This window comes from Argentina anserina, chromosome 5, assembly GCF_933775445.1.
Source record: "Argentina anserina chromosome 5, drPotAnse1.1, whole genome shotgun sequence".
Classification (NCBI taxonomy): Eukaryota; Viridiplantae; Streptophyta; class Magnoliopsida; order Rosales; family Rosaceae; genus Argentina; species Argentina anserina.
In genome coordinates, this window is record NC_065876.1 from 14,148,477 (window position 1) to 14,219,456 (window position 70,980).

The 70,980-nt window shown below is 37.5% G+C and overlaps 8 protein-coding genes across 9 annotated transcripts in view; 6 read left to right on the top strand and 2 right to left on the bottom strand.

Annotated features, from left to right (window-relative positions):
- LOC126794634 (uncharacterized) overlaps nt 1–3,105 on the top strand; it is a 4,352-nt gene extending 1,247 nt beyond the window's left edge. The window contains exons 5-10 of the mRNA XM_050521394.1: nt 109–159; nt 751–842; nt 992–1,056; nt 1,510–1,598; nt 2,376–2,480; nt 2,572–3,105. Coding sequence (XP_050377351.1) covers nt 109–159; nt 751–842; nt 992–1,056; nt 1,510–1,598; nt 2,376–2,480; nt 2,572–2,709 — 540 coding nt within the window. The 3' untranslated portion in view covers nt 2,710–3,105. The remainder of the gene's footprint in view (nt 1–108; nt 160–750; nt 843–991; nt 1,057–1,509; nt 1,599–2,375; nt 2,481–2,571) is intronic.
- Nucleotides 3,106–3,620: 515 nt separating this feature from the next.
- Nucleotides 3,621–7,449, top strand: LOC126794045 (mediator of RNA polymerase II transcription subunit 17). The gene is made up of 7 exons (XM_050520690.1): nt 3,621–3,944; nt 4,829–4,942; nt 5,100–5,185; nt 5,502–5,874; nt 5,966–6,427; nt 6,509–6,826; nt 6,943–7,449. Exons 1-7 carry the CDS (start codon nt 3,657–3,659, stop codon nt 7,264–7,266), a joined length of 1,965 nt encoding a protein of 654 aa, XP_050376647.1. The 5' UTR covers nt 3,621–3,656; the 3' UTR covers nt 7,267–7,449.
- A 4,763-nt stretch (nt 7,450–12,212) lies between these two features.
- Nucleotides 12,213–14,405, top strand: LOC126795064 (myb family transcription factor PHL11). Its single transcript, XM_050521884.1, has 6 exons — nt 12,213–12,432; nt 12,942–13,018; nt 13,159–13,222; nt 13,478–13,556; nt 13,670–13,739; nt 13,966–14,405. The coding sequence occupies exons 1-6, from the start codon at nt 12,279–12,281 to the stop codon at nt 14,380–14,382; spliced, it is 861 nt and encodes a 286-aa protein (XP_050377841.1). The 5' UTR covers nt 12,213–12,278; the 3' UTR covers nt 14,383–14,405.
- A 12,408-nt stretch (nt 14,406–26,813) lies between these two features.
- On the top strand, nt 26,814–28,111 carry LOC126794659 (uncharacterized protein At5g64816-like). The gene is made up of 2 exons (XM_050521422.1): nt 26,814–27,085; nt 27,521–28,111. Exon 2 carries the CDS (start codon nt 27,570–27,572, stop codon nt 27,945–27,947), a length of 378 nt encoding a protein of 125 aa, XP_050377379.1. The 5' UTR covers nt 26,814–27,085; nt 27,521–27,569; the 3' UTR covers nt 27,948–28,111.
- A 3,881-nt stretch (nt 28,112–31,992) lies between these two features.
- Nucleotides 31,993–34,662, top strand: LOC126794829 (nudix hydrolase 26, chloroplastic-like). Of its 2 annotated transcripts, none has more exons than XM_050521613.1 (3): nt 31,993–32,720; nt 33,030–33,148; nt 33,267–34,662. In XM_050521613.1, exons 1-3 carry the CDS (start codon nt 32,416–32,418, stop codon nt 33,278–33,280), a joined length of 438 nt encoding a protein of 145 aa, XP_050377570.1. In that variant the 5' UTR covers nt 31,993–32,415; the 3' UTR covers nt 33,281–34,662. The 2 variants fall into 2 exon arrangements, with proteins under 2 accessions (XP_050377570.1, XP_050377569.1); XM_050521612.1 differs by having other exon boundaries at nt 32,016–32,720; nt 33,030–33,144.
- A 2-nt stretch (nt 34,663–34,664) lies between these two features.
- On the bottom strand, nt 34,665–37,527 carry LOC126794825 (proteasome subunit alpha type-3). Its single transcript, XM_050521608.1, has 2 exons — nt 37,398–37,527; nt 34,665–35,689 (listed from the first exon to the last, which is right to left on the bottom strand). The coding sequence occupies exon 2, from the start codon at nt 35,659–35,661 to the stop codon at nt 34,912–34,914; it is 750 nt and encodes a 249-aa protein (XP_050377565.1). The 5' UTR covers nt 35,662–35,689; nt 37,398–37,527; the 3' UTR covers nt 34,665–34,911.
- Nucleotides 37,528–41,550: 4,023 nt separating this feature from the next.
- LOC126794823 (isoflavone reductase homolog) lies at nt 41,551–43,315 on the bottom strand. The gene is made up of 4 exons (XM_050521603.1): nt 42,801–43,315; nt 42,335–42,575; nt 42,028–42,231; nt 41,551–41,854 (listed from the first exon to the last, which is right to left on the bottom strand). The coding sequence occupies exons 1-4, from the start codon at nt 43,140–43,142 to the stop codon at nt 41,691–41,693; spliced, it is 951 nt and encodes a 316-aa protein (XP_050377560.1). The 5' UTR covers nt 43,143–43,315; the 3' UTR covers nt 41,551–41,690.
- Nucleotides 43,316–60,161: 16,846 nt separating this feature from the next.
- On the top strand, nt 60,162–61,688 carry LOC126794822 (isoflavone reductase homolog). Its single transcript, XM_050521601.1, has 4 exons — nt 60,162–60,528; nt 60,762–61,002; nt 61,118–61,321; nt 61,515–61,688. The coding sequence occupies exons 1-4, from the start codon at nt 60,181–60,183 to the stop codon at nt 61,676–61,678; spliced, it is 957 nt and encodes a 318-aa protein (XP_050377558.1). The 5' UTR covers nt 60,162–60,180; the 3' UTR covers nt 61,679–61,688.
- The last annotated feature ends 9,292 nt before the right edge of the window (nt 61,689–70,980 follow it).

Sequence of the window (70,980 nt, forward strand, 5' to 3'; positions counted from 1 at the left end):
TTTTTGCTTCTGCTTTCTTCTATTGTCAATTTTAAGATAATCACTTCCCCATAAGTAAATCTCAACTATGTTAAAAAGCTTATTAATTTCTCTAAACTGTTTTGGCAGATAGATTTGGTGACCGAGACGGAGTTAGAGACAGTGACCAAAAAAATTAAGGTACTTTTTTTTTCAGTGGTGATGATTACACTTGATTTGTTAGCCTGAATGTAGAATACGAGTGTGTAATGGAGAGAGAAAAGGGTATGTAGATGGTAGGTCGACTGAAAATAGAATATATAGTCCTAGATTGACAAAAGTTTGCACTAAATGGAGCAGGGTAGGGCATTGGAGGGGAACGTGAGCTAAAGGTTCTTTGGTGAAAATAATGTCTGATGATGGCTTGCACACATTTCACGTTTTGCTGTCCTCATGTGCTTTAGAGTGAAAAGAGAACTAAAAGTTCTTGTTGAAACTCAGCCTGTGGCATCTGAGTGCAAATAGCAAATGATTAACATCCAAGAGTATTGTTCTTCAATATTTGAAACCGGGATTATTCTCAGAGTGCATAGAATTAGATGCACATAATTGGTTTAGTCACTTAGGATGGGAAAGTTGCTTCTGACCTTGGAACTTGATTAGTGAAACTTGGTTTAATTTCTGTTTGTATTGATTCTGAATTTTATTGTGTCTCTTGGACTTTCTGAACATTCCCCCTAAGATAGAACAAGAAACTGATTTTATAAATTTTACTTGGTGCCCCGGTGCTAGCATATTAATGGGATGGCGCAAATCAAGCTAGCTAAATTTGGATCTGTGGACATGGACTTTGTTCTGGGTGTGGGGGGATATGATCTCGCAAGGTGATGGTGTAATATGTTTCTACCTGTATTCTTGCCTTGAAATATGATCACACAGTTCTTTTGAACTCGTTATTGGTATTATATTTCATTTGAGTTCTTTTATATGTGTGTATACATCTTTGTAACAATTCAAACACCTTGTTGCACAGGATTGATAATGAAGTTCAAGTCGATAGTTCCTGTTCTTCCTCACATCACCATGAAGCTGGACATGGTGCCTATTTCTTTCTTTTATGATTTGCTCCTATATTTTGTTTTCTTTGAATGCCTCACATGTTGGAGTCCTTCCGACTTGTCTGGGTTTGCAGTACAGGTTCTGATTCTAAGAAAGGAACTATTCTATTAGATCTACTGAGTCGAACAAAACAAGTTGGTCTGCAACCTAAATTTATAACAAGCTGAATATTTTTCCAGTGTAACATTAGAATTAGAATAATTAGAAATCATTGAGGCTACCTGGAGTTTACATGGATTTGATGCCATGCAACTTTATTATGTTAACTATCATTTCTTGGTCGTTACTCCATTATTTTATTACTTCTTCTAGACCTTTTTCCTCATTAATTTCTTAATTAGATTATCCATTTGTAATTTCATCTGAAGTGACTTTAACTGTCTCTTCTTTTCCATTTAAATTCAAATTTCTAACGTTGCTCAGGTATTACAGAACATGGCAAGCATCATCACGACCATGTACATGATTCTACTGTCTCAAGTGTCAGTATTGTTGCTGAGGGAACCCTTGATCTTGATGAGGTAGATAAATCTAATCTTTGATTTTTGTGTTCTACACACACACACATTTAGCTTCTATCTACGTTCATGTGTGTACCATACTTCAGGAATTTAAGCTCATCCTGGAAGCTAATTAGGCTTTTAGTCTTACCCAGTAATCCAGTACATATTTCACTAGAGGCAAATACATTGAATTTCACTGCTCTCTCTCTCTCTCTCTCTCTCTCTCTCTCAAATATATAGTCACTAACTGTGGGCAAATCTACTTGTCCAATGAAGATTTTATAATAAGAATCCAGAGGGAAAGAGACCTTATCATTTTACGCAAGGCTTTTACATTCCCTATTTGGAAATATAAATGTTTCAATGTTTGTAATCTACTTGGAGAAGTGGACTCTATATACCTAGTTAGTGAATTATGTAAGTAGTATTTAAGTGATTTAAGATAAGCTCATGTTGATAAACTATCAACAATCCTTTACCAAATAATAATTTGGAGAACAAATCTGAATAAATCGCGATAGATGCCTTTGGTCAGTTCCTCTACTATTTTAGAACTAATCTCTATGAAACGTACGGATAAATTGGGAATACATTTGATCGTCCAGATATAGGGAATATTTAAGTAGTTGAAAGTTTTCAATTCCCAATTGCACAGAACATGTGTTTAAAAAAAGAAGAAGAAATATGCATATTCTAAGGAGAGGCATCTCCAGTTCTGTTTGAACTGTTCCACTAGCATCGCTATGATTCAACTTATTTGTTATTTCCGCCTTTTATTTGAAATGGATGAAACAGGTAGATGACTGGTTAGAAAGATTGATTGAAGAAAAGGGGGACGATTTGTACAGGATGAAGGGTGTTTTAAATGTTAATGGTTCTGATCAACGTTATGTTTTCCAGGTTCTCATTCTGCATTTGTCTCTATTCTTTAATCTGACAAATCATGTACCATTGATTGAACTTTTATTTCTGATTTTCGTCAATTCTTCAGGGTGTGCACTCTACATTAGATGGCTGCCCGGCGAGCACATGGGGACCCGATGAGAAGAGGATTAACAAGCTTGTGTTCATAGGAAGGAATCTGGATGAAACTAGTCTTAGAAAAGGTTTCAGAGGTTGTGTAGCATGATCAAAGGTTAATGTATGCTAACATGTTCTGAAAACTTCCCATGAGTCAGTTGTGAAAAATCAGAGTTTGGTCAAGAGATTTGCAATGTTGTTCAGAGTTGAGACTGGGGAAAGTGTGATTCACAAACTAGTGACCATCTCTTAAAGGTAGTTTGGAATAGGCTTTTTGACTAACAAGTACAAAAGGTTATTAGCTGAACTATCTCCGACAAAGGTAAAGAGTGTCTCTGAATATACTCCAAGGCAGTCATTATATTTGAGTATGGTATCCGCAGTTTGTTTCACATTTGACATGTTCGAATGCAACTATTGGGAATAAATGTACTCACATGGTGTTATTCAATTAAAACAGAATAGAAGAGTTAGCATAAGTGGTGCTTTGACACTAGTATGCAAATTTGGCGGACGTTCGATGAGTCTTGTGATATTTCTTGTTGTATCTTGGTCTTGAATGAATGATTTTTACAGTAGGATACGAGGTTCTTGCAATTTTATGAGCTCAGTATTATCTAGAATCAATGTTCTAAAAATTCCCGCCTAGGACCGCCTAGGCGCCCGGAGACCCTTGGTCGCCTCAATTTTGGGCCGATTAATCCCCAATTAATCCCTGATTAATCTCCGATTAATCATCTGGGCGCTAGTTTTTAGCTGTCCACCCGATTAACGCCTAGCGTTTTTTAGAACCTTGTCTAAAATACGTTTGCTAATAGCAAAAATGTCTTTTCTTTTTATTTTTAATTATCAAAATGGGATAACTTCTAACCTTTCAAAATGAATGCAAAAATTACACAGTGAAAAGTAAATAACGAGCGCGCTCAGTTGAAAATTACCAAGGGAGAGAAACGTCTTTTTAACAAAAATGCCGCTTAAAGTGAATCCCCAAAATATCAATTTCGATTTTCAAAGGGGGAACTCTGAGCCCTAATTTCGCCGGAGAGGATCGAAATTATGGACGGAAAAATGGAAATCTCAGTGGACAAGCTCCCGATCAAGCGGCTCGACGTCATCGAAGAGAACGGCCTGGAGCGATTCCCACCGGAAGTGGGGTACGTGGAGAAGCGGGAGTCGCTGATACGGAGAATCGATTTCGCGTGGGCGGTGGAGAAGGACGACAAGAGCAAGCAGAAGAAGCGTTCCCGGGAGACCTCCGCCGCCCAGTGGGAGTTCCAGAGCATGCTCGAAAATCTCCAGCTCGCTCATCAGGAGCTCTCCGTCATCGTCGACCTCATCAACACTGTAACTCTCTCTCTTTTCAGTTCTTTACTTTTCTCAGTTCATTGTTTTTACTGTTAGTTAGGCATTGAGCTGTCAATTCATAGACTGAGTAGTAGTAATGTACCTACGCCGGAAGGTGACTTGTTAAATCGGTGTCCTCCGAGGCTCCGACTAGTTTTAGCCGTTAATGGATAAATTTTGAGGCTTAGGACGAGATAAGAATAGATATGGATTGCTTTGCGTGAGTTGGAAATGTTGCGAATGCGGCATTAGGTTGGTGATAGAATGTAGGATAAGCAAAGAATATAGTAGAGATATTTTAGATAGAGAATGATTTAGCATGGTACGCGAACAAGTGCGAGGCTTGTGAATTGAGAAATGGTCCAGATTTTGTCTCCTAACAGTTTTGGTGCCAATTGAGAAATTGTGCGGGCATGATCTATGACTTGCTCATCCTGCAATATGACACATCCAGGAACTCTTGGGGTGCATTACTGTAAAACTACCTGCATCCTTCACAGTAGCCGGAGTCCTGAGCTTTTCCAAAGCTACTCTCACATTCATCACAATGTCTTTCTGTGCATGTGTTTAATTCTTGGAAGAAGAAAAAGAGCGGAAGCATTTATAGATCAAAGTTTTGCTTCATTTCATTATTAGTTATTTTCAACTTTCAAAAGTGCAGCTGATTGATGTTTACTCTCTTAAAATATGGCCCTTTTTATGATTTGTTAAAATATGACCCTTTTTTACTCTCTTAAAAGTGCAGCCTTTTGTGATGGATCTGGCCCTTTTTTATCTATAGATTTATTTGTGTATTTTAAGGGAAATACTAAATTTAAGGAGCCAAACTTCTGATGCTAATGAGAGGTGAATGCACTAATCTTCTTTTATCTTGTCACACATAGGTGGAAGCTAATGATGCAGTTACAGTAGCTAGCATGACCAAGCCGAAGCCATTTCCTAATGAAGTTCTGGCTGATCTTGCTGTGTCTGCTGCCACCAAGCTACAATGCTTTAGGGTACCATCTCCTGCCTTTTCTCAAAACTAATGCTTTCTATATACTTGCCATAGATGGGATTTCATTATGTACTTTTTATAAAAAAGTTTTTCTCATTCTTCAGTTCTATATTTTTATTTTTACAAATCCCTTTTATGTGTTGACATTTCTGTTGAAGCACCTTGGAAAATACTTTAAGCAGTCTGCCAATGCTTTGGAGCAACAGATGGCCAGGGAAGCAAGATTTTATGGTGCACTAATCAGGTGAGTCTACAATTTTGAAAGCACCATATTGTTGGAGAGTGAAAGCTAATGTGTCTTCAAGGCTATATATTTCTTTCATGCAATATACACCTTTCTACCTTACTCCTTCCAAGTAAATCTAATAAGAGGTTTAATTATTGTTGCATTCTTCATGTACTAAAGGATTTGTAAGTTTGCTAAACTAACTTAAATACTTAAATGAATTCGGCCAGACCGAATGAATCTCATTTATTCTTCATTACTGCGAAAATAATTGTAATTATCCTGCAATTATTTTCAACTTGATCTGTCAATTGTCTATCTTGACAAAAACTAGGTTGCAGCAGAATTGGAAAGTTAAGCGGCAGCGTGCGGTAGCTTTAGCTGCTGGAAATGAAGGCTTCACCATAGACCTGTTTGACAATTCATTATATGATCCAGCTGGTATCTTTCGGCCATCCCCTCTGTCTACAGTTTGTGTTGACCATGACTCAGCAGGCATGCTGGCGATAAATTTACCTCCGAAGTCATATAGCTCTCTTCAGTTTGGTTTTCTAAGTGCTGATACAGATGATATGCCAATTGAGTCCTGTAAAACCAAAACTCAATCCTCAAGTGATGCTGACAAAGAATCTGTGAGTGATGATGAGTGTGTTAAAGAAACGCATTCACTTCTTCGTGAAGTCCATCAAGCGATCTTCAGTGAGCAGGTATGTTCTTTTCTGATTTTTTTTATCCCTCTTTTACATTTATTTGTTTTTTTTTAACTATTGCTCGACTGCTGTTTGTCTTTTTTTGCAGGTATTCGAACTAGTAAATCGTGAAGCATGTAACCAATCATTAGGAGTCACTGTTACTGGAATACAGGAAAACTATTTACAATTGAATATAGGTCAGGACACCTCTGTGTTCATATCCCTTGTCCCATCTAGTCAGGGTGAGAAAACAGTTGACAGTCCAAGCACCCAGAATTTAGAGAATGCAATTCTACCTTTAGATACCCTGGATGGGCTGAATTTACCGGAAGATAAACCGGACACCCCCAAGAAAAAGTCAATAATTCCTAATCAAATTAGTTGTGAAATATATCTGCTACAGATATTTCACCAGCATGTATTTCTTAAAGCTAAGGAGAGACCCACTTCTGGAGGTGTGGTGTCTAGCCAACCAGCAAAAGAAGGGTCTGGACTTCTTGGTCATTTCTGCATGTCATTGGCTCATAGAATATTTTCAAACAAAGTTCTAGTGGAGCTGGAAAATGTGGTAAAGTCCTAAACTCTGTATACCAACTTTTGAATATCTATTGCGGTTGAAGTTTCCTTAGTAGCATTCATGATTCTGTAGATTAGAGGTGTGCCGTATATGCAGTTGACATCTCATCCCACTTGGCATTCAAGGACATCGTCATGGACACTCTTTGTGAAGATACCTCAATCTGTTCTACACGCATGCCAAATCCGAGCATCAGACTCACATCACACAAAGCATGTTACCAAGTCTCAGTTTCATACTAAGGTGGTTGTAACTGATGATTGCATCAGTATTGATGGGGAAGGTGCTCCGAATGTTGTTGGCCTGTTCAAAGGGACTTCCCTGGATGTCTGTTCAATGAATAGATACGACTGTGATTTGGCTGATCTGTCTGTGATAATCCTACAGCAGGTAATTGTTATTTCAACTTTGTTAAGCCGTGCTTACCAAATATGTACGACATGAAATAAATACGATCGTTAGCTAGACACTTGTGTAACCAAAATGGTTGTGGACTCTGAGAACAGGTTGCAAGCCAGGTTATACGTTGGCTCCATGAAGAAGCTCTAATGGTTGGGATAAAAGCAAACTGGGATTTCCTGTGTTTGTCTTTTGAGCTGGAGCAGGGTGAAACACTAAGCTTGGTGGCACATGTGGATCCAGAAGATACTGAAGGATGCATCTCATGGTGGCTGGTCATGGAGGATGGTTTTGTACAAGAACGAAAACTGAATATGGATATCTCTGATGGTGCATCCGAGTCTAGGAAGTTCTTAGGCCATCTATCCCTGGAAGTTTTATATTTGACAATGATGGACTTGGTCGGCTTGTGCAACGGAGGTGGTAACTGATGACCAACCATAATGTTCTTGTACTTTTTCAGTGAGATAGCTTTTGGTTTAGTAATATGTCAATATAATTGATACAGGTCACTTGTTAAAGGCAACTGCTGTTTATGGTAACTTGTAAAAGTCATGACTGCCTGGCAGGCGTGTTGCTGTTCAGGCTGTTTATGGTAGACTGCCTACAGATAATGCCTTAGCTTTCAGTGAGAAACAACTGACATAGATTAACTGCTGCTAACTCAACCATGGATGGACCGTCATACCAGTAGGGCAGCTATTATTGTCTTTCCGAGGGGGTTCTATACTAAGTTCCTTTGTTCTTCACAAATCTGGAGCGGAATGGTTGGAATTCTATTTTAAGGGAACATCATAAACCAGGTGCACTAAGAACTTTTGAAATTTTTTTGTACTGCTAACGCACATCCAAATATCTATCAAACTCACTTGCCTAGCCCCATTTTAACCTCCAGTTCTACATTACCAATCGGCCACAAAACACATAGACCCACACGGATACTACTGCTGCCTCTTCCAATTTCACGGTGCTCAAATGCCTAGCCCTATATCTAGTTAGGAAACTTCTGACTGCTCATAATCCTTTCCATTCAAGGCTGTGTTCTGGTAAGCTAGCAATGTCTCCAGCAAGTGAAATATTCAGGAGCATGGAGACACATCCTCAAAATGAACCTTTGAGTTTCGAGCAGGTGCCAGTGGTACCATCTCTACATAACGGTATTGCACTAGTCAATTTTGGCGGTACCATACATTCGGCTTTCAAACTGTTCGATGAAAAACTTTGGGTCGGAGCTCTCTAGGCGCTGGCCGACGGGCATGTGGGGGTTGGTTGGGGGTGGAGGCCATCCTGGACCCTTCCCCAAGAGGTCAAGATCTCTAATTCTGTAGGGAAGGATATTTGTTGTAGCGTTTTGCGCTTTCCTAGTTAGAAAAACCTTGTATGGTGTGTTATTTTCATATCACAATTGCCTGCTCAACGGGGAATAGTCAAGTGTTTAACAGTTGTGGACTTGTGGTTATGCTTAGAACCTAGTTGTGTTGGGCATGTACCGTTCTGATCCTTAGCTTGGCTTCACTAATTTTCATTATCTTTTAAAGGTGATAAAGGTATTAGCTGAAGAAGGAAAGTGATTTACAGAAATATCATTCGAAATTTTGAATGATAGAGATCAAGGGACAAAGATAAACGAAGGAGTTAAATCCACTCAACCAAAAAGTAGAAACAAAGCCAAGAAGGGTTGTAGCAAAACAAACGAAGAAGAATCAACGCCGAACCGACGTGTAATTAACATAATTATCCAAGATTATAGGACTCAGAGCTCCATCCCTTTATCTTAGATAATTCTTGCCAATTAGTTATCCTTTTCATTTCTGAATATCTATACATTGCATATGGGTTGAAAAATATATGGCTGGGTTTTTCAAGTTCAGCCTCTGTAGAAGTTTTTGGCTACAACGTGCTAGAGATCAAGGATACAAATAGTAACAAAGAAAGAATTGAAAACCCTCTGCAATTGATCACCATTTCACTGGTTTGCAGGTCGGTCGAGAAATCCGTTGATTTCTACCAGAATGTTCTTGGCTTCTTTTCATTCGAATTTAGGAGACCAGACTCCCTTGGCCTTAATGGTGCATGGTAGGACAACAATATTACCATGCACCATTAAGAATGCATGAAAAACTATTTGAATTAGCATGAAAAATCTTTTGAACGTACATTGTTTACCCTCTCATGCATGTTGATGCTAAATGTAAGTTCGTGGTTTGTTTAATCATATGTATGTAGGTTGTTTAGCTATGGTATTGGCTTAATTTCATCTCCTCCAAGCTGAAGCCCCTGATCGAGAGCTTCCCAAGATTAGCCAAATTAACCCCAAAGATAACCACATTCATTCCAGATCTCGATCTCTTTCTTTTTCCTCTAAGAAACTTGGTATAGTGGGTGATTAGGGTCTTTCATACCGTAATGTATCTCTATATTTTGCACGTATACGTAAATTAGATCTATTCAACTTAACTTAATACACAAATTCCATGTAGTTCTACGTACACCTTATATATCTACAAGCAGGGGCGGTCCATAGGCTGTGCCAATTGTGCAACAGCACTGGAGGGCCTCAAAAAAACTATTAATCTTACTTATACTTAGGAGAAAGCCACTAGTTACAAAATTAGTCAATGGTTCAAATGGCCAAGGCTTTTGTCTTTTAAATGTGGTGAGCTAGGTTCGAACTACCTTACTAACATTTTTTCACTTGTAATTTTTTTAACCATTTTTTCTCGCGAATTCAACTTATAAAACACTCAAAAGATATTTTCTACAAAAAATAAACACCTCTTATGCTATTCCACTCTTCTGTTATTTTATATCCACAAAAGAAAAAAAACCTAATCTAGCAAAATCAATTCAACCATTGTAATCAACCATTCAACATCAAGGATTCGAAAGGTAATTTAAAATCGTTACTTATTAGATCTCTTTCTTTTGTTAGTTTTTACTTTTTAGTTTCAGAGATGTTCTATTGGTCTTTTCATCTAGTTCAATTCTATGAATATGTGGTTCTGATTTCTCTATCATTCTTGAAATCTTACTTGCGATCAACCATGACGCAAGAAAGATTAAATACTTTGGTTTTGATTTCAATTGAACATGAACTTTTAGAAAATATTGATTATGAGAGTTTGATAGATGACTTTGCATCTAAAGAGTGTTAGAAGATTAGTGTTCCAAAAGTAGTAGTATTGCATTAATGAGATTATCATGTTTCTTGGTAAAAGTCTGGTTTTAGTTAGTGTTTTTTTTTGTAATGACTTTTATAACTTAAATATCAAGGCAATCAGATAAACACCATGGCTTATATTTTTGCATTTTTGTTTGTTGTAGCTAGATTTTAGGTCTAAAACTTGGATTTCTCTTAAAGTCATGTAAACATAGATAATACACTTATGTTTTTTGTAAACAGAGAATATGAGAATACCTATTTTGTTGGAAAATTTGTATAGTATTTTTTTTGTCTATTAAAAATAGGAAGGCCTCAATACATAAGTCGCACAGGGCCTCATAAAACGATGGACCGGTCCTATTTACAAGTGATCTTTCTCTGTAAGTTCGAATGGACTACTAGTCTATCTCTGTATCCACGCATATCTAGTTATCTAGTGCAATGTTATAATCACCTTATGCTTAACAACAAATCGACACCAATGACATAAATTTGCAGTGTCAGAGCATGTTCAGAGTGGAGAAACAAATAAAAGAGACGGGGATCGATCGATATCGAATATTTGAAGAGAAGGTTAGAGAAAGGATGATTCCACGTTGATCAACTACGCCCCTTCTTTCATGACCCGGATCTGCATTCTGCAACGTCCTGTGAAAATTCCTGTGATGTTCCTACTTCCTACTAAGAGATCTCTTAAATGTTGCTTAATTACGTCATTTACGTGTGAGCTGCAATGTGCGCACCAGCAACAAGAATTGGAATCAGCCGAGATGAAACCTCAAGAACAAACCGTGGCCTGCCCGTATACTCCTACATATGTATAAGACTATAAGTAGTCACGTAGAGATATGTATAAGATTATTATTAGTAAGGTGGCTCTCTAAAGAAAAGTGAAGGTGCGTATAGAGTAAGGGGTCATCCTATAGAGATCGAGGACTCGTGCCTAACCCTCTAGCTAGGTTGTTCTAACAAAATATGATGCATCCTCAAAATCCTGTTGTAGTATCTAAATGCTGAGAAGAAAATTTAAGTGATCGACTTCAGGTTGATGAGAGTCGGCTCTTAAGGAGATCGAAGGTTGTTGCTCGCTCTCTTGATTGAGCTAGATATGTGGACAACTCTTTTTGAAGATTATCAATCTTATGCTTACGTTTGCAGGTGTTTAACTCATTCTAATTTCGATGACAAGATGTAGGTTTCTTCATGGTACGTGATATTTTAAATCTTTTCACGTAACTACTTAATATAATCTGATTATATAAGTTTAAATGATATTGTGTGAAATGATTGATAAAGTTTCAATTCAGAATCTCTAACTATTCATATGGTTGTATTAGAAAGTAGTTAAAGTTGATATACTATATAGCCATATAGGTCTATAGGGTTGTAATGTTTATTCATATATTGTAATGTGGTGTATTTAATTAGAGTTGCGTCACTCATGACACTAACACTAACCATCAATCTGATTGTAAGACTATTTCATTGTTCATTATTTTGATTCCATTAAACTAATTAGCTAGTCGATGCATCAATTTCCTTGGTTAGTTGGAATAATACACCCCACCTGGCCTCTTCAATATCCACCGGCAAACCCCCTCCTCATAATTATTCACACAAACTACGATCAGCATCAGATTCTTAAACAAATACAATGTCAACCTAATCTAACGAGAATTTAATAAACCCTAGCTCTTCTGATGCACCGAACTAGAAGACAGTCACGGACAAAATGCCCCCGGCGGCCCCACCGCACCACCCTCCTCGGGCAGTGGGAATATTCTGCAGTCCCGTCGCATGCGGCGGTCGCGCAACGTGTCTCCTGCACATGTCCGATATGCCCTAAAAAGCCAAGAAATGACCCCCGCCATTTTTCTCCATTGCTATTATTACTCACACTACTGATCTCGTTTCTCTCTCTCTCTCTTCGTGGAAGTGAGAACAAAGCAACGGAGGAAGGAAGGAAGAGGGAGAAGACATTCGAATCTTCCACGCTGGCTGTCTCCTTCCCACGTGTTGCTTCTCCTTTCTCTTCATATTCGTCGCCGACCTTTCCTCTCCAATTATTCACAACATGCTCTCTCTCTCTCTCTGCTTTTAATATATAAACCCTACAGTGAGCTGAAAACAACGCATTCTTTCTTGTTTCTTGTTCACCCCTCTCTTTCTGTCTTTTTCTCTCTAGCTCTCTCTCCCCTAAATCCTTCTCCGGCGGTCTCTGGTTCCCTGTGAAGATATTTTGAAGCAGTACGGTGCAACTTGGGATCGAGTTCGTGATATATGGAGATGAGCTACAACTACGGCGGCGGCGAAGAGAGCTGTCCGTACGAGAATGGGGTGATGATGACGAGAGACCCCAAGCCGAGGCTGAGGTGGACGCCGGATCTACACGACAGATTTGTCGACGCCGTCACCAAGCTCGGTGGCCCTGACAGTATGCCCTCTTTCCTCATTACGATCACCTAGCTCTTTTTCTAGTTCCTCTTTACTCAATAGAACCGACATTTTTCAAGGATTCGAAGTAGTTTCATCGGAAATGAATCCTTTGATGCGGACTATATAAAACATAAGAAGGGTAAATTTCTTTGTTAATTTTAATTTGACGCGGTTTTAGCGTCGAGTAAATTGTATAGCTGATGGATGGAGCTCATTTGATCACATAACAAGGTCACTAGTTGTGGTCGTTAATTAGTGGTTAGAACTTGGAACAATTTACTTTATGCCTTTTCCTAAATTGTAAAGCTTTGAAAGTTTGTAGATTATGTGTGTTCTAGCTTATCTCAATTTTGAAAGAATTCTCCTGAAAGTAGTAATTTGCCTCAGTATAGCAATCTCAATTTTGAAAGAATTCTCCAGCAAATTATAAGCATAGGCAGCTATATCTTGATCCTTTCGATTTTCTGATCCGCTTAATATAATTTTGAAGTGCATTTCTGTTTTCAGAGGCCACTCCCAAGTCTGTGTTGAGGCTAATGGGCTTGAAGGGATTGACATTGTACCATTTGAAAAGCCATTTGCAGGTATATATGCCCTCCCTAGTTTCCCCTAGTTTCCTTTTCTCGATTCTAATTTCCCCTACCTAGTCGGTATTTGCTTCTTTCAATCACTATGGTGATTTGATGCATTAATGCAATGCATAGCTGAACTGGTCATTATGCAGAAGTATAGACTTGGACAGCAGGCTCGGAAGCAAAATTCTTCAGAACAAGGCAGAGAGAACAATGGTGCGCTCTTTATAAATCTTGAAATGGGTTGAATTCCGTAGAGTTTGGAATTCATTTCACAAAAATTAACCCTATTGAAGGATTCTATTGGCATTTATAAAGTGGCAAAATCAACATTTATAATGACAAGTCATGAAGTGCCCATATCTATCTTATTGTTCTTCTGTTGTATTTCATTTGTATAATTTCTGTGTTTTACTCTATGCTTTTGGCCTCAGAACTCTTACTTTAAGCCTTTTCCTTTTACACATATAGGGGATTCATTCGTACATTTCAGTAACCATCTTTCAACATTCTCTACCACCAAATCCTCGAGAGGTAACTCTGAACAAGGGTACGTATGTGAAATTGGTACTTGTCTCTACAATTACTTACTCGTTGGCTCTTATTTATATATATATATATAATATAGGTCTCCAACTGCATTCTCTATTTTGTTGAAAACAGAACAATTCCAATTTCGGAGGCAATCAAGTGTCAGATTGAAGTACAGAACAGATTGCAAGAGCAACTTGAGGTATGTTGTTTTTCCATTAGGATTCGTGGTCAAACAGTTCAATAACTAATAATCAAAATTCAACAGTCCTAGTTTATCACCGTGTCCTCTTTCATGAGTGCGTTTGATCATATTGAATGTTAATGCAGAGTGTTAAATTGGAACTGTTAATAATAGTTGTTGAATAAAAATAAAATGGTTGACTGCATTCCGTGTGCTCGTATATAATTTTGCAACATTTTTTCAGGTTCAAAAGAAGTTGCAAATGAGAATAGAAGCCCAAGGGAAGTACTTACAAGCTATATTAGAGAAAGCTCAAAAAGGTCTCTCCGTTGACATGAAGGGGCCAATTACTGCAGAAGCCACAAGAGCACAATTGACAGACTTCAATTTGGCTCTATCAAATTTCATGGAGAATATGAGTGAAGAAGAGAGAAGAGTCAGCATGATAGAGATGAATGAAGCTTATAAGAAGAGCAATGGCGCAAACTTCCAAATTTATGAAGAGGGGAATATTGGACAAGAAAATGAAGATTCAAAGCTAAAGGTTGAGAGGGGTTCCATACATTTTGACTTAAATACTAAGGGTAGCTATGAATATGTTGGTACGAATGGAACCGAATTTGAACCAAGATGCTTTCGGTTACAAGATAGTACACTTTGATGGCAAGCGTATAACACTTTGTTGCTGCTTATATTCTATCTGGGAGACAGGATGCTTATATTTTGTTAACACAAAAGAAAGGAGTAACTGATGAGGTTGTTGTCACTCAATTGTGGTTGTACTTATGGTTCTAACCTGGGATTACTAGCCGGTTTAAAGGTTTTATAGCGTACACTTAACCAACATCAGAGCACATATTCTGCTAATATAGACATTCTCCTTTTTGTTACAAAGAGATCAGACACATTTTGAGTGTACTACTAAAATGCTCACACTTCTTTCAAGCTGGACTAAAGCTTTTCTGTCGTGGCCAACATGTACAAATAATACAATAATTCAACGAGTTGTTCCAAAGCCATCCCTGAGGACTGTGGAGTACAAACACATTATGCCATAGGAAAGCCGAAGTCATCGGTTAGTTTGAATGATAGTTTACTTTGGTTTGATCTCATGCCTTGGCGTTCGAAACTTAGTTGACCTCTTCATATTTATTCTTTGATTTAGTTCTCACCACTCCAGATCTTTGGGATTTTGAAGTTCGTATAGTACCCATCTTCCCTTGCGTTACTGACCTCCTGCATGACCGGCTGAGTCACCATTCAAGGGCCTCAAGCGGCCATCGTACCTCCTGAAAGTTATCTAATACTCTTCTACTTGATGCAATGCATACAGAATTACCAATCAAAATTATGGTGTATTAGCCTTGTCATAACATTTCCCCACCACAGCAGAGATATGCAGAAACATTGGACTGTCATATTTTAGTTAAATATAATAGGATGAATTTCAGATATATTATTATTCTCACAATGAAAGCTATATATAGAAGACTATAAGAGTGCAATTGACTTACGTCTCTGCTCTATAATTGGTAAGTATTAAGTTATAATATTCACATTCATAATATTATATCATGACTCACGCTAACACTCACCATCAAGTTGACACATACACATCAACTATACTCAACTTGTTAAGTGAGTCATAAAAGTTATTCTTAGACACTCATTTTGTGAGTATATCTGTAAGTTGCTCTTCTGTTGGAACAAAAAGAAAACTTATGATCTTAGCATCTAACTTCTCCTTTATAAAGTGACGATCAACCTCCACATGTTTCGTACGATTATGCTGCACAAGATTATGTGAAATGTCAATAGCTGCCTTGTTGTCACAGTACAACTGCATAGCACACTTGAGCTTAACACTCAAATCTCGTAGTAAATTTTTAAGCCACAACAACTCGCACACTCCATGAGCCACACCTCTATAATCTGCCTCAGTACTAGATCGAGCTACCACCTTTTGTTCTTACTCTTCCACGTAACAAGATTACCCCATACAAAGGTGAAGTACCATGCTGTGGACCTCAGATCTATAATTTTTTTCAGCCCAATCTGCATATGTGAAGCCACAAACCTCAATGATATTGTTGTGATTAGAAAATATTACTCCTCTTCCCGGAGCTGACTTCAAGTACCTCAAAATCCTCACAACAGTATCCATGTGATCCACACTTGGATTATGCATGAACTGATTCACTACACTTACTGCATATGCAACATATGGTCTTGTATGTGACAAATAAATCAGGCGTCCAACTAGCTTCTGGTAACAAATTTTTTCAATAGGTACCTAATCTGAATACTCTACTAATCGATGGTTCTGCTCAATAGGTGTATCAATTGGAGTACAATCCAACATACAAGTCTTTGTTAGTAGATCAAAGATGTACTTCCTTTGACACAGATAATACCCTCACTCACATGGCTACCTCAATGCCCAAAAAGTACTTGAGTGTACCTATGTCCTTTATTTCAAACTTTGTGGCTAGCTACTTCTGTAATCTATCCATCTCAATGGTATCATTACCAGTAACTGTCATATCATCAACATATATAATTAGGACTGTTACCTTCCCTTGTTGATGTCTGAGAAACAACGTGTGGTCTGAATTACTCTGTTTGTATCCAATTTTCCTCATAAACTGTTAAAATCTTCCAAACCAAGCATGAGGTGATCGTTTGAGATCATACAAAGACTTTCTCAATCTGCATACAAAGTTATCTGGAGAAGCAGCTATATATCTAGACAGAAGATCCATATATACTTCCTCTGTAAATTATACATTAAGGAATGCATTCTTGACATCAAACTGTCTGAGTTGCCAGTTTAAGCTAACAGCAAAAGAAAGCAATATATGAATAGTGTTCATCTTTGCAACAGGTGTAAATGTCTCATCATAGTCTATGTCATATGTCTAGGTGAATCCCTTTGCTACTAAGCGTACTTTACACCGGCTCACTAACTAATTTGAATTATGCTTCACTATAAACACCTAACATCCCACAACCTTATTATCATGTGGGGGAGATACAAGCTCCCTAGTATTGTTCTTTTATAACGCTTGCATCTCTTCCTCAATTGCTCTCCTCCATTTTGGATCTCCCAATACATCCTACACTTTGTTAGGTACTGATACAGCATATATCTGATTCACAAATGATTCATATGACTTAGACAATCTTTTTGTGGACATAAAATTTGCTACAAGATACTTAGCTTTAGCCTAAAGGGTAGGTTCGTACTTTTTTTCTGGCTGATCCCGGGTAGACCTATTTGGCAATACATATTATCCACTATTAGCCCTACTAGTATTAATCCCAATAGAATGACTAACCACAGACGAGTGATCTTTCGTACTAGGGAGACATGGGTCAGGGGTATAAACAACAGTAGAGAAGGCATGAGGGGCGATTGTGAGGTCAACTTCTGGTACCTGAATCTCTCGAGCAACTACACCTGAACCACATGGTAGTGCTTGTGTAGCTTATGCATCAGTGATCTCAACTGAACATGTCACCATATCTCCTATTTGGCCTACACCAGTGATCTCAACTGAACCTGTCACCATGTCTCCTGACTGACCTGTCTCCCCCTCTCTATGATACAACTCTTCAAAATATGAATGCTCTACCTAAAGAGTAGTATCAGAAGAGGTAAAATAGCTTATGTCCTCAAAGAAAGTAACATCAATGGTGACATACTACTTCCTAGTAGGCGGATAATAGCACATGTACCCTTTTCTGATGTCCTCCATAACCAACAAACACACATTTAATTGCTCAGACATCCAACTTTGACCGATGATTTTTTGGAATATGGACAAAAGCAACACAATAAAAAACACGAACAGAACGATTATGAAATGAGGGTAAGAAGACATAAGATGCAAGTACCTAATATGAAACTTTTCCTTAGAGGACACTAGATGGAAGACAATTAATGAGGTGAGCAGAAACTAGACAGCATCACCCCAAAGATATTTATGCATACGGACACTAAAGAGAAGACAACGAGTCATATCAAGTAAATGACGATTTTTCCTTTCGGATACCCCATTTTGCTTAGGTGTGTTAGGACACGTTGTTTGATGAACAATTCCATGTGTTCTAGAACTCCTAAAAGACACGGTTTACATACTCCCCCCCCATTATCAGAATGAAAAACCTTAATTGTGACATTATATTGTGTTTGGACATTGGTATAGAAAGCTTGAAAAGCTGAAAAAACCTCATCTTTGGTTTTAAGAAAAAAAATCCATAAAAGACATGTGCAATCATCAATAAATGATACATAGAAATACCTCATCTTTGGTTTCGAAAGTCCCCAAACATCAGAATTAATTAATTCAAAAGGAACAAAATTGTTATTAGAAATACTAGGGGAATAAGTAGTATGATGACTCTTACCCAAAACACATGGCTCACAACGTAAAACTGATTCATCTACACCAATAAACAAAGTAGGCATAGATTTTTTCATAATACTAAAAGATGGATGCCCTAAGCGACGATTTCATAACCAAACTTTAATTAGCTTGTCAGAAGTGGAGATTAAAGCGGTCCGGGACTGTGCTCTTGGTTTTTCCCCTGCGTACGTCTGATCCAGATGAAACAACCTGCCCCTAAAATACCCTAACCAATTAACTTCTTGGTGAGAAAATCTTGAAATATCACATACATAGGAAAAAAGGTCACTGAGCACTTAGGGTCAGTACTCAATTGTGGGACATATATCAAATGATGAGATAAAGCAGAGACATATAACACATAGCACATTATGTAGTTCTATTATAGGAATATTACGAACTGGCCCTTTTACTAACACATGGAAAACCTCACAATTAGCATTAGTAACATAGGGTACAAGTGGAGAGGACAATATAGTAAAATAATATTTGTCATAAGTCATATGATTTGAAGCACAAGAATCAATAATCCATGTATCAGAACCAACAAAGCTAGAAATATTTAAAGACATACCAATCTTACCACGACCATCTATTGAAGTTGTGGATGTGGCTCCTTCACCCGTATGATGATCTTGTCCCACCACACCATAGATATCTGGCTCTGGGACCAACTAAAGAGCTGCCTTCGCCTTAAGACGATAAACAGGCTTCTTAGGCCTAAGATGTGGATAAAACTTCTAACAAGTCTCACGAATATGGTCAATATCATGACAATAAAAGCAAGGAGGATGGGGCTGATTCCCAAAGCCTGATGGTGGTCATTGTTTATGAAGTGGAACTAAATTTTTTTGTTGAAGGAGTGGTCCTGGAGATCTTGCCTGAACAGTAAGGCTAGAAACTTCAACTTGTGTCTAATGAAGACTTTCCTGCTGAGACTCATCCTTACGGATTTATGTGAAAGTTGTGTTTAGGCTAGGGGGTTCGGTCATTTTAAGCAACCCTCCCTTCACACTGTTATGTTTTTCATCAAGACCTCTCAGGAAATGGTGAACTCGCTCAAGCTCTTTTTCCTTTTGATACCAAACAATATCCTCTTGATTCGTGATATTGCAAGGACATTTCATATCAATCTTAGCCCATATATTCTTCAGCTTGGTGAAATATTGCATCACTGGTTGCCCATTATGTTGCATTGCTGAAGCTGTGCACATTAACTCATGAACCTGTGTGAAATCAGATTCATTAGTATATAGATTTTCCAAAGTCCTCCATATTGCCTGCGCAGTATCACATGCCTCCACTAGGTCAACTATATCCTCATTCATGGCTTTGTACAATACAGACATTACAAGGCTATCATCATCTTCACACCTAGTGTAGGCGTAAACATCATCTTCACTGGGTGCGTTAATTACCCCAGTTACATGTCCAATCTTGTGCATTCCTCGGAGATGAGCTGCCATAATTCTCTTCCATTTACGAAAATTAGTTCCATTGAGTTTGGCTCCCACAAATGAACTACTTTCAAAATTTTTGATATATACTTCAAACTTCTGAACATCATTGACCTGAGAACTTTCTTCATCTTTTCCAGAACCCATTGTAAATCAAATAACACATCATGAATTATGCAGTGGAAACAAAAAACTGATATAACCTGCCTCAGGTGTACTTTCACTGTCGGTAAACTTGCACTGATGGAAAAACAAAAAAACACTAGAGCCGGGTCTGACCAAGTCTGGAATAGGTCTGACAGACTTGCGGGTCGGACTGATCTAGAGAGCACAATAGAGACGAAGAGAAGAGATAGATCTGTGAACGAGACCAGTCGAAGAGAAGAACGTCATGGAAGCAGATTCGGTCGGAGGGAAGCATATCGGGTCGGAGGAAAGCAGCGCCGATGACAATCGGGAAGCAGAGCCAGTCGGAGAGAAGCAGCACTGACGATATAGATGATGCCGGAACAGACCGAAGAAGACGCGGGAGCGGGATCGCCGAAAGATGCTGATGTCGACAGTGGTGTACCCTAACAACCCAATATTAAACCGCCTGCAGCAGTTCCACGAGCCGGAAAACAATATGAAAAAGACAAAAAAGGCTGAAAGCAAAGTCCCTTGGATCTTTGCCTGCTTTGATGCCAAGTTAAATATAATAGGATGAATTTCAGATATATTATTCTTCTCACAATGGAGGCTATATATAGAAGACTACAAGAATACAATTGATCTACGTCTCTACTCTATAATTGGTAAGTATTAAGTTATAATATTCATATTCTTAATACTATACCATGACTCACGCTAACAATTTTCTTCCATAGACTGCAAAAACAGTCAGATTTACGTCTCAAGTAAACATTAAGGTGATACTTCTCTCAGTCAATCAAGGGTAGTTTCACCTTCTAGCACGAAAATTGTGGTATAGTTTTAGTTCATCAACTGATAAAACTAGTAAATCACAAATATAACATGCAGGATGACATTTTCAATGTGGTGATAACAATTTCATAGATGAAAGTACATAAAAACAATAAAATGGTTGATGAGTATCTAAAATTGGATGGCCAACTTCATCAGAACATAGAGACACACCGAAGTTTTGTTTATTTTGGAAGTTGAACCAGGGCCGGACATGATATTTTAAGACCTGAGACGAGTTTTTGAAATCTAACTCTATTTTATACTGAATAACATATATGTATTGAATATCATATGCATATGACATATTCCAAACGTTTAAACTTCTCTTATAAAAAATATCTCTTGTATATAGATATATAGTACAATGCATGCAAATTGAACACACTAGTGCGTACCTAAGACTTGTAGCAATCTTGTAATACGAAATTGATGAGAGTATATATATAAATATATATCTCCTTAGATTTTAACTATATTTAATTTGTTTTGATTCAAGCAGCTTTAGTAGACCTAATTAAAAGTTGAAATGGTATAATCACAAACTCCAAATCAAGACATGAAGGTTAAAACAAAAATAGTCATGCTTATGGTAATAAAGTCACACTCCCCATTGATATTGTGTTGTCATGGTACCCTTAAGACCATTGGTGCCTGAGGCGGTTGCCTCTTAAGCCTATTCTCAAGTCCGGGCCTGAGTTGAACTTTGTTCCCTCAAACACCCTCCAGCTTCAATTAATCGGCATCCATTTCTTCCAATGCTACTCTTGCCACTGTCAATGTGCCGATAACAATTTCATAGATGAAAATAAATAAAACTAATTAATGGTTCATAAGTATCTAAAACCCGATGACCTGAAAGTAAATAGATAGGAGCAGTAAAGCAAAGTTTATCAAAACAAAGAAAACACGTTGAAGATTTATTTATTTTGGAAGTTGAACTATGTTCTACCAAACTCAAAAAGAAGAAACAAAGAAAACTAAAAGAACGAGCGGCCAAAGAGTTGGTGGATTAAATCAATCGGGTGTTGAAATCTCAGCCGACCCGGCCCACCTTCATTCTCTATTACTAAACTCACTACTCCCTCAGTCTCAATCTCTCTATTCTCAAGTTTTGAAATCCACTAAACCCTTTTGGTGAGTGAAGCTCATGAATCGCCTTGTGATTTTCAGGTATGCTATTCAAAATTCCAAATTCCCTAAACCCTAGAACATGATTGACACACACGTCTACTCTAGTTCTTTGTAAAGTTCAAGTCTTTATGGTTTCAATTTTCTTGTGCATTTAGAATTATTGAAATCTCTGGTGATTATTAATCAATATTAAATATTAGTATTATTGTTAGTATTATATTTCGAGAGAAATCCAAGTATGTAATAGAGAAAATTGAAATTTGGGTTTAAGCTTTGGGGCTCTGAGGTTTAGTCATCATCTTAGTCATGCTAAGTGTTAGCCTATTAGATTAATTTAGAAGTGTATTTTCTTGTTGTGGTTATTGTTAAGTGGTGTGATTAAGTTACATAGAGCTTGTTGTTTGAAATTAGGTTTAGATGTGGTATGATTATTCTGTTACGATGATCTGCAGCATACAAATCTTTTTTAGGTGACATTTTGTGAAAAGTTTTAGGTGAAGTTGTGTGAATGATTTAGGAGCACTAGATCATGAATTGGTGCTTGTCTAGATGAATTTGTATGTATTGGTCTTTCTCTTTTGAGGTTTTATATGGAAAAAGGTTTTCCCCAGGATTCCCAGGAGTGTATTATGGTTGCTAGATCAAGGCCTTCAGACTAATATCGTAGGCTCTTTCTATGCATCTATGTTTGAGTTCTATGACCATTTCATGAATATGCTAATTATCACCTTTCACCTAATCAAACTCATATGAGGAAAAACTTTCGGAAAAAAAAAACTTATAACCTAGGAAGAAACTTGTATGAGGCATAATTAGATCAATAATTTAGGTGAAATCTAACCCTAATTTCAAACAACAATCTCTCTATAACTTAATCACACCACTTAACAATAACCACAACAAGAAAATGTGCTACTAAATTAACCTAAAAGGCTAACACTAAGTAAGACTAAGATGATGACCAAACCTCAGGCCCCAAAGCTTAAACCCATTTTCCAATTTTCTCCATTATATAATTGGATTACCAAGCCAACTGTGACATATTTTCCTTGATTGAAGCCGAACCAATCAACTTCTGAAACTGCAGCTAATCTGAACAATCGGTTCAATTTTGGTCGACAATTGGAAATTGCATACAAATTTGATGGGTTGCAGATTTAGGGATGAATTGGAGAAAAAGATGAAAAATCTCAGAATAGAAAGAAAGAATTGAAGAATCGAGTGGGCATTTTCTTTCCAAAATCAAATAGCTTGTTATTTGCAGACTACTATTCTTCCTCCTCCATTGGAGACTTGTGATATTGGCGATGATATATTGGGGTTTTTTTTAGGATAGATTAGATCAAAAGAGGGTGGAATATGATATTCTTAAACAACTAGGGTTTAGATTATGAGATTTAGGGTTAAGATCAGGAATTTCTTCCCAAGGGAGTGTTGATATCTCTTTTTTCACAAGCCCAAAGCCAAGGCCCAACAAGCAAAAACCCCGGGTCAACGGTCATAAAATCATGTGAAGCCCAATATCAAGCCAACTCATGCCCAAACCCAACGCACAATCACGTAGACCCAAGCTACATTTGAGGCTTATACGAGGGTTGTGGTGTGGAATGTTACAAATCATAGAAGACCCATTATTAGAATGAAGGCCCATAAATAATCTTGGACTTGGGGCCAAGGTTCAAGCTTCTTAGGTTGAGTTCTAATATGGGATGATGAGAAAGAATAATATCACATGCAAAACAAGTCCAAATCCACCCCTTAAACCAATATAATACTAATTTTTACCACTAGTAAAGATAAATTGCACCACTATAAATATGAGGGTGATAGTTGTTGTAAAAGAGGGGAGAAAAGGAACAAACAAGCAATCTGTTAATCAACCAAACTAGAGAAACCAATTTCTATATACCAAGCCTTTCTCCAGCCTTCACTTACCTTAGCTAAAACACCATCCCACGCTATGCATTCCTCTCTAATTGAATTTCCATGTATTCAGCTCCCTCACCACAACCTTGCATAAGCCTTTTTTTGTCTAAAATTCACTGTTGTGAATCTGAAAATCACTGCTAGGATGGACACAATAGTAAACTCCCTTAGATCTCCATCCTTCGGGGTTTACTGGGCCTAGTTCTTGCTTACTCAGATAAACGAGATGAGATCATATGCTTGACTAAGATAATTTCACTGGCGTACAAGCTAGATCAAAAACACCCTCTTACATGGAGTAAAGGAATAGAGGGGATATTGAAATGAATAGAAAGAGGAACCTTGTTTGTGATTTTTGTTTTAAATCAATCAGAAAAAAAAAGTTGTTTAAATATAGTGTATCTTGTATAATATATAGCAAGAGCTCGAGCTTCTCCCGTGGTCAGGAGAGAAGTTTGTTAGTAAAAGGCTAGGGGTTCGAACCTTATCTCATACATATATTTTGCGTATACCTATATCTTTGATTGGTACTGTATACCAAGCCGAATACGACCGAAGAACTGAGCCGAAATTTCGGTTTGGTAAGTTCGGGGCATGATTATCCTATTTAACGTAGGTTTTGTATTTGGAGTAAGAATTATTTATTTGAAAAGTACTTATATTCCCACTTTGAAATAATTCACCAAAAACAAAATTGATGCAAGATTATATTTATGGTCTTGCACACGAAAGACTTGAAACATTCTTAAGTTTTAAGTAAGGGAGCTTCTATTTATACCTCGTAAAATGGTATTTAAATCTCTCTTTTTTTTCAATTAGGTATTGACTTTTTCAATGCATGTCAATTTACCAGAAAACTATCTTACTGAAAAAGTCTCACCTTACTAGATAGAATCAGTCTCACCGAAAGAATCTCACCTTACCATAAAGAAAATCCACCTTACCAAATAAATCTCACCACACATAAAACAAAAAAATCTCATCTTATTGTTGTCCATGAACCATAAACACATAATCATTACAATCGATCATTGACTAAATTTTATGTACATTTTGAAAAATAATGCAATGCAATGCGATTTGCATTTTTTAAATTAATTTTTTCTTTTTATGTTGGTTTATTTCCAAGTTTCTGCTCGTTTGAATGCATGTGTTATAATCAACTATGAGTGCCAAAAACTTGAGAATAATTATATTTTGAGTATGTGTTTTATGAACAAACAAGATTCACAATCTCGACGAAGCAAATTATCAATATATGTTTGAACGAATTAGATGAAAAATATGATTATTCTATTTTCAAAATATTGAAGAAGAAATAATTACCAATTTTGTTTAGAATTTTCTGAAAAAAAATATTTTAATAGTTTTGGGCTATGGATATTTTGGGAATTTTATTGGGGGTCTAAATATCATTTTAGTTAAAAAAATGCATTTTAGAGTCCATTCTAAGTGTTTTTTTAGAAGTATGAATAGAAGCTCCCGAACTCAAAAGAAGAAGAAGAAAAGAAAAGAACGAGCGGCCAAAGAATTGGTGAACTAAATCAACCGGGTGTTGAAACCTCAGCCAACCTGGCCCACCTTCATTCTCTATTATTAAACTCACTACTCCCTCACAGTCTTAGTCTTAATCTCTCTTTTCTCAAGTTTTGAAATCCACTAAACCCTTTTGGCGAGTGAAGCTCACGAATCGCCTTGTGATTTCCAGGTATGCTATTCATAATCCCAAATTCCCTAAACCCTAGAACATGATTCACACACGTCTGCTATAGTTATGTGTAAAGTTCAAGTCTTTAGGGTTTTTTTTTCTTGTGTATGCAGAATTGTTGATTGTTAACCAAGATTCATTATTAGTATTATTGTTAGTATTATATTTCGAGAGAAATCCAAGTATGTAGAGGAGAAGATTGGAAATTGGCACTAGGCCAACTATGCCTTCAGGCGACACATATCAAAGCGACATAAGTTGAGTTAAGTGTTGTTCGGGGGGTTGAAGTAACAAATTTTTATGTATATGTCTTTTGAATATGGTCATAAACTCAAAGTACTTTAGGATGAAAAATGGTGCAATATTCAGCCGATCGTGCGAGTTTTACTCTTAAATATTATGGAGGGATCCAAAAGTTGACTAGAAATTGAAGCAACAATCGGACGACATATTTATGTCGCATGTGCTTGGAGCTTAATTTGGAGGGATATTCAAATTTGACTTCTTCAACTCCCTCTCAAACATCCTTAGTTGACTGAATAAGTAGTGTTAGTCAGACGACATATAAATAGTGTATGAAACGCCCCATAGTTGACTGAAAATGTCGGTGACATTTAGAATGCATATATATGTCATCTGATATTTAAACTTCATTGCCTAAGCTTTAGACGGATGCATTGCTGAAATTTATTATATCTCCCTCCCCAATTTTGCCTAAGTTGCCTATATACTTGACTTGATAAGACGACATTCATATGTCGTCTAATATCTCACCTCATTGTTTTAAATCAGACAACATTTATATGTCGTTTGATATATAAATGTCGTTTGATATATAAGATTCATTTTCCAAACTTATGGAGGAATACTATGGAAGTTTCACTTGATCTCCCTTTAAAAACACCCACCTTAGATAGCTTTAAAGTTAACTAGATTTGACAAAATTTATATGTCGTTTGGAATTGAATCTAAAATTTTATTAAATTAATTAAAAATGTATGAAAATGCTCCTAGTATGTATTTTTAAGTGCCTAATCAATGAAGGTTAGAGAATATTTGGTGTTGGAAATGAACCTTGCACGAGTCAATGCGAGTCCCTGTATATATCTCCAAGTACCTTATTAAAGAAGGTTAAAGAACGTTGGAGTCGAAATTGAATTCAAGGTTTATGAGCTTTGTTTAAATGAAATCGTCAAAGAACAAGTTACAACTTAAAAATGGAACTTAAACCGTTAATATTAAAATTTGGTTTCTTGTCAATTTAGAGTTCGATGAAGTAAATCGAAAGAAGTAAATTCGTTCGGAGATTTTAGTATCGAGAAGTTATAGAGCGAAGATAATAGTCGAGAAAATAAGTTTGGACGAGTTTGCCCAAAATCTATAGAAATTAAAAGGCTATACTGATTTTAATGGCGAGGGCATTATAGTCTTTGTCTACAGGGTATAAATTTAAAAGGGGAGAACCCTAATCCCTTATTCTTCCTCTTCTCCCTCTCGGCCTTCCCTCTGCTCTCCCCGTCTCCACCATTCTTCTTCACTCTGCCGGTGCCGTTGAAGCCAGCTTTGACCACCATCTCTCCAAATCGCCACCACCAAACGACTTAGCTGTCCTTTCTGATCAAAACCCCGAAAACTCGAACCTTGGAAACGATGGATAGCAGAACCTAGAAGATTGGGTGTTTATCAAGTCCAATTGGTGGCTGTTTAAGGATCATAGACTTGGGCAGAGATTGACTCTCTACTTTGCAAAGCATCATCTCTGTACAGGTATTTAAGTTTCCACCCTTTACACAACTGCTTGTATGTAGCAAGTATATACACCATTGACCATATTGAGGTTTAAGCTTTTGGGGTCTCTGAGGTTTAGTCATCATCTTAGTCCTGCTTAGTGGTGCCTTTTCTTGTTGTGGTTATTGTTAAGTACAGAGAGCTTTTTGTTTGAAATTAGGGTTATATTTGGTGTTTGTTAAGTACACTTGATACGCACTGTATTAGACTGGTAATGAATACAGTTCACAGGTTTTCCTCATCAGAGTTCATGTAGTTTTAAAGTTTTGTTGAGATTTATGCCCTTCTGTGAGTCTGTAATACTAGTTTCCTGACTTTTATGATGTGATCAATTTCATATGCCCCAATGACCTATTGAAATCTATAAAGTAATGCATGTCGTAACATTGTAGTGATGACTAAATGACTATCCAGGTTCGTTGTGTTTATTACTGCTGAAGAAGAGGCTGACCTTCAATTGGCGATGGTGGATGCTTGGTGGTCTCTGTTAGCTGCTATCCCCGCAGTGGTTGCAGGACAAGCATATCGGGTCAAGAAGAGGCGCGCTGAAGAGCAGAGATTAAATAGTGCTAGGGGAAGGGAGAAGAGTTCTGATGAGATTTTTGTCTGTGAGAGGGTATGCACATCAAAGAGAATGCTAAAAAAGGTAGGAGCGTTCTCAAAGGATCCTATCCCTGATACGTGTGTTACTGTATGTGGTGTCTCTGAGCTTGATGCATGCGCTGATGCATGCGCACGCACAGTTTGCGTGAACCAACACCAAGTACCCAACTGGAATGACATCTGTCTTCGGAGATGCCAGAGTGAATGTCTAAAACTCTCTTCCTCCAGTTCTTCGTAGGACATTCTATTTTGTTTTGCTAGAGAGGTGTGTATAACAAGTTGAATTGTCAGTGTCAGCTACTCCCATTTCTGATATGGGCATGAATTTGTTATCAATGTTAAGCTTACAAGCATGAATTTGATATTTGCCTATATGGTCTGGCTTTGCTGTGACGCTTCTTTGTTGCACTTGGTTGGTGCTTAAAAATTAGTCTTTTTGGTGAAAGTATAGACAGATGAAGAACGTCCCATCAATTATCATTGGTTGCTTATTGGTAAGTAGCAAAATCATCCATTTCAAAGAGAAGTTACAATGCAAAGGTTCTTTCTACTGAAGCCTATTTTATTTTTCTTTTTGATATGTTGATGATGCTAAAGCTTACCCTTACTAATTCAGCACTAGAATGATTAAAGCTTCAATTACCTTCTTCGCAGTCTTGTGTACAGGATCAGCGGCTGTTTTAGCTGATTCCTCTACTGTCTGTTTGCTTGTTTTGAAACTCTTCTGCGCTGCATCTTTCATCTTCTGCCCTGAACCTGATTCAATAATTTGGAAGTTTGGCTGTGAAAAATCATTATAACTCGGCAAAGTTTATCCTTAATTTCAAAAACCAAACAAAAGCTGGGATTCCTAAGGAACAAATTGCAGAAGTTTTCAAGTAGTGTCAAAAGAGGGAATAACCATTGCTAAATGTTGTCAAACGTTCCCACTTTTGCATCCCACACTCTATGGAGTACTAAGATAAAACGATTCTTTTGGACACAATTGTCATGTACTTTTGCAAAATTGGTTTATCTATCTAATGAAACAATTAGTCTACTCCATCAATAATCATACTTACTCTAAAGATGGAGGCGTATATAAACTGCATTTGCATATCTGATATGGTGGTTTTCATCTTATCCCAGGCAGCTTGATGAGACTTTTGCAGCATGGAGACTGTGTCTTGCAGCACAGACAGTGTCCTCGTAAAATACGTTTGCTCTTCCTCATTCTGTTGTGCTTCTTCTGCAATTGTTTTTGGTATCTGAAGCGAGACGATGATGAACCAGAAGAGGAGAAGTGCAGTTCTTCAGCTAAATAGGGTAAAGGATTGTCCTGTGATAGCATTGTGGATGAGGTGACTGCTGAGTTTGCGCCGGATGAGGCTGATAGGGAGAGGCGGCGAAGAGTTTCGTTCCGAAAATCGGTGTGAAGAGAGAGAGAGTGACCAATAGTGGTGTAAATTTTTCAATGAGGCTTGAATCGGCATAATGTAGAAATGACTGAAGATTTACGAGGGCAAGGAGTTGGATTTCGGAGATTGTCCGCCGCAAGTTGAGCAATTGGATGATTTTTCGGAGAATGTTGTGGTGCCTGAGGAGGAGAAGAGTGAGGATTCTGTTGAGGTGGTGAAGAAGGGAGAGGTTTTTACTTTGAATGCAAAGATTAAGGAAGCTGAGGATCCGGCATTGAGTGCTACAGCAGGATGGAAGGCCCCGATGACTAGTGGAGGAGGCGGCGACAATGTGGAGGTTAACAGTGACTCAATTAGTGAAGAGAGTTCGGATTTTGATCTGGAATCGGATGGGTCACTGCCCTTTTACATGCTTGATGCTCATGAAGAGTTCTATGGACCTAATATGAATGAATCTTAACAGTTATGTTGTACATTTCATTTCTGAAAGAGTTATTAATCATCCAGCTTATGTCATAGTTGAGTCATTGTTGTGATGTAGGTTAAAGTGGGAAGTTCTTATCAGAGTTGTTGTGCGGTTGTTAAAGAGCATGCATAGATGTGTTTATGCAATTCCGAACAGTCCTCTACTTCCAACTGACGATATGATGAAGCTCAAAAAGGATGTTGAAGAGTCGAGGATTTCACCCACAGATTTTCGAAAGAAGCTGCATGTAGGTGTTTTTCTCCTGTATAAGCACGAATATAGATAAACTTTAGTTTGGCCTTGTCATTGTTTCTTTTGCCAATGTTTATGTTTTTCTCTACGTACCTAAATATTGAATCGCTTATAGTGAAAACATTTGACCGAAAGTGTGCTAAAATTGGAACTTCACTCTGTAATTTCAGAGTGAAGCTTCACTCTGGATAGAAAATCTATATATATATATATATATATATATATATATTTAGTCTCTATCAAGAGTGAAATTCTAATTTTGGCACACGTTTCGGTCAAAGTTTTTCACCATAAACGATTCAATATTTATGTATGATATTCAAGATCATCTCTACAAAGTTTCATCCAATTTGACAATAGTAGTCCCTATCCAGAATGAAGCTTCACTCTGAAATTAAAGAGTGAAGTTCCAATTTTGACACATTTTTCGGTCAAATATATACAGTCCATATCCAGAATGAAGCTTCACTATGAAATTAAAGAGTAAAGTTCCAATTTTAGCACACTTTTTCGGTCAAATGTTTTTACCATAACCGATTCAATATTTAGGTATGCTATTCAAGATCATCTCTACACAATTTCATTTAATTAGGATATCGTCAAGGTATTGAAATTAGATTAAATCAAGGATTGAATTAAAACTGTTCAACGTAAACCGTTCGTGTAAATCTCAATTTTGAAAGCTCAAACCATTATTGAATTAGATGAAACTTTGTAAATTTTAATTTTAATAGCAAACCTAAATAGTGAATTATTTATGATGAAAAAATTGACCGAAAAGTGTGCCAAAATTGAAACTTCACTCTGTAATTTCATAGTGAAGCTTCACTCTGGATAAAGACTGTATATATATATATATATATATGGCTCTTCCACAAAGGGATCCTTTTTTTGGTTTAAAAAATGGATAGCTCACTTGACCAACTTTTAGATCACATTTCAACATTTTCACCATTTAACATTTAGATTCTAATGTATAGATCAATTATGTATAATTTCAGCCAAAATGGAAGTGTTTAAGGCATTCAAAACTGGAAATTAAATTTATAAACATGAACGAGGTTTGACAGATTTGATGTGTTAATTGTTTTCACCAAGTTTGATTCCTTAACGATCATCATTTTGACTGAAGTTATACATATATGATCTACATATTAGACTTTAAAAATTGAACGATGGATATGTGAATATGTAATAAAAAAGTTAGTGAACGAGCTATCCATTTTTTAAACCAAAAAAAAAATCCATTTATGGAAGGACCTATATATATATATATATATATCGCTGATCAAGGGATTGAGAAGATGTAGAGCCTCTTTGGCAAGAAGACTTGCATTCTCTACACACTAGAACCTCCACCCGTTCTGGATCATCCCATATAGAGTTGGCAAACGGGCCGGGCGACCTGACCCATTATAAGCAGGTTAAAACCGTACTTTTACCGTGTTTGGATTAATTTATTTATTTTTTCGTGCCGAATTCGGACTAGTCTATCAAAGTGATAAACTAACCCTAACTTTGCTTGATAAATATAGTGTAATATGAATTGCTCTGTTGATAACCCGTTTGATTAGAATCTTTCAAATCAGGCTCTTGGATTTGGAGCTGATGGAGCCTATTACAAGCACCCGACTCGAATAAAAAGACAGGAATATTAATTGATTTAATCAAATAAATAAATTAATTGATTTTACTGTTTACTCTTCACTCTCTTCATTTGACGCATTCGCACCCGAGTCGAACGCTATCTCCAAAAACAAAAAGCCACACTCATTTGTTCCAGAGCCTTCTCTCATTCTCCTCGTTCAAGATTCGCAGTAAGGTCAGTTTCATCGCTCCCGATGCTTCTTCTGTTCGCCTTTGTTTCTGGGTTTTCATTTTGGTTTGGGATAGTCTCATGTTTTTGTTGGGTTTCTGAATGATACGACTTCTGGGTCGTCTTAGTTTAACATGGGTTGAAATGAGTGTGTTTTGGGTTACCCCATTCCTGTCTTTGATTTTTTTTGTTGCGATCCATTGTTATGCTCTGTCGATGTACTTATAATGGGACTACTTCTATGTTCTGTTTCGTTGTGTTTCTGTCGTTATCTATTTGCTGTAGCTTTATGGATTGCTGCTTTATTTATTTGCACATTGTGTAGGATTTTGATGCATATTGATGACAAGAACGTTCATATTCGCTTTCGTAATTCTGTCTGGTTTCAATATGCATTGATAGATACATAGTGTTTGAAACATGTGTGCATATCAAATGCACGATAAGCTGTTCTGATAATGGGAACATTACTGGCTGGTAGTGGTGGGGATCAGGCGGTATGAATACGATTTAAAAGATACATCTTTTCAATAGGGCTTGCGCTAATTAGGAGTTCGGAGATGCGTCTCCTGAATTGAATGGATAGTTACCCGCATTATCTCCCACCTTTATCAAATCTTATCAAGCCTGCTATTGACCTATTGTGTTGTCATCCTCTTCAAGCTGCCGTCCTTGACTAGCTAAGTTGGCACAGCTGTCACTCATTTACTCAAATCCAACTACTAATACTAGAGTGAGCTGTGCCGCCTCCTATTCCTCATCAGCATCCTCGTCAATGGAATCCCCTCCCAATGGTTATAGAAGGAATGTTGGTATCTGCCTCATAAATGATTCGAAGAAGATTTTTGCTGCTATGAGGTTGGATATACCTGATTCTTGGCAAATGCCACAGGGTGGCATTGATGAGGGTGAAGATCCAAGAAATGCAGCCATCAGGGAATTGAGAGAAGAGACAGGAGTTCAGTCAGCAGATATTCTTACAGAGACACCTCATTGGTTGACCTATGATTTCCCACCAGAAGTTAGGGCAAAACTTCAGAGACTGTGGGGATCAGATTGGAAGGGTCAAGCACAGAAGTGGTAAGTCACAGGATTCAGAATTTATTTCATGTTGTCTAGCCTGCAATTGTTTGTACATTACCCCGGGACAAACTTAGATGCTGGTTTTAGCTACAAAAAACACCTGTTGTCAGCTTTAATAATTGATGATAGTTTAACAATATAAGCAGACTGTCATTTCTTTTCTTTTTCTCTTTCTAAAGAAAGTGTACTGTCAATTTATGAAAGTAGCTTTTGTGTTTGAAATTTAGACCATGGCAAAATTTGAAGCAGATTCAGCAACAAAGGATGTTACGCTAAATCTTTCATACATGTATGTGGAATTCACAGGTTTCTTTTTAAGTTCACTGGGAAGGATGAAGAAGTCAATCTTCTAGGTGATGGCAGTGAAAAACCTGAGTTTGGCGAGTGGTCATGGATATCACCAGAACAAGTAGTTGATCTTGTGGGTTAATCTTACTGTACTTCTTTTTTCTTTTTTCCTTAATGCCTACTATAGATTGTGTGAAGAAATCTAGTATGTGCTCTATAATATAACATTCACTCTTTGGTCTTCTTTTTCTTCAGGCTGTGGATTTTAAGAAGCCTGTTTACAAGGAAGTTTTTGCAGTTTTCGCACCCTATTTTCAATAAACATTAGGTTCTGCAATATCAGAAGGCTTGTTCCTACCGGATATGACATTATGACATCCATGTTACACACTTTGTGCAGAAATTAAATGGCGTACTCTTACTTTCATTCATTTTTTGGACTAGAAGTATGCTTTTGTTTGGTTTAAATCACATTTTCTCTACATATATTTTACTTGTGGATGTTATGCCCCTTTGATAATTGTTTGTCATATTAATCATGATAAACCACTTTCTGCCTACTGCACTGATCCTGTTTGTATCTAAATTCGATTGAATTTGACTCATCATACTAAACATAAGCCCATTGTCATCAGAATCTAAGATTTGATTTGAGTGAGTGTTAGGCAATCTCTTGATATGTGTACAGTAAGTGGCTTGCGTCCATGTTGCAAGTACTCTGACCGTTGGAGCAAGTTTCATAATGCAGACCACGCTGATCTGTGGACTTGTTTCGGTAGAGTACAGGGGCTTTGCATTACAAAGATCAGGAACCACTACCCTTGTAAGCTTGTATTCTGCAGCCATAATATCAGATATTCAGACATTGAAATGCTCATGGTCACCAGATCTAAGATAAGTAAAGTAACTACTGTTTTTTTTTCTGCAAGAAATTATGTGTTATTCTCGTGTCTGGGTCTTTGTCATATAATTGCGCGTGCATCTTATAGAAGAGTTAGCGCAGGGAACAGAAACCAAAGAATAGGTTTCTCTTTCAGACTCATGCATGTCAACTTTTTAATTTTAGCGTCTTCCTCCAGATAATGGGGCACTTGTTTCTCTGCATTTCCCAAGGGGGTCGTAGACGACGCCAGTTGTGTGAGGGAGACCTGAGACCAATACGATGTAGAGGAAGTTCCGAGATAGTATCGATCAGGAGATCTGCCGGCCCTAAGCGATTATTGATTTTCAGACACTTTGCGTTATTGACCACCTTCATGACCGGCTGAGCCGCCATTCAAGGGCCTGAAGCGGCCATCGTACCTCCTGAAGCTTATCTAATACTCTTCAACTCTTGATGCAATGCATTGCAGAATTACCAATCAAAATTATGGTGCATCAGCCTGTCATAACATTTCCCCACCACAGTAGAGATATGCAGAAACATTCGACTGTCATATTTTCTTCCATAGACTGCAAAAACAGTCAGATTTACGTCTCAAGCAAACGTTAAGGTGAAACTTCTCTCAGTCAATCAAGGGCAGTTTCAACTTCTACTAATTGTGGGGTAGTTTTAGTTCATCAACTGATAAAACCAGTAAATCACAAATAGAAAACATGCAGGATGACATTTTCAATGTGCTGATAACAATTTCATAGATGAAAGTACATACACAGCTTCAATTAATCGACATCCATTTCTTCCAATGCTACTCTTGCTGCTGCCAATGTGCCGATAACAATTTCATAGATGAAAGTAAATTAAACTAATTAATGGTTCATGAATATCTAAAACCCGATGACATGAAAGTAAATAGATAGGAGCAGTAAAGCCAAGTTCATCAGAACAAAGAAAACACATCGAAGATTTGTTTATTTCGGAAGTTGAACTCTGTTCTCCCAAACACCCCTCCAGCTTCAATTAATCGGCATCCATTTCTTCCAATGCTGCTCTTGCCGCTGCCTTGGCTTCCTCTAGAAGCTCATCTGGAACCTTCTGATGCTGACGGTTCGACTCATCACAGACCCAGCTCATTTCCAATTCAAAGTCCTTGTCCTTTGCCTCATCATGTATTCCATAAATGATCTTGGCTACTTCAATAACACCCTGCCTACAAGTCAATTCTGAAAGCTTCAACTTTTCAATCTCTGTTTTAGCTGCCTGCCTTCCCTTCCCAATTGCTGCACCAAAATACCTGTAAGAAACACCAGAAGGTTCAACCATGTACAGTTGTGGCCCATCTCTGTCATAACCTCCAAGGATGATCCCACATCCAAAAGGTCTGAGCCACCAATACAGTGTGCACAGATGCACATAACTGGCAACACGTTCAGCAAGTTCCTTGATAGGAATCTGATCACCATAGACATTTTCGTAGTTGGTAGCTTCAGACTTTGTCCTGGCAACAATTTGCCTGCCATCAGCTGCTAATCCAGCAACTGCCATGCCAGAGTGGCGATGAACAGAATGGATTCTTCTGTTGGAACCAGGCAGCATCATCTTTGACGCTATGAGCTTTTCCACACCCATAACAACACCATCCTTGCATTTAATGCCAATAACAGTCCCGGAGTTGTCAACAGCTTTGGTTGCGTACTCAATCTGGAATACACGGCCATCAGGAGAAAATGTGGTGACTGAGAGATCGTAGCCTGTTCCTATGCTACTCATCTTCTCCTGAGTTTTCTTCTGCTACAAGCTACAAACAGGGAGAATATTAAAAACCTAAAAGAAAAGGTCAAAATAACAAAACAAAAATAGGGGAACGTCCAAATTAGATCTATTTGGACCGACTAAAGAAAGTAAAGCAAGTCAAGCCAACAAAAAAAAAACCTAAATTGGTTTGCTAAGCATTGTCTATGCATAAAGCCATAACTTGCACCAAATTTTATATTTGAAACAGTCAAATAAGTTTAATGGGTTTTATGTTGAGACAAAGTGTAACCCTCTGCTGGTCAAGTATCTTTAGGGCAACCTCTGCTGGTCAAGGAACTTTAGGGTGACTACTGCTGCTCAAGGAACTTTAGGCTCACCTCTAAGCAAAATCAAATTTCTCAACACAAACAAAGTAAGTTTACTGTTTAATTGAAATTCTTCAAAGCTGGACAGACCAACGAAAATTATTTTTTGAAGATCTTGGAAACCATATGGAAGACATGAAAGCTAAAATTTTGCAGGTAGTCAATGGTTTCCGCTCTATAGAGAGCTACACATTTTGAATAAACAGACATATATTGGGGAAGGTTTGTTATTGTATTTCCAAACTCCAAAGAGCTTTCGGTCTTCAACCAACAAAAAGATGACCAACTGGCTTACATCAGGGGTTCTAGGTCACTAAAATTTCACAAAGCTTAAAAGTTAAATTACTCAAACATAGACACGAGATCAAGGTTTACGGTTCCAAAGAGTGTTGGAATCAGATTGATGTGATCAAAGGGAACTCTTATCACTCTTCAACATTCCCTCAATATACAGATATCATAGGGATTAATAGCTTAGAATACAGGTTACAAAGTCAATCAATTATACCGAGAGAACTGTGAAAGTGACAAAGCCAATTCAAAAGGACTATATATACCAAAGGCCCTGCACAAAGAAATAAATAATGGAATACAATCAAAACATGCTTGAGAACTTGACAGGCAGCTGGGTGTATCGAAAGAGTAGTAAACCGCATCCTAGGGCCAAATCTTATATATTGATAAAGCATATCAAAAGAGTAGTTTACCACATTCTAGGGCCAAATCTTATCTATTGATAAAACTAATTCGACAGGGAATGTAAATCACATAACGGATGTTCACTATTAGTACTGCTGCCTTTAACAAATGCCATCAGGGGTTAAATAACCCTTGTTTGGAGCCAAAGCTTTTACTAAGAAATTGCATTTTACCATTCTCTAGATTTGTTGATGAAATCTTACCCTAAGTCTAGCAAACCTAGTCTTTTAACCAACAATTTTAGCATCAGTAAATAAATAAAACCTAAATCAAACAAAGTAACCATTCTAAAAATCAGTCCCCTTCTGCCCTGCGTTGTCGAAACCACAAAAAGAAATCTTAAACAGAAAACTATACACACAAAACAAAACATGATAATCATCCCAAGCAGAAACTAAACATGCATTAGGAGCTAATGCAACAAATCTCCATGGTAAACAATACACAAACTAGTCTTCACTATATTCAGTACCACAATCGAGTCCAAACTTCACAACACAACCTAGTTCAAACACAGATCGAGCTCTGTTGCAAAATCAAAAAGCAAAACAAAAATCGAGAGAAATCAAACAAACTGGAGACTTAAATCGAAGTTTAAACCTAAATTCAAGTTAGATGAGTGTGAATTCAAGTGAGAGGGGTTAGGGTTAGGGTTTTGGAGTGGAGACGAGAAATCAGAAAACATACCGGAGGCGGTGGGGCGTCGGGATTTGGTGGTCGGAGGCGGACGATGGCGAGGCGTCGTAGAGAGGAAGAAAGCGAGTGAGAGAGTGATTGGGGAAGATGGGAGCTCCGGTGTTGCCTTTTAGTATAGTTGTAAAAATAGCTATTTGACCCTTTCGTGTACAATTACTTTTCACATAAGCCCTTGGCTTATTGTTTAAGTAAAGTTTTTTTTTCACTCTTTTAGAAAAATCTTTTATTTTTCTCTTTAGTATTGGGGATGGGGTATTCCATGCACAAATCTGAAAACAAGATAAGATGTTTTGGTCTCACTAAGATGCCAATAAAATTTATAAAGCACGAATTTCTCTAGTGTCTGAAATGTAAGGTCCTAAATTATTTGTAATAACCCTAAATTTCAAACAATATTTGAGTTTGTTTTGAATTCTATAAAAATTGTGAAATTTAATTAGAATGAATGTGTTTTGTTTCGACATTATGTAACGAGTAACGGTTACGTTCTCGGCAACGTTAATTCGAAAAACGTTACGTTTCCGAACGAATATATCGACTTTTATTCTGTCGATCAGTTGCGAAAACTTCCTTCACGAAAGATGTAGGGCTCGTCAATACGAGTTCGTGGATACGTGACGTGTTCTAATCGGAAGACGTACGTAAAAGTTATTAACGTCGGAAGTTAGTTTCCGATTTGGAAACTAGTATAAATAGAGTGTTTATGGATTAGGGTTTCCATAATTAGAAACACTCTCTCTCTCCCTTCGGGCCGCCTCCCTCTTTCCTTTCTCTCTCTTTCTCCCCGATCCCTCTCCCTCTTACACTCGGCCTCACCACCGATCTCCCTTCACAGGGAGACGTGGTCGTCACCGCCTACCAGGAGCACCGCACAGCTCTCCTCTCCAACCCCCGAGCTTGCGACACACGGACTCGCCGCCAAGACCTTCATCGCTCTCCCCGAGCTCCTTCGCCGACTCTGTGCTCAAGGAAAGCACGCCTCCTCCTCCTCTTACCTCTGGAGCCCTCCACGACAAGGGTTGAACCTCGATTCACCGCGCGGCCTCACCTCTGCTCGAATCGACGTCGTCGGCCTCTCAAGCATCACCAACGACGAATCGAAGCCTCCACTGTTTGATCTAGGTATGAATTGATGAATTTGACGTTTGTGTGTGATTGTATGATGTTTGGGAGTGATTGGGAGGATTTAGGAATTGATTTGGAAGGATTTCGGAGGAGTGGAGGAGAGTGGAGCACCGCCGCCTTAGGCGGCGCGTGTGGTGTCATGGGGGAGGTTAGGGCGGCGGGAGGCCGTGAGAAGGAAGAGGGAGGTTTTGGAAGCGGCGGTGGCGTGCTACGCGCCGGCCCTAGGCTCGGCGCGTATGCCCCACGCGCGGCCTGCCGGCGGGTGGCGCGTGTACCCCACGTGAACAGTATTCCATAAGGGTATTTTGGTAATTTTGTAATTTATTTTTACATACGGTAAATGTAAAAAGGTGAATTATATTCGGTAAATGTAAATTTAAATTACTTTCAGTAAAGATAAAAGTAATTTTGGAAGGGTAATACGGTAATTATTATTTACTGAAACAGTACGTACATTTGAATAGTAATTATACGTACAGAAATACGTAAATAGTATGTACTCGTACAACGATACGTATTGGTTATGTATTTGTACATTAGTACGTGATTATTACTGTGAATAGTAATCGTGAATATTAATGTGAATAGTGATCGTGAATAGTAACAGTAACGTGAATAGTACTAGTGATCAGTAACAGTAACAGTAACACTGAATAGTGACGGTGAACAGTAACTTCGTAAAACCGAAAATCGCTGAACAGTAACCGATTATTACTGTTTCGGCATTTAAAGGTTGACGAAACGTTTCTAAATTTCTTTTCTTATCTTTTCAAGGTGATCGATAAATCAAGGAAATGAATTATCTTCGGAAATTGTGGAATTACGCTCGAGTTGAAAAGGTGAGTAAAATCTCACATATTTATGAATCTACCCTTGCGGTGATTCTAAGATATTTGCAAGAGTTTTAATATTGAAATACGACATGTATACAATATAATGGATTATATATATATTGTATAATGGTAATAAGTACATATATATATAATTTGCTATATTATATACTGTTATGAATTCATCAGGATTAGGTCAATTCGATGACAAGCATGTGATTTTTAACATTGAGATTGTTAAACTGTTAATTGTCTTCGGACCTGATGTTTGGTACAATATGATGTGAGATTATTGTACGTGTTTGGCAAGTCGAAACCTAGCCTTTGGCCGGGCGAAAGTTACGATACAGTTAGAGCTCTAGTCTGTCTGCCTTAGTACTGCATGTTAGGCAACGGGTGGTTGTCTGCTCATGGGTACTCAGATTGTTTTGGATGTTGGGTAGCGGGTGGCTATCCAATATCGACGGTGTATTACGAGAGGGGTAACAGATGTGTACCAGCGTTCTTGGTACCCGTAATATAAATGCATTTGGGTAACTAGAAGGGTTACTTAATTTCTCATGAGCGTTTTATTTCTTATTTCCTTGGGACGACCAGATGGGTCGTCCATTGACTCATGAGTGCATTTATATTTGATGATTTGTGATTTTTCGTATATATTAATATGCGAGTTATATTTTCATTTTACTCATACGAGCTGTAAAGCTTACCGTGTTTGTGTTTACAATCCCGGTGCACCAATCCGATGGTGTAGGGGATTACTCTGCAGGTGTTGAGTAGTGGAGATTGAGCGACGACTCCGGAGGCTCGAAGTCGTTCGTATCCTACTTGTGGTGAGGTTTTTAGCGTGGATTTGTGTGTGTGAATTGGTGTGGTTTTATTTGTGAGATTTGTGAGTGAGTGTGAGGATTATTACATTTCCATTTTATGTATGGATTATAAATTTGGGTTGTAATAATCGGTTTGTCTGAGTTGTATTGAGAACTCATAATTGATCCGCTGTGACATTTTAATGATTTCGATTTCATGTGAGATTATTTTGTCTTTAACGACTTTAAAATTTTGAGTTTTTAAGCTCGAAATTTTGGGGTCGTTACATTATTCATCTAATTGCCAAACATGACATCTTAAATTATCGTAAAAGATCGAAATATTATATATGACAGAATTTGTTTACTTATAGATCTAAGAAATATTACATTTACAATACATGAAGGTAAATTTGTTGCTTACACGTACTATTTCATGTTATATTTTTAGCTTTTTTGTGATTGGGATTTCAGGATAATCTGCTGACACTTTTTATTCCCATAAACTACGCATTAAACATTTTTGTATCCGCTTCAAAGAGTTGATTGGTTTTCGCCCAATGAGCATGAACACAGCTTATGAGAATTGCTGATAACTGCCATCTATTGTTTTTCCTTTTAGAATAGGGCAACCCTGAACTCAATGGCCAAGTGAGTGCGTGAAGTTGATTGTTTGAAATGCTCAAACTTGCCATAAATGTGCCCTGAGTAAAAGAACTGGACGAGAAAAACGTAAAACCTTTTCTCCATATCCTGGGGCCTGGGCAACAATATGGCAAAGTAAAACTGGCCCGATCAAATAGGACGGTTCTGAAATAATTACCTGAAAGCTACGAAACACGGGACATGTTCTATTTGTTTGGATGACTATGAGGCTGGGCGTAGGGCTAGCGATTGCCTTGGTCGCATGTCTTTCCTGGCCTTTGCATTGCTGAGTGGTAAAACCGATCTTCCTTGTCCCAGTTGCCGATATCGGATGAAGCCTAAATATGCACGAACCATGGTTCAATGCATAGTATAGTAATCCTAGCCTTTTGCAGTTAAGGAGCTCCCTTGTGGCTTTGCATGTGTTGTCATAGACGAGCTCTTAAACTTGCGCCAGGCTCTTTGCAATCCCAGGGCCGCAGTGCCCCTTCTGCAGGATACTGCTTCAGAGACCACGACCAGATTTTCGACTTTCTGCATTAACGACTTAAGTAAACAAGTAGTTGCTTTTCATTTTCTACGTCCATCAAATCCAAGGACCCGTGTAAATGTAATTGAGTATATGCCAATTAAGAACATTTTTATGTATCTTTTGATGTTTTATCATGCGATGTAGTGAGATGCTTTGAGCATTAAAAAAAAAACACAATATGGCAAAGTTCAAATAGCATATAAAACAGAATGAAGAACTACGGAACAACAACATTAATTTTTTTTTAACTCTATAGCCATTAACCCCAGATCGAGTACCACACAACAACATTCCCATCGCCTGTGACCTGCGTCTAATTATTCATCTGATGTTTAATCATGAATTACACATAAATTTTCAGGAATTCATCCATGGGAGTGTACTTCACTTCGGGATAAAGCTGTGAAGCTTCTTCGGCATTTTCCCCTATTTCAAAGTTTGTCAAACAACCTTCGTAGTACATGTCATGGAAATGTCCTGCTCCTACTTGATTTGCATAGTCCATATCTGAAATTTAAATGCATTAAGAATTATAAGATATTCGTGATACATATACCACGCACAATGCTAACATGGCTAACATGTAAACATGTCCATCGATACACTGGCATATAAAAGAAGCTTAATTTGAGCATTAGAGCAAGCTAGATGTTTGCCGTTTGCTTGTAAAAACAGGGTACCTTTCATAGAGGCAAGGAAGTCTTCTTTGGAAAGAGTAACCTTTTCTAATTTCTTTCCAATAAGGCTTTCCCATATCTCCACCAACTGTCTTTGAGAGACTATGCACTTGGGTGGACGAAGGTGCAATGTTTTGTTCAATGTTCGCGGATCATCAATCGTTTTTATTGCATATGTTGCAATGTCATCCTCATCCATTAGTATCACTGGCGACATATGCACAACAAGTTAACTCAAACGATCGTTCATCGATCATATTTATAACCGAGTGTGAATTTTCCAATCTAGTTTAGATTCCAAACTGTGTACCTTTACGGTCGCCATCTCCATACATAAGCAGCTTATCCTTTGGAGGAACGAGTGTTCCCATCTGGCAAAGGTTGCCTGCATGATAAGCCGCGAAGCCAATACCACATACATATGTGAAGGGAATGTTAGCATCTTCTATTGCTTTTCTCACTTTCATTTTGTCATCAAAGGGAACTCTTCCTGGTTCAAGAGCATTTCCCATACGTGCTACGTCCATACCAAACTCCGATGGCAGAAAACGCTACAAGATATAAAAGAGAATAACATAAGCTAGATCAGTTCGTTTTCGATGAGTTCGTAGTCATTTTATGGACCAATTTACCATTCATGACTCATCATCATGTTTTTGATCAGTAAAATAGTCTAGAAGAATCGAAGTTCATGAATAAAGATCGAAGACGAATTTACCTGATATATGTAAAGAAAAAACTGATTTTGATTGAGATAATTAACATTTATTTCTAACCTTAACATTTCCAGCTTCGTTGATGGCTTCAACAAGCTTGAGCTGCAGCATAATGTTGTGACTCCGGATATGAGTCCCCGACATGGTACATATGACAACATCAACTAGCTTGACGGCATTCACCAGGCTCTGGAAATCCGAAAACGAACCCTCGACTAGGTGAGCCCCTTGCTTCTTAAACGAGAAGAGCATTTGTAGCTTCTCAACGTCGAGGCCGATCTCCGGCGCCGGCCTTTGCAGAACATAAGTCGGGTGACCTGCTGCTAAGCTTGCCTTGACAATCCTCCTCCCCATGTAACCAGTTCCGCCAACCACGAGAACCTTGCTCTTTGTACTATCCATTTTCTGTGTTTTTAGCTTCCAATACGTACTTTGTTACATTACCAGAATGAACTCGGATATAATTTTTATATAGAAGCAATTCCAGAGGCAAAATGGTTGGTGTTCCGATCTGTATAATTATCTTACTGAGTGGAGTGGTTGGTGACCTGCTTTGACAAAGCCATGCGCACTTCCTAATTACAATTAACAAATCCTTCTGAAGCTGCCCATCCCTATAAATCAACACAAATCTGAGGAATGGGACTAAGTGTCATGATCAATTCCACCCATAATATGATAATACGGTTGTGATGGGGCTTCATAATCCACCATTTTGGTCTCATATTAAACAGTATTTTAGGTAGAACGAGTAAGATTTTTAATTATTCATTTCTTATATTTCTCATTTTTAATTTGTTAACCGATTTATCTCTATTATTATATAATAGAATATATTGCGAGGTTGTTGAGGGATCAGCCGTGAACGGGTGTAGATACAAGCTTTGTTTTGTGGTTTTGTTGTTCTTTTTTGTATTGAAAAAAGGTGAACTCTTGAAAAAAATGCGGACTAGTTCCAATAACTTGATAGTTTTGCATAACAATCTTTTTACTTATGTATACTGACCCTCATTTTCGCTATTTAGGTGTACTTAATGAAATCATATGTCTCAAAGCAGCAATATTATTAATTAATTAAAAAAAAGATGAATCGATGTTTGTTGCTTCATCTAGAGTTTTAGAAAAAAAAATTAAATATATATATACATATATCATTAAAGGAGAACACTTCCAAACAGAGAAAAAAAAGACAAAGAAAAAAGGATAAGCTCCTTTGTATTTCTCTGATCTATATATAGTAAGTTTTGAAGGGCAGCATAGTTAGAACCGGTGCTTACAGAATACAGAATACAGAACTTTCGGCCATGTAGTACTCTCGATCATGCATCTTCTTCCCCACGTACCCATATGCAAGTATGGAACCCATCTTCTTTTTCTTCAACCATGCCAAACCAAGGTTTGTCTATTGTACGTTGTTGTATGAGATACAGCAACTACAGTACCATTATTGAGTACTGTTTACATCTGCATTTTTACCCTAGTACAGTTTAAGTAACAAAAAAAAAGACAAAGCAAAAGCTTCATACGGAGCATGGTAGACCTTAATTTTTGAGTTTGTTCATTTAACATATTACATTTATATAAATTCATTATCTACTCGAAGGTAAATAATTATTTTTTATCATTATTGCAAATTTAATAGCTTTTGAGCTTGAACTTTTAGGTTTTGCAAAAAATTCTTTGAAATAACTCCAAGACGAAAATAAAAAATACAAAAAAATAGTAAAAATACAGAGATAACCTTCCTAGAACAATCACAAATTACAGGGATATTATCTACAGAGTTCAACGTAGAATCTACGAGACTAGAGAAAATATCATAGTGCTTGAAGAAGTTTTTGAAGAAGATCAGATACCTCTAAACATTTTGAGCATCGGTTAAATTCACCTTAGTTAGTATCAGACTCTGTTTAGCTCAAAAGCAGGTAGGCTAAAAGCTTTATGCCACAAAGTTGGCTTCTCTCAACTAACAAAAGAAAATACAAACCAACAAATTATCAGTCTTTTTGTATTACAAAAGATTCTGATAAGTGGCAAAAGTGTTTTCATTCAAGACATATCTAGGAGGATCAATACTCGATAGAGTACACTTGTAGAGTACTGAATACACTCTACGACGAATTCTCTCATCTTCAGCGAGAGATAGGAGTTGAAGAACTTGACCCATCTCGGCCGAGTTTGATAGAATTCATAAATCATTTATCCAACAAGAAGGCTGCAGAGAAGCTACTTGTACAACTTGAGAGATTTCATCTTAAGATCAATCAACTTGAAGAAGTAAACATAAGAATCGGAAGGCTTGAAGTAAAGCTTGACTACCTCAAAGAAAAGCAATATTAGCTAGACATAGAAAAGAAGTTAGTTCGAACATAAACACTTGCTAATAATATCCAAGAGCAAGCATTTGAACTAAGAAAAGCTCAACAAACTCTGAAAGAACATTAGAAGCTCTTATCGTCCGAATATGATGAACCAAATGGTTGAGGTAAAAGTCAAGAAAAGAGATAACGAAGTAAAACGCTTATATCTTCCTACTTCAGAAGCCCTTGCTGAAAACCGGAAAGCTATAATTCATTAGCAAAAATATGATATTACTTATCTTCAAGAGATAGGTATGGAGCTGGAAGAACAATTCAAGGAGTTAAACCTTAAACTCTCCCATCTACAAAAAAAAAAGTGTGGAAAATTAAAGGCTGAAGCTGAAACAGAGAAAAATCAATGAAGAACAACTAGCTCAAAATGTAGCTAGCAATGTGATCTTACCTTCCTACTTAAGAGAAGAAAGTAAGCTTAAGTTTAGTGAACCTAAGCTTCATACATGGAAATCTTCCAATTCCACTAAGAGAAGGAACATGAAGATGTTGAGCAGAGTATTTAACAAAAGGAGCACAATTCTTGTACAACTCATCAATGCTCAAGAATTTGAGTACAATGAGATAGAATCAAGTGTACGTGAGTCCTCAATTCCTAAATTCAGACTCAACGAGATATATAAGAGAGGTTCTTTCCTTTTGGATTCTCACAAGTTAAAGATTCTTGAACTAACTGTTCTGGCAACAGGTGAAGAAATAGATATCAGACTAATAACTCAAAAGGAAGTAAGTGAAGCAATTAGAAAGGGTTATTTATACATGCACATTGGAGCAGTACAAGTAGGAATAAAACTACTAGCCAGAGATGAGATAGACTGCTCTGTCCTATGCGTCCTACAAGATAACAGGATAACAGACTTCAAAAAGTATGTTAGGGACGGTAAAAGCCTCCTTATGCAATCAGGTGACATACTTCAATGTTTTTCCAAACTTCACCACTCACCTCAGAGATGCAGCACACTGTCTCAGATTGAGAATCAAGACAGATGGAATTTCTATGAAAAAATGAATGATGGAACTTGTCATAGATTACCGAATCTATTATAAGCTCATAAGTTTGAATGTGGCACCAAATACTAAATTCCTTAATAGTCTAAGAATCACTACATCTATCCTCACCAATCCAAGAAATCATACGGAGCAGAAATATATTACAAAATGGAATTAGGTGACGTTTATGCGAGAGTGGAATCTGACTCCTTCAATCAAGAAAATTGAGAATACTAAAGCTTCAATCTATGAAAACATGAGAGGAAAGATAAACCTACAGTTCCATAAACATTCATTTGGTAGTTATGAAGAAGGAAGCACTTCGGGGACCAGGTCATCTATATTTCTTGAAGAATCATTCGAGGAAGAGGATACAAAGAAACCAATAAAAATGCTTGAAGCTGAAAGACTCAAAAGTCTATATGCACAAGCGGAAAATTGTGAGTCAGCAGAAGAATTAGAGAAAATCATACAACAAATCTCGCAAGTAAAAATAAAAAAAAAAACTAAGAAGGATGATTCTTCCATATCAAGAGCCCAAACCAGAGTCTGGTGAATTCTCTAACATGGACACAGAGAAAGCGAATACATCAAATCCTCCTCAAGGAAGTACAATAGTTCAAAATATCACGAACTACCCTACTAAGATCATCAAGGAAAATATGATCAAACTTCCCAAATGATTAGCTCTTACAGAAAAACCTGGAGAAAGAAGTTCTCAAAGGTTCATTCCTACTGAACCTAAATAGGGAAAGTCGATATGAGAAAGAGGGATATATCTAGACCTAGACCAGGTCGGAGACAAGAGAAAAGTCATAGATAATTGGGTGACTAGCTTGAGATTAATCCAAGTTCTGGTGTTGTCAAAATATGTGTATTCTGAAGCTCAGCATATTATGAGTCAACTTTGACCGGAATAGTCCAAAAGTGGTATCAATCATTCAAGAGGAGCACTTAGTATGTAATAACTCCTACAAGATCTTATCCAAGGTGTTGGCTAATCGCTTGAAGTTGATTCTCCCCTCTGTCATCTCTGATAACCAGAATAAACTATTTTTTTATGAACAGCTACAGCTTACAGGTATATCATACAGAAAATCACAACATTTGTAGTTGCCGACCGGCCAATTTCTATGGTTTGCTACCCGCTCTCCTACTCCTCCACTCACCAATGTCATCGAAGTGTATATCCCAATAATTTAGATACTTGGGTTTCCAGAGCAGCTCTAGTTGGCTTGGGAATTTGTTAGTTCTGTCGCACATTAGTTTTGATATTAACTTTGGAGTTGATTAATTTGGATCCTGCTGGATACCAATTGAAGCTAAAGTACTCTGAAGCTAATTAAGTTTGCGTAGGGAGATATGAATTATGATGCATAGATAATACACAACGTACCCAAATGAGAGAAAAAGAGATGTACAATCAGCTAGAGAAGTATTTTCTAGAAAGTGGTGAAGTGTTTTCACTCTTGATGGAGAAGTATAGGGATTAGGGGTGGCATTCGGTTTAAACGGTTCGGTTTTGGGGTCAAACCGTAAACCAAATTGAAATTTAACTTCGGTTCGGTTCGATTCACGATTTTCAATAAGGTAAACTGAAAACCGAATCGAACGGTTCGGTTTTTTTCGGTTTTTTTTTTGAAATTTTTTTTTAAAAAAATTCTAGTTTCAAAATATTGTCGATCGACACCAATAGATGTGATCAACATATATATTTAGGGACCATGTAAAAATTTCATCCATTTTGAACATAGTTTGACCGTCCACACTAACGATTAACAAAAAAAGAGGCGTTTTCACATAATAAAACCCCATTGACCGGGGCTTTGCCAAATGAGTTTTCTTGTTTCGACCACGCACGATCGATGACAAAAATTATGTGATTTCAAATATGTAAAAAAAATTTCTCATTTGCATCTTGGTAATGGGTCCTCCCTTAGGGTATATTAGTGTTTTTGGTTTACCGGAAATTCCGACGGTCAAACGAGGTCCGAATTGGATGAAAATTTAAAATGGTCACTAAATATATATACTGATCACATCGGATGGTGTCGATCAATTCCGATAAGTTTCCTTCATATAGTCGCTTCATAATGTGATAGATTTATTATAACCCTAATATAAAGGTTATGATACATTAGTGGACACTTCGGCGATTGACAACTCCAATTTGAAATATGGTCGATCGACACCAGTAGATGTGATTGGTATACATATTTAGGGAACCCGTAAAAATTTCGTCCGTTTTGAACATGGTTTGACCGTCCGTTTTGGTAATGTGTCTTCCCTTATGACATATTAGTATTGTTTTCGGTTTACCGGAAATTCCGACGGTTAAACGAGGTCCGAATTGGATGAAATTTTTACAAGGTGACTATATATACATATCAATCATATCGACTGGTGTCGATCGATCTCGAGAAGTTTACTTCATATAGTTGCTTCATATTGAGGCAGATTTAGTAATTACACATCCGCCTGTATATATATATGTGTTTGTTTTAGCAAACTTATTTGAAACATACATATATGGGCATACATATAAACATAAATGATTATATATTCATATATAACACTACAAAAGAGAAACATATAATTATATATAATATAAACCTAAAATCACATTAATCAAAACAAATATTCGGTAATATAAACGTAAAACGACATATTTTATTAATAATTCGGTTTTTCGGTTCGGTTCGGTTTCTTATGTACCCAAACTGAAACCAAACCGATTAATTCGGTTCGGTTCGGTTTTTCTTTTGTTCCGTTCATTTTTTTCGGTTTCGATCCGGTTTTTTCGGTTCAGTTTTCGATTTTTCGGTCTTAAGTGCCACCCCTATTGCTGGTGGTGAATTTGAAGTTTCGAGGATTGTTGATATCTGCTATGGTGACCCCAATAAGACAGGAAAACGTGGAGTACACTTTAAGGTAAATATATATGTTTTTACTGTTCATGAACATTGTTCATAGACACTGTTCACATTTACTACCACAATGACCACCAAATTTCACTACCACAATCTAAATGACATTCCTAACAACTTTCTAGTTCACCACAAAGTCCAATTCTGAGCTTAAACACTTCAATTTAACAAAAAATCGAAAATTTCCAATTTAAAACCTAAGGTTTCTTTTCTTCGATTTTCCTAATACAAAACGATTTGGGTTAAATCTTTTAGAGGGTTTGTAGTATGGAATGAGACCTTCAAAATATGACAAGAATCTCATCGATTGGCGGCCAAATGAGGGAGATCCGGCGAGGTGAAGTTCAGCAAAAGGTGCATTTTCGGAGGAACTTCCGGGCTTCAGCTCTCAAACGGCATCGAGATGGCAGGTGGCGCTGCCACCTATCGACAGGAGACGCATAAACCTTTCAAACGTGACCGGTGCGCCGCTCTATGGTGGCCGGACGGCAGAGATCCGGCAGCCTAAAATCGGCCGGTTGGGGAGGAAAAAATCTGTGATTTTCGGGGTGAACAGTACCCATGAACCGTACAGATCGAATTTCTGATTTTTCTCCCCCTTTTTCTTTTTAATTCCCCTATTTATACTATTTTCTAAAAATATCCAAATACCTTTTAATTCGTAACTTCTTCGTACGAACTCCGATTTATGCTTGTCGCATGTCTACGAATTTATATCGATGAACTCTACAACTTCCGTAAATGAAGTTTTCTGAGATTCCTAATGGATAAAACGCCAACTCTTAACCTGTCACGGTAACGTTTCTGTGTATAAATCGATCGAGCACTTTCGTTTTCTCCCTCGTACTATATAATCGGATCACCACCAATTTAAATATCTCCGAACAATAATTAGTAAATAATTATAAATTTTCGGGATATTACAAGAGAGCTGACCCGGAATCGGTCCAACGCTTAAGTCAAAAACATTCTAATATATGTCAAGTGAGAATATTCGGAATGAGATGTCTAACTTGAACCTCTTGCTTGCCTTTTATAGTAGAAGATATATGTCTAACATTTGGAACTCATAACTAAATATCATTAATTTCTTCACTTATTGGTTAGCGGTTACACATGTTCATGTCGGCGGTTACAACATTCATTACAACGGTTACCGTTGTATTTATCTCTGCAATGATTATTATATTAACTGTTACAATGATTGTTAGTAATAATAAACACATTTATTACTGTAATTAATCGCTACAGTTACAAACACTGTCACACCCCGAGACCATTTCCGGTCCCGAAATGCGGCAGTAATCGCTGTAGTCCTAAGTTAGTACCAATCGATACGAGATCCTACGTATCGACAGCGCCAACTCACGACTATAAGGCTATGGGGATAAGTAAATAGTAACAAATTTGGGTTAAAAACAAATGAAGCTCAATATCAAATGCGCTGATGGGGTATATCCAACCCGACCGGCTCTAAGGTTCGCATTCGGGCGAACCGAGAGCCAATAATGTACTACGGTGCCAGACATACGGACACGGTTATCACCGTAGTAATAAGTTACACAGTGCCGGACATCAGGACAACGGATTCACCGTGATGGTGCCCGGACATCAGGACGCGCGATTCACCATATAATAAATAAACTTGCGGTGCCAGACATCACTACACGGAATCACCGACTTATAAACATGCATCAAATAAAAGGGTCAGTTTTGAGACAATACGACCCAAGTAAGATGCAAATGAATGCAACATGCGATAAAGACGTATGGCATATACATTTTATATATAGAAAATCACTAACCTGGAAGGTACCGGCTCACCCTAGCGGGCAGCTAACCCTACCTGATATAGCAGTGTCGAAGTCTGCGCCCCAAGTCACGCTCCTCTTCCTCCGCGTAGAATCGTGTCCTGCAAGCAAGTCTCATAGCTAAACAAATGATGAAAAGGAATAAATTAGGGTCACGACGTTTTTAGTCGATTAGTTTACGACTCCTCGATTTTCAATCCCGGGGAAAATCGAGTTTGGCGTTTTAACCAAATTTTAGAATGGTAAAACGTTGGAAAGAACCAATTATTTTCCTATCTACTCAAGTCAAATAAACTTTAATGAAAATTACCCTAAGATGAGAGTCAAACTGCCTAGGTGAAAAGGTTAATTACTAAAACAGTAAAAAGTAACAGTAAAAACATAATTATTTGAATAATTACTGTCATGGTAACAGTAATAGCAAAAAGGTAAATTTTTAACAGTAAAATCTGTCAAGGGGTAAGATCGTAATTATTGAAAGTCAACAGGGGTAATTTGGTATTTTCACGATGACAATGAAACGATAAAAGGTAAGTTTGAAATAGTAAAAACCAGGGTTTTTACCCTTCATTCTCCGATCTGTAATTCTGGCAAAATATCTGGTAGAGACCACCTCAATCTAACATGCAATTATATAGAAAGTATCGAGACAATATTTCGATCACAACCATACTAAAACAGAGGGAAAGGAGGAGGTTTTATACCTCAACGAAGGGTGATGGCGGAGGTAGTCGTCGAGGGCTCCGGTGCTGCAAACCCGCGCTGCTGCGGTCATTCAAGGTCTCCTCCAAGTTTTCTGAGGCTACTCCGGGGCTGCTAAGCCAAATAAAAGCTAACTAGAGGCGTCCCGAGCCAAGAACCAGTGCGTCGGAGATAGAGGCTCACGACGGAGCAAAACAGGGGTGGAGAAGAGAAGGTACGAATGGTTTTGTGAAATTTTGGAGTGCAAAACGATTCAGAATCGAAGGAAAGGAGGAAGTCACCAAGAGGAGGGCATTTGGGTCGCCGGAGGTTGAATTGGAGCTCCGCCGGCGTCGACTGCTTGAGTTCGGTCTCGTGGGGAACTCTCTCAAACCTTACATGCAAGGACAAGGCTCTAAAGAGCTCGAAGAGAGGGAACTAATGGTGGTGTTCTCGGCGTCTGGGTTGGCCGGAGGACGGCGATGAGCGGCGGCGAAGCTCCGCCTGTGTCCTCTGTTTCGGAGGGAGAGAGAACGACGAGGGAGACGTGAGAGATGTTGTGGTGTGTGTGAGTGTATGATAGTTAGGTATTTAAAGGTTGATCCGACGGTCCAGATCATTTCGCTCAAATGGACGGCCAGAATTGAAAAACAGAAAATAGGAATTTCTTAAAATACGTTTTAAAAGAGTTAACTTCGTAAACTCGTAAGATATTAACCGAGCGTCGGAATAATATTCCGTCAATACTCCCGCGCTCGTAACGACGCGTAGTTTAATACAAAAATATTAAACTATATTTTTGACATCTCGAAAAATGTGGGTTAGCGCGACATTTATGCCGGAAAGATGAAGAAATTTTCTAGGGACTCACAAACACTAATTAGTATTACATTTATATTATAGGGCAAATTTTTTACCCACCACATGCCCACTTCCTAACAAGATGCCACATGTCCCTATCTAATATATAATCTAACTAAGGTTAATTATTATATATTTTTTTTGTTACAAAGGAGGCTCAACAAAACCTAAACAAAAAGAAAACTAAAAACTACTAGAAGAGCAAGAAACCCTTCTAGCTCTAGTTACAGCAACAAGATCATCTAAGTAAAATTGAGTAGCATGGACAGGAGGGTGATCAAAAATCACAAGACCCTTCTCATGATGAATACTATTTTTGGCAAGGGAATTAGCAGTCATATTAGTTTCTCTAAAGATATGATTCACATAACTGATTTTCATGCCGCTTATGAAGTTCAAACAGCCTTTTAAGGAGAGAGCCAAGACGATGGACTGCAAGATCGGAATGCTAAATAAGTTGAGCCAGGATAGTAGAGTCTGACTCAATTTTCAGTTTAGAAATCTGCATAGAAGAGGCAATTTTGAGACCAAAGAACAAGCCCGAAGCTTTTGCATCAAGAATCGTACCAATACCAAGATTGACTTGAATTCCAGAAATCCAATAACCATTGTTATCTCTAAGCATACCCCCAACTCCAATTAACCTAAGAAGCATTGTTTCTAGTCCCATCAATATTTAACTTGATAAAATCAACATTAGGCATTTTCCAAGAAATGAACTTGTAATTGTAAAAGGAATCAACAATCTTTTTGGAGTTGGCATTAGTTCATTCCTCAACAGAGTTTCAAATAATCTCTTTAGGGAAAAGAGGCATTTGAAAAACAAAGTCAAAAACCTGTTTGTTCCTCCACTTACAAATATACCAACAAATAAAGACAAACAAGTAACACCAGCTCATATTATTCTTGATCAAAGTATGACAATGCAATTGAGCATGGATCCAGCCATTCCAGTCTAAAGAGAAGGAATTAAGGATGGAGCCAGGAACGAAAAAGTACCTCCATATAGACTTAGCTTTGGGACAATCTCTGAGCAAGTGCAAGAGAGTCTCATAAGCTGAATTACATATAGGACAAGAAGTGACATTGGTGAAATTCCTTCTAGCTCTTTGCACATTACACAACAGCTTTTTGTGAATCATGGTCCAACAAAAGGTCTTTAACTTGGAGGGATGTTTAGCTTCCACAAGATTTTCCTCAAAGGATTCAAATCACTGGAGAGATCAAAATTAAGGAGGTAAGCAGATTTGACAGAAAAGGAACCACTAGAAGTAGCTCCCCATATCATGACATCATCACTACAGCCATGAAACCCAGCAGGAATGTTAATAGTTTGATCCAAAATCTCATTAGGAACAAGAGAAGACAAAAGCTCAATATTCCAGCTATGTTCATTCCAAAATTCATACACAAAACCATTAATATCAATGATAGCAAAAGGCAAAGCCTAGTTGATGACGGAAAATTGACCAACCCAAACATCAGTCCAAAATAAAGCAGAATTACCATAACCAATACGCCATCGAAGACCTTTCTTGAGCATATAAACACCATGAGAGATACTCCCTTAAGTGCTAGAACAATCAGGGGAGGTTTAAAATTCTGATCAAGTAAAGTAGACTTTGTATTTTTTTGAGTAGATGGAACTCCAAAGGCCCTCATCACCTTACAGCATCCTCCAGCTAACCTTGGCTAACATGGCTAAATTCATATCAGAGGTAGTCTTGATTCCTAATCCACCAAGCTATTTAGGAAGACAACAATATTCCAATTCACAAGATGAACTCTCTTTTTATTAGGGGTATCACCCCAAAGAAAATCCCTATTCAGCTTATCAATCTTAGAACAAAGACTTTCAAGAAGACGAGCATTTTGCATGGTATATATAAATGGGGATGGATGATAAAACAGACTGCACCAAAGTAAGTCTCCCAGCCATACATAATATTTTACTTTTCCAACTAGCAAGCCTTGATTGAATTTTAACTATTTTATATTTTAGTTATGCATTTTTTATTTCCTTTAATTCTAATTAAACACTTAATTTCATTCTTCTAATTAATATGACAATAACTATTCAATGTATTATTTTCCTTTTTCTTTTAAGCAATAATTTCATTCTTCTAATTAATATGACAAATTCGATGTGGAAGAATTTTGTGTATATGATGAGAGCAAAAGCATAGCTAATGTCAATATATAATGAGAATGTGGATACTTGTCGTGTCATGTACTAAGGGATACGGTTGGGAGTTGGTACCGAAAAAATGGTACCGAAACCGTTCGTCCCGTACCGAATACCGACGGGACGGGATGAATTGCTACAAATACTTGATACCGAACCGATACTGATACCGAAAGTATATAATCGGGATGGGTCAGTTTCATATGATCTGATACCGAATGGTACCGACCCGAACCGGAAGTCTAAAAGGGATTAAAAGCCCATATGTTTTTTTTTCGGGTTTTAGGGTTTACAGAGACATTCTCTCTCGCCTCCAACTGAGTTCTGACTCTTCTCCCTCTATCACCGATTCGTTATCCCCGATTCGCCTCCATCAATTGCCGCATCCTACAAGTGGTAGCTCCCTCTATTACTTCTCCCTTCACCGATTCACCTCCATCAATCGACGCATCCTACAAGTGGTAGTTCCCTCCACCACTTCTCCCTTCACCGATTTGTTTCAATCACCGATTCGCCTCCATCAATCGACGCATCCTACAAGTGTAGCTCCCTCCATCACTTTTCCCTTCACCGATTCGTCTCTCGGAGTCTATCCACCCAAGTTCTTCAATGGGAAAACTGAAAGTAAGTGTTTCATACTGCGTTTCATACTGTGTTTATTTGATTTAGGTCAATGTTAGGGGTTAGATTTAGCCTTTAGGTCTGATACTCTGTTTATTTGATCTATGGCTTGTTGGAAGAGCTTGTAGTGGATTTTGTCTCCTACTTCAACCAAACTTTTGATTTCTTCTGTTTGTGGAATTGTATTAATTGTGTATTGTTGAGCAGTGAGTCACATTGAGTGTATCAGTTAGAGCTATATATGTTTTGTTGTTTGATTTTGGTAAACTATTGGAGCTATATCAACTGTCTATCTATTGGAGCTATATATTTGTCGGAGCTATATGTTATTATGTTTTGTTGTTTAATTGATACTACTGCTCAAGGAAGAAGATGGTGTTACTCTCTGCATTAAAGAGCATGACACATTATACTATTCTTCTTGCATAATTGAGATTAAACTTCATACATTGCTGTAATTAATTTATGACATTTGTTCCCTGCTTTCTTTCTCTCTTTTTTTTTTTCAGATAAAAAAGGGTAAGAAGAGAGTCGAAGATGATGGAGTCTCAGATACAACACCAAAGGCTACAATTAGTAGTCTGTTGTTGGGTTCTTCCCAAGGTACATCTCCCTCAGTCCCTGAAACTAATGTAGTAGAAGATCATGAACTTATTGCTCGGGCTGCTAGAAAACGTAGATCAATTTGGAAGCATTTTAGCACTGGATATAGAGTAGTTGATTCATTTAGGAGTTCATTGACTCCTAAAAGTGTTGAAGCATTGATGTAATAACCCTATTTTTTTCCATACAATATTTGGTTTTGATTTGAATTCTATAAAGTTGTGAAATTCAATTAAAATAAATTTGATTGTTGCGACTTTACGAAACGAAAACGGAAACGTTCTCGGAACGTTTAATTAGAAAAACGTTACGTTTCCGAGCGAATATATCGACTTTTATTCTGTCGCTCGATCGCGAAAACTTCCTTCACGGAAATTGTAAAGCTCGTCGATACGAGTTCGTGGACGCATCACGCGTTCGAATCAGACATCAGACGTGGAAGTTAATAACGTCGAAAGTTCGTTTCTGATTTTGGAAACAAGTATAAATAGAAAATTTTAGGGATTAGGGTTTCCATTTCTGGAAACCCTTCACCCGCGCCTCCCTCCTCTCTCTCTTCCCCTCGCGACTTCTCTCCCCGACCCTCTCCTTCCACGCCGGCGATCTCCCTCCACCGGCCTCCGTGCTTGACACCGCCGGTGTCATGAAGACCGCGCGATCACGCGCAGCGACCGGTAGTAGCGGCGACGTACCCCGAGCGGGGATCGAGAAGCGCCGACGGAGCTCGACCTCGGGTTCGTCGATTTCGACGTGGCCGGCATCGCAGGAGCTCGGCGCCACCACCACGAGCTCACCCTCCTCCTCCACGACACGAATCGACCCACGGTGAGACTCACCTCGAGCAGCAACGCCAGCGATCGTCTTCCCTCGAACCCGAGCCTTCACGGCGATTTTCTGAACTCCTCCGGTGAATCTGACGCTCCAAACCATCGATTGAGGTGAGGGTTAGTTTCATATGATTGTTGTGATTTTTGGTTGATTTGAAGAAGATTGGAGGGGGATCAAAGGATTATGAACACCGCGCCGCCTTAGGTGGCGCGTGTGGGAGCGTGGAGGGGGTCTAGGGGCGGCGTAAGGCCGTGGGGAGGAAGAGGAGGAAGAAAAAGAGAGAAATAGGGCGGCGGTGGCGTGCTACGCGGCGGTTTTGGGCTCGGCGCGTGGGCCCCACGCGCGGCCTGTCGGAGTTGGCGCGTGTACCCCACGCGCCGCCACGTGCGGCGGCGCGTGAACAATGTTTCCGAAGGGTAAATTTGTAATTTATTTTTACATGCGGTAAATGTAAAAGTGATTTACGTACGGTAAATGTAAATTTATTTTACATACGGTAAATGTAATTATAAAATACTTTCAGTAAATGTAAAAAGTAATTTCAGTAGGGTAAATCAGTAATTAATATTTACTGAGACAGTATTTACATTTGGAATAGTTTTCGTACGTACAGAAATATGTAAACAATATGTACTCGTACAGGAATACGTAATGAATATGTATTTGTACAGTAATACATGAATAGTACACAGTGAATAGTACTCAGTGAACAGTAAATTCGTAAAACCAGAAATTGCTGAACAGTAACAGATTATTACTGCTTCGCCATTTAAAGGTTTACGAAACGTTTCTAAATTCTTTTCTTATCTTTTCAAGGTGACCAATAAATCAAGGAAATGAATTATCTTCGGAAGTTGTGGAATCACGCTCGAGTCGATAAGGTGAGTAAAATCTCACATATTTACGAATCTACCATTGCGGAGATTCAAGATTTTGCAAGAGTTTTAAATATTGAAATACGACATGTATATGATATAGTGGAATATATATATATATATATATTTGTATAAATGGTAAATAAGTACATATATATATAGTTTGCTATAATATATACTGTTATGAATTCATTGTGAATATGATCACAGTGGTGATGAGAATTATATATCGAGCATGTGATGCGATTTGTACAAATAATGAGTAGATTATTGTACGTGGTTTTAACATTAAGAATTGTTAAAACGTTTTATCTTCGGACGTGTTTATGAAATATGACATTGATATAATAAAGTGGATTATATATATATTGTATAAATGGTAAATAGGTATATATATATATAGTTTGATATATTATATACTGTTAGGATTTCGTTTGTGAATATGATCACAGTGGTGATGAGAATTATATATTGAGCATGTTGATGCGATTTGTACAAATAATGAGTAGATTATTGTACGTGTTTATGTCTTCGGACCAGTCTTCGGACGTGTTTGGCATGTCAGAACCTAGCCTTTGGCCGGGCGAAAGTTATGATACAGTTATAGCTCTAGTCTGTCTGTTGGAGTACTGCATGTGAGGTAACAGATGGGTTATCAGCTCATGAGTACTCATATTTTTGGACGTTGGGTAGCGAGGAGGTTGCCCAATGTCGGCGGTATTATAAATGCATTTGGGTAAACAGAGGGGTTGCCCAATTTATCATGAGTACTTTCATTTTCATATTTTTGGGACAACCAGGTGGGCCGTCCATTGACTCATGAGTGCATTTATATTTGTTGATTTGTGGATTGTCTTATATATTGATATGCGAATTATATTTGTTTATTTTACTCATACGAGCTGTAAAGCTTACCGGGTTTGTGTTTACAATCCCGGTGCACCAATTCGATGGTGTAGGGAATACTACTGCAGGTGTCGATTAGTGGGAATCGAAGGACAACTCTGGGAACTCGAAGTCGTTCATTATCCTGCTTGTGGTGAGGTTTCTATTGTGGATTTGTGTGAGGACTTGTGAGGATTTGTTTGTGAGTTTTGTGAGAGATTGTGAGGATTATTACATTTCCATTTTTATGTAATATTAAATTACAAATTTGGTTTGTAATAATTGGTTTGTCTGAGTTGTATTGAGAACTCAGTAATGATCCGCTGTGGCATTTAAAATGATTTCGATTCATTGAGATTGTTTTGGTGTTTCACGACTTTGAAATTTTGAGTTTTTATGCTTGAAATTTTGGGGTCGTTACAATTGATTTGCTTAAAAAGTTGGTTGAGGGGTAATGAAATAAGCTATGAATATGAGGAACCATGCCCCAAAGAGTTCGAGTTCATTGAGAGTTGTGAGAACGGTAAAGATTATGAGATTTTAACTTCTATTTTTTTGTTTATTATTTTATTTCCTAAATTTTAACTTTGTAGGTTTCTGACAAACTTGTGTTTTCTACTTTTGAATGTAGAGCATCCTACCACAACATCTTCAAGCAATTGTCCTCCTCCAAAACCAAAGGGAACAATTGAAATTGATGGTGAATCAGATGAAGAAGGAAGTGAAGGTGATGAAGGCAGTGATGGTGAAGAAGTTGGCTCTGATCAGTCTAATGATTCAGCATCAAATTAATGGAGACAACTTTCATTTGTCATTCATTATTCCTTAGCTTTTAAGTTCCATTTTCTTAGCTTTGTGAATTGCTGAACTTGTGATGGTGATGGACAGATGAAGATTACACGTATCTTTTATGTAATTTTGTTTATGATGGATCATAGTTAGTGTAGTTAATCATGTATAAGTAGGTCAGCAAGGTGCACACTTGAATCTGCCAGTTTAGTACCGAAAAAGTACTGAACGGTATCGGTTCAGTTCGGTATTGAGGTTGAAATAGCGGTACCGAACATACCGATACCGAAATATAAAACTGGTATGATATCGATATATACTGAATCCCGAACCGTCCCGTACCGGTTCCAGCCCTACTAAGGGATATCACAAAAGAACATTGAACTTATATAAAAGCATATGGTGCATAATTAATTATTGAACACAGATAAAAACAATCCAAAAGTTTATACATATCCAGAGAATACGAGTCTTAGTTAGGGAGATCGATCTAATTTGGATATTATTACATTCTAATTTGATTTGAGTTAATTGTTTAATTAGAATTAAAGGAAATAAAAATTGTAAAACTAAAATATGAAATAGTTAACCTTAGTTAGATTGTAGATTAGACAGTGACCCGTGACGTCGTGTTAGAATGTAGGCATACCAGTATGGATGACAAATTTGTTTCCTTTCTATTATGGCTAAATAATTTATAACCCCCCACAGCATGGACACCGAACACCAACCTATTTCGAACCATGAAGTTTAATAAAAATATAAAAGACTATAGATCTTCCATCTTTCTTGCTGTACGTCTAGGGCACCAACCATCTAAGAGTGACTTTTACTACAAATTGAATATCCTTGTTAGCTTTGCTTGCTTGTGACAAGTTGTATCTGAAAAGGAAAATTAATGAACATCGATCACCAACTACGTACATTGGTTTTCTTTATATATAGATAGGAATGACGTCTATGCAATAGCAGAAGATAATTGAAACACATAACCACAGAGCTGGGAAAGACAATGGCAAATGCAATGAGAAATCTTAAGGTTCTTGTTGTAGGTGGTACTGGGTATATTGGGAGGAGGATTGTTAAGGCAAGCCTAGCACAAGGCTACCCGACTTATGTCCTTCAAAGACCGGCGACGGAGATTGGCCTCGACATTGAGAAACTACAAATGCTCTTGTCGTTCAAAAAGCAAGGGGCTCATCTCGTGGAGGGTTCGTTTTCTGATATCCAAAGCCTTGTCGATGCTGTCAAACTAGTTGACGTTGTCATTTGCACCATGTCGGGTGTGCATTTCCGCAGTCACAACCTTTTATTACAGCTCAAGCTAGTAGAAGCCATTAAACAAGCTGGAAATGTCAAGGTATTCGATTGAGCTTTGTTTAATCCATGCACATAAGAATTATATATGTACGTACATGTAGCGATACATGAGCTTATGACTTCAACAATGCTATAAGGCTAACTCAAGGCTTAGAATAGTTTTAGATTAAGGTTATAAGTATAGGTTTTTCATTTTGGTAATTAAGATGGCCTGATTAGAAACCCTAAACTTTAGTCGTAATTTTTTTTCTCTCTCACTCTTTGTGATCGAAGCGCTTCTTGCCATCGGAGTTTGGTCTGGACCCGGCGCGTATGGGACATGCACTTGAACCAGGAAGAGTGACATTTGATGAGAAAATGAGAGTGAGAAAAGAAATAGAAGAAGCTAAAATCCCCTTCACTTATGTGTGTGGTGCTGCCTTCGCCGGTTATTTTGCTGGCAACCTATCACAGATGGGTACTCTTGTTCCTCCAAAGGATAAAGTCCTTATTTATGGAGATGGCAACACTAAAGGTAATCAAAACGTATGCAAATTATTTTCCAAAATTAATTATACAAAACCCTTATAGTTATAATTATCATACATAAAATGTTATTGTTTTTATTTGTTTGAATTGTACACATGCAGTATCTATTATGGATGAAGATGACATTGCAGCCTATGCGATCAAGACAATAGATGATCCACGAACTTTGAACAAAACATTGTACCTTCTTCCGCGCGATAGCCTACTCACTCAAAGACAGTTGGTGCAAATTTGGGAAAATCTCGTTGGGAAGAAACTTGAAAAAATATCGATTTCGAAAGAAGACTTCCTTGCCTCTATGAAAGGTAAGATTACTATATTGATTAATGCAAGAAGCCAAGGGAGTAGCTTGTGTCATATCAACCTAAGGTTAATTATGATTTGAGATCCTTATACTTACAAACTTTTCTGGCTTTACGTACGTACTGTCACAACTCACAAGCGATAATTTGATTAATTAATTTTCATGACATTTTGGATTTGTATTATGTTTTTCAGGTATGGATTATGCAGGCCAGGTCGGAGTGGGGCACTTCTATCATATTTTCTATGAAGGCTCTTTGACAAACTTCAAAATTGAGGAGGAAGGAGAAGAAGCTTCGATGCTTTACCCAGAACTGAAATACACCAGCATGGACGAATACTTGAAACTTTATGCATGAGAATGATATATATATACACACACACGTGTGTGTGTTGTCCACAATATATATCTAAAATCACAATTTGCACAAGTACATAATCGATCATCTTGTAAGTTGTAACCGGTACGAACTCAATAGCGTGAGAGAATAAGAACTCAAATTAATATTATGTGGGCAACACTCGATCGAGCTCTTTGTGAAGTGTGAGTGTGTACGGATCGGAGATCCCTCATTATAGTGACAAGGATCACTCAGTAATCAGTATTCATCTGAAGGATCGAAGACTCAGTTTGAATCCATTTCCATCATTCTGGATGATGATATCCTTTCATTCTACTATATGTATCTTGTGAGAAAAGTAATCAAGATTGACATATAATTCTAGCCATAAAAATATCATGCACGCAGTGATGCAAGTAATAACGTACTAATCTTGATTCTTGACTAATCCACTTAGGCCCGGTTTGGTGTGGCTTTCTCAGCTACTTTTAGGAGCAAAAGGACTTTTGGGTCTAAATTAGAAAACTGATTTGAGTGGAATCGATTCTCCCAACCACAGGTTTTGGAGAAGCTTGCTTTGAGAGCTGCTTTTGCGGGAAACCCGTCTAAAAAACGCGGAGGTTTAATGAATGTTTTGTAAATCCTCTTTTGCCCTCATTCATTTTTGAAAAGGACATCGATCGCGACCATCTCCTCTTCTTCCCTCTCGTTCCACACTTTCAGTAATCTCATGCTCAATCTAACTGACTTGACCCTCTCCCAGAGCTTATTTACAATCCACAAGGTACTGATCTTCTACTTGACTGATCTCTTCTCATGCTCCTCAATCTATAAATTTGATACAGTGAATAACATCCAAATTTGCATTCATCTAGCCAATAAGTTGGGGAAATTTGGGAATCAAATCATAGCGGTTTGCTTCTTTTTTCTGGTTTGTTAGGTTAATTTGCTAGGATTTGGAATTATTGATGACCATTGTTACTTGGCATCAAGTGGAGATCAATTACACATGTAATATGTAAACACCCCAGTGGAAATCAAACTTATATATACAATTAAATGTTGAAGTTCGATTTCTGATTTCCCCCTCAAATTGCAATGCATGGATGGGTTGCATATCTTCATTGTATCTTTCTTTCTGTTCGGTTGATTTTGACAAAAGAAATGTAGCTAATGTGTATACTATGTAGCACGGACACGGACACGAGTGTCCGTATTGGACACGATTCGATACGTAGACACGGCATATAGAAATTTTTTTGGACACGGACACGTGGTGGACACGTCAATTAAAATTATTTTAATATATATATATATATATTTATTAAAAAATTAATTTAAAATTTGAAAGTATTTAGATGTATATATATTAAAGTGTGCATAAATATAACAAAAACTGAATATGTTGGAATGGTTGAGGATTTGTTGGATCATTTGGATGACCAAGGTTCTAATCTCACCACAAGCATTCTTATTTTTATCATGAGTTTCTCTCCTTATATATATTAAAGTGTGCATAAATATAACAAAAACTGAATCTGTTGGAATGGTTGAGGAGTTGTTGGGTGCCTTGGATGACCAAGGTTCGATTCTCACCATAAGCACTTTCAATTTTATTATGAGTTTGTGCGTGTCCGCGTGTCCAATTCGGACACTCGCGTGTCCGATTCCGACACTCGCGTGTCCGGGCCGTGCCCAAATTGAGTTCGCGTGTCCGAACGTGTCCGCGCGTGTCCGAGCGTGTCCGTGTCCGTGTCTGTGTCGGACACGCAATACGGACCCTTGTCCGCGTGTCCGTGCTTCCTAGTGTGTATATATATATATATAAATGGATTTTTGGGTTCGTTGTACACTAAACTGCATTTCATGACTTTAAATTATGAAATAGGATAGGATATATTCCCAGATTTGTAGAGAACTCCCCACATTAATTTTGCTTGTTCAATATTAATGATCCAAGTAACTTATAACATGATACATTCATATTGAGAATAAAACGTCTTCGGAACTCGATCGATCCAATATTAAAGCAATAAAAGAAGCTGGAAATATCAAGGTAATTAATTAATAACTAATTAGTTTAACTTTGATGTATCCAGATAAACCCTGAATCTTTGAAATACAGAGTTTCGTTTTCTTAATTACAGTCTCTTGCCATGGGGAATTTGGCATGGACGTGGCGCGGATGTGGTAATTGGAGGCCAGTTCTGACTGCGGCATTTCCGTCACATTTTCTATAGTCTCTTAAATTGACAAACTTAATTTAGGGGATGATGAGGAACTGAGGAAGCTAGCTAGGAGAGCATTTTCTAAGGTACTGGGTGCATGGTCCACAATATGTAAGCCATGGCTTTTGTGGAATTGTGGATAATTAAATAGTTAAATTAATGATTCTATCACATAATTTAGCTTATCTTATTGCATACCTTACCGCTTAACTAATTTTAGTCTGTCTAGTTCATCATTCATTGGTGGCCCCAATTTGCAAATTGGTTGGTTTGTCAGGAAAATTCTGCTCTAAGCGGTTATATGTCATACAACATGAACAGTGATTATGAATAATAGTGAACAGTGTTGAAAAGTAGATATACACGGTAAATATAAAAACAGTGAAAAAAGTGAAATCTAGATAGTAAAAATGTATTACTGTTCTATTATAAACCTAGCTTTAATTTCCTATGATTTAGCCTTCAATATACCAATAATTTTCACCTAATAACCTTTTTGTCTAAACGGTTACTTTTTTGTTGGCGGAATCATTGCTATCCTAAAAAGTAATAAATCTGGGTTCTAATATGTGTATAATAAATACAGACGAAACATGCAAATTTGACTAAACGTAAACAATCAAGCAAATTTAAATATTTTTGTGATGGAGTTTTAGGGTACCAGATTGAGTTTTTTTTTAAAGTAAATACATTACTCAGAGCCTATGAACCACGGATACGGACACAAGTGTCCGTCTTAGACAAAATACGATACGCGGACACGCCAAATGAAATTTTTGTTGGACACGGACACGTTTTGGACACGTTAATTAAATATTATTTTAAATATATATACCTAATTAAGAAAAAAATAAGTAATATAGTCTCTAAAATTAGAACAACATCATCTCATATGTCAAATACAAGTCTAACAAAGTTTCAAACTTCAAACAAAATACATAACGAAATTCAAATATAAATAGCTAATAACTTCATTCAAACTTCAATATCATCATCCACAATGTTTTACATTTCAATAGCATCATCATCATTATCATCAACAACATCATCAACATCATCAAATAAGTACCCCTCCAATTGTTCCTATAATTCAATGTCACAGTTAAATGTGGTTAGGCTTAGACTTCCTCAATTTACAGTCAAAAATAGATCGAACATAATTGATCACCAAATGACAATGTAATCTAGATTGACACATAAAATACAGCAAATATCAGGCGGTGGCACAACAGTGACTGCATTACAAACAACACAGCATACTGAAGTGGCTCCAGCTGGATAGAGTAAAAGGTTCCGACATCCAGAGCAGACAAGCTAGCTTTGTGCACCTAAATGTGTTCTTAGTTAGGTGGGAGATAAAATATAATGAATCATTTTACTTACAAGTTACAACATTACACAAAGATTTGATGTAATGTGAAAAACTAAGACTAGCATCATTCTTGTCTAGACTATATATATCTGCAATAAAATTTCAATATATCGTAGCGATACAAATACAATTGTCCAAAAACTGTAAAGAAGAAAAGACAAAACATAGAAGGGATGAACATAGAAGCACAATTCTGAGACTTTTGTACATTGCCAAGAAAATAAACTCCATGATTTTAGCAGTCAATTAACCAAAAATACAAAGTGACAACAATTTGAAGCCAAAAAAGGAGAGATACATATAGTGATATAGGGTATGAGATTTGAGAAATACCATTTGCAGTAGCAGCAGCCTAGTTAAATCATGAAACCAATGCACTCCGATAAACTTTAAGTCTTTAAGTAAGGTAGCATTATGAAGCTAATTACTGGTTTTTTAAGAGAATTAAAACAAATGGGTGGAAGCTCAATATAAACAAATCTAATGTGAGAACTGCTGCATTCTGAACCAAAAGCTCACAGTGATCTACACATAATTTATAGATTACAGAAAAACTAACAATCTGAAGATGCAATTCATTACTTCATTGTTCAAAAGTAAATTAACATTATGAATATGATTATTGCATTTTATAGAGAAAGAAAAGAAATGAGTGGTAGTTCAATTTGCAGAGATAGAATTTGAGAATTGCTACAATTTTAGATCTGGCCCGTCTGATTACTAAACAATTATGGATACTTTCGTTATATTCTCATTGCATTTGAACTGATCTTAGAAGGTTATATCAGTGAAAGCCATTGAGAAAGCTAAATGGCCTTTTGTTATGCCAATTATAGAATTGCTACAATTTGAACCACAAAGTTCACACTGATCTACAAGACTTTATAGATTAATTGCTAGCAGACCAAACTATGATGATGAATGAGAGAGGACATGCACTCGGTTACACCCATAACTCCATAACCATAACTCAATTCAATTCAACCATAACCTAGAAATCCATAACTCGATTACACCCATAACTCAATTCAATTAAACCTATAACTCAATTAATCTTACAAGTTCACAAACCAAAAACATCTTAAATTCTTACCTTGCAGAAGAGATCGCCCTTGGCGGTGGTGACGACCGGAGGAAGAGGCTCAGCGGCGACGTCAGTGGGGAAGAAATGGTCGAAGGTTGAAAGCAAGGAGGCTGCGTAGTGAGAGCAAGAAGCTGATCTTTGGTCCCAAAACTTTGTATGGACAAAAAAGCACACCGTGTCCTCCTTAATTGCGTGTCCATTTTGTATGAGAGCGTGTCCGAGCCATGTCCAAAATCAGTTCGCGTGTCCAACCGTGTCCAAGTGTGTCTGTGTCCGTGTTCATGTCAGACACGCGACACGCGACCCAAATGGCGTGTTCGTGCATCATAGCTCAGAGCCTTCCTCTTATGTAAACAGCTAAGTTGTTTAGCTACACATAATTACAATTTAAAAACAAACTTACTTGTTAGGAGAAGGCACACCACACCATATGAATACATCAGCGGACACTTCACACAGTAGTAGACACACTCACAGTTCACACTAGGGGTGACAATGGTACACAATTCCATTCCAACCAATTTATATACCAACCGTACCAAATATATTAGTATACCACTAAATTGGTAGATGGTACACGGTACAGTATACCGTGTACCATCTACCAATTTGGGGTGATAATGGTACACAATTCCATTCCAACCAATTTATATACCAACCGTACCAAATATATTGGTATACCACCAAATTGGTACATGGTACAGTATACTGTACCATATTTCAAAAGATGGTTGGTAGGTGGTACAAATTTTTCGTGTACCATGGTATGCCGTACCAACCAAAATAGAAGTTTTATAAAATAAAAACCCTAATATATGCATCCATGGTGAGTCGAATTTGGTCTTCTTCCATACAAATTGAAGCCAACTACCACTAGGCTATCATTGCAATTACAACAACTCATACTATTTGTATCAAAAAGACTCATGGTAAAAAATATCTATTCTTAAAAACTATATATATCCATAAATATTTCAGCCGTAGATTTTTGTTAAATTTATAATTTTTGGACTTTTGACATGTTTAATTTATGACTTTGTACCTGGTAATTTGGTTGAAGTTGTATAAAACTTTGTATTTGTGTTGTTATTTGCTATTACTTATTTGGATTTGACCTTTAAATTTTTTGGTCATAAACATATTGGTAGAAACTCATTGCCACCGTACCAACTGAGTACCAACCGTACCAATTAGTTGGTATACCAACATTATTAGTTGGTTTAAATGGTGGATTTTTCATACCAATTATATGTTACTTGGTACATGGTATTGGAAAAATGAGGTTGGTATACTTACCAATCCACCCCTAGTTCACACTATACTATATACTCACTATACTAGAACACTAATAGACTGGTTTTCCCTTCTTCTTGAAAAGCTTAAATTCTTCTGATTTTTTCTCTCTTCTAACCTCTTTCTTCTGCCTCCCAAAGACGTTTGCCCTCCTTTTAGCATTCCCACTCTCGGCCTCAATCAAAACTTCTTTAAGAAAATGGATGATAAGGAATCTTAACTTTGCTGACTTTTTAAAATAAAGTTGATTGCTATTACGCGTTGGCAAATTGTTTCATAAAAGCAGAAAGAGATGTTTTTATTGTTTTTAGATATGTCACCAGCTCGTGTTTCTTGTTTGGATGCGTTGAAAACTCTTACTTTTCCATCATGTTCGTAACATCGTAATATTCCTCATCTGCACAATCATAATCTGCCAAGGAATCTTGGCCTTCATGGTCGCTTTCTTACTCTGTGTCTTTTTTTTTTCATCTAGATCTGAGTCATAGGAAAAAAGATAAGGAATCATGTATCCTTTCTCTTTCTCCATTTTCTTTAGCCATATAGTGGTTTCTAGAGTTCCATTTATTTCATTTATCATGATAATAGAGAAGAAATCACAAGCATCTGGTGGAGGATGATTGTAGCGTGTGACTATGATTTTTTCTCCACTTGCTAAAAGACTGTACTAGTAATCCCTTCGAACCATGTTTTTGATGCACATAATGTACATGGATTTCATCCACGGAATGTTATTGTTGGGATTGCCATTTTTTTCTAAATTTCATAAACTCTTGATCGGACCCTGAATAATTCTCACATAGTGATATGGAGAGATGTAATTTTTACGTCCTTCCAAATTTCCTATTCTGGAGGGGTAGAAATGAATTTCAATCTCAGGATGCATCCATCTGGACGAATGTTCTTTACTGCCTGAGTTATGATTTCTTGAAAACCATTTTGGTCTTCGTTTGACTTTCTCCAAAGATTGTGCACAAATTCATTCTCAATGAGCCATAACTTCTGTTTCTAAGGGTGTTCGGCTTGAACATCTACAAGATATCTCACAATATATGGGCCAGAAATTATTGTCAAGGTTGAAGGAAGCATTTTACCGTCTTCGATTTTGTAGTGAAATTCCCGCCAAGCTAATTCTTTTAGGGTTGAAATAGAAACTCGTGCGCTTGCAGGGCCTTCCAAATACTTGATCATTGCACCCTTTTTCCTTTGAATTTTCTTTTTCCTTTTTTTCTTTTTCATTCCATACAATTCTTCTGTCAGGGCATTGAGGCTTCTCAACAGATGTTCTTCATCTTTCTCATAGAAAGCTTGTAGAACATTATCTATAACGATATCTTGCTTTAAAGCCAATAACTTTTCTGTTTTGAATACTGGTTCTTTAAATATCTTTAAATGATAGCCATGAACATTTTTCTTTCTAGTGACCTCAACCATTTTTCCTAAAAAGAGTTATTCTACTTTTTGGTAAAGCAGCAGCCTTCAACGGACTTGGTATACTTTTACCGTCTATCATTTGAGACAGGGTAGCCGGTCTTTTACCCTGAGACTGATCAGTTAAGGTTGTATCCTTGGGACACAACAAATACTCTTTACTGAATTTTTCTTCTTCATCAGAACCTTCAGTACCTCTCTTAAACTTTTGATCCCAACCCCTCTAGTTAAATCCTATCTTGAGTTTTAGCCGGAGTCGGTGTAGCTAATTCATAAGACACAATGAATTGGTAGCCTGGTCCATCATGTAGAGGTCCAACAGTCTTGTCTCTTTTTTTGTATCTATTCGAAAGACTCTGTGGTTCCGACCTTTTGCTTCTAGGATTTCGCCTTTCATCTTCATCTCCCTCTTCTCTTCTAAATGTCGCCATTTCTCTCGTAAGAGCGTCAGGCAAGAAGTTCTTGTTATCTGCAATCATTTCCACATCATATTCCTACTGGGATAAAAACATTTGTCACCTCAGTACTATCCATCTATCTGTTGCATCAAATAATTTGTAGTTTTTAAATTTTTTAACTCTTTTATTGTCAGTTCTAACTACAAATTTGTTTCCTATGAAGGCTTTAGCGCATTTGATGCTCTTGATCAGAGCTAACACATCTTTATCCCCAGTGGAATAGTTTAATTCTGCCACATTAAACTGTCATGATAGAAACTTGCAAATCTTTTCCTGATTGGTATTTGGGGTCATTGCCAGAACTACTCCTGCCCAGTAATAATCATTTGCATCTGTCTGCATGATGATTAAGTCTCATTCTTCCGGCAGCTGTAAGGGGGTTAGACTTTGGGTTAACTTCTTGATCTTTTTGACAATATTAATGTCGTCTTCTGTAAAACACCATTTCTTCTTGTAACTGGTTTTTTGTGAGAGTAAAGCAGTAAGACCACTTACTTGAGGGATAAAGTCTCTAGCAAAGTTGACAACTCCTAAAAAGATTTGTAAAGATTTTGCATCAGGAATTTGATCTGGGAATTGGCTGATCTTCTTAACAATGTGTTCATGTAGACAAATCTCTCATTTAACATGAATGCCCAAAAAGTCGATCTCCCCTTTGACCAAATGTATCTTTTTCTATCCCAAAATGATTTATTTGTGGACAATGAGCTTGGAAACCTGCTCTAGATGCTTTAGACGTTCATTCATAGTTCTTAAGAAGACTAATATATCATCTATATAAACTATGCATAAATCTAATTAGGGCTTAAAAATGTTGTCCATCTTCCTTTGTAAAAATAGACAGAGCCTGCTTGAGACCAAACGACATAACCAGCCATTCAAAATGCCCTTGTAGTGTTCCAAAAGTTGTTAAGGGTATGGAATCTGGGTGTATTTTTGCTTGCCAGAACCCTAATTTAGCGTCAAACTTAGAGAAGATCTTAGCTCATTTGAGTCGGTTTATGAGAACTGTCACTTGAGCTCTCTAATAACCGTCTTTAACGGTTTTCTTGTTGACATGTATGTAGTCAATTACCATCCTATCTTTTCCCTTTACTTGTTCAGCATAATTTCTTACTAGGATGGCTGGAGAATGATGTGTACTATTTGAAGATCTGATTAACCATTTTTCAAGTAGCTTCTGAATCTGGCTTTCCATTTCTTTCATGTCTTCTTCCATATAATGAGAGATGGCTTTGACATGGCAGATGACATTGGCACCATGCATTTTGAGCTGACAATAATCGAGTCTATATCCCAATATAATAGACGATCTTCACTGATTATTGGTTTTAGCAACCTTTCTATTTCTGCAATGGTTGGCACCCTTTTCTGCTCAACTCTGTTAGCATACCTTTTTATGATCTAATGAACCTGAATCAGATCCATTTTTAGGAGTATCGTATTCTTCTCCT

Bases quoted from the DNA above. Each gene is read 5' to 3' on its own strand.
- LOC126794045 (XM_050520690.1), top strand. From the start codon at position 3,657: ATGGACGGAAAAATGGAAATCTCAGTGGACAAGCTCCCGATCAAGCGG. The intron at 3,945-4,828 runs GTAACTCTCTCT...TGTCACACATAG, and splicing joins TCGTCGACCTCATCAACACT to GTGGAAGCTAATGATGCAGT. The intron at 6,428-6,508 runs GTAAAGTCCTAA...ATGATTCTGTAG, and splicing joins TAGTGGAGCTGGAAAATGTG to ATTAGAGGTGTGCCGTATAT.
- LOC126795064 (XM_050521884.1), top strand. From the start codon at position 12,279: ATGGAGATGAGCTACAACTACGGCGGCGGCGAAGAGAGCTGTCCGTAC. The intron at 13,019-13,158 runs GTATATATGCCC...GTCATTATGCAG, and splicing joins ATTTGAAAAGCCATTTGCAG to AAGTATAGACTTGGACAGCA. The intron at 13,740-13,965 runs GTATGTTGTTTT...ACATTTTTTCAG, and splicing joins GATTGCAAGAGCAACTTGAG to GTTCAAAAGAAGTTGCAAAT.
- LOC126794659 (XM_050521422.1), top strand. From the start codon at position 27,570: ATGGTGGATGCTTGGTGGTCTCTGTTAGCTGCTATCCCCGCAGTGGTT.
- LOC126794829 (XM_050521612.1), top strand. From the start codon at position 32,416: ATGGAATCCCCTCCCAATGGTTATAGAAGGAATGTTGGTATCTGCCTC. The intron at 32,721-33,029 runs GTAAGTCACAGG...TGGAATTCACAG, and splicing joins AAGGGTCAAGCACAGAAGTG to GTTTCTTTTTAAGTTCACTG. The intron at 33,145-33,266 runs GTGGGTTAATCT...CTTTTTCTTCAG, and splicing joins CAGAACAAGTAGTTGATCTT to GCTGTGGATTTTAAGAAGCC.
- LOC126794825 (XM_050521608.1), bottom strand. From the start codon at position 35,661: ATGAGTAGCATAGGAACAGGCTACGATCTCTCAGTCACCACATTTTCT.
- LOC126794823 (XM_050521603.1), bottom strand. From the start codon at position 43,142: ATGGATAGTACAAAGAGCAAGGTTCTCGTGGTTGGCGGAACTGGTTAC. The intron at 42,576-42,800 runs GTTAGAAATAAA...TATATCTTGTAG, and splicing joins ACGAAGCTGGAAATGTTAAG to CGTTTTCTGCCATCGGAGTT. The intron at 42,232-42,334 runs GTACACAGTTTG...ATATGTCGCCAG, and splicing joins TGGAGATGGCGACCGTAAAG to TGATACTAATGGATGAGGAT.
- LOC126794822 (XM_050521601.1), top strand. From the start codon at position 60,181: ATGGCAAATGCAATGAGAAATCTTAAGGTTCTTGTTGTAGGTGGTACT. The intron at 61,003-61,117 runs GTAATCAAAACG...GTACACATGCAG, and splicing joins TGGAGATGGCAACACTAAAG to TATCTATTATGGATGAAGAT. The intron at 61,322-61,514 runs GTAAGATTACTA...TATGTTTTTCAG, and splicing joins CTTCCTTGCCTCTATGAAAG to GTATGGATTATGCAGGCCAG.